General features: G+C 47.4%; 1 protein-coding gene across 3 annotated transcripts; it reads left to right on the forward strand.

Moving 5' to 3' along the window:
• The first annotated feature begins 4,131 nt into the window (after positions 1-4,131).
• GLRX3 (glutaredoxin 3) lies at positions 4,132-46,476 on the forward strand. Of its 3 annotated transcripts, none has more exons than XM_039465157.2 (11): positions 4,132-4,256; positions 13,847-13,955; positions 26,414-26,488; positions 27,209-27,410; positions 33,744-33,916; positions 34,154-34,215; positions 36,318-36,375; positions 38,521-38,573; positions 41,953-41,992; positions 42,083-42,175; positions 46,212-46,476. In XM_039465157.2, exons 1-11 carry the CDS (start codon positions 4,165-4,167, stop codon positions 46,260-46,262), a joined length of 1,008 nt encoding a protein of 335 aa, XP_039321091.1. In that variant the 5' UTR covers positions 4,132-4,164; the 3' UTR covers positions 46,263-46,476. The 3 variants fall into 3 exon arrangements, with proteins under 3 accessions (XP_039321091.1, XP_039321092.1, XP_074239202.1); XM_074383101.1 differs by lacking the exon at positions 4,132-4,256 and adding an exon at positions 4,848-4,915; XM_039465158.2 differs by lacking the exon at positions 26,414-26,488.
• Positions 46,477-70,848: the final 24,372 nt, after the last annotated feature.

Below are 70,848 nucleotides of genomic sequence, written 5' to 3' on the forward strand. Positions count from 1 at the left end.
CGATCTCGGCTCACTGCAACCTCTGCCTCCTGCCTCCTGGGTTCAAGCGATTATCTTGTCTCAGTCCCCCAGTAGCTGGGATTACAGGCATGTGCCACCCTGCCCAGCTAATTTTGCATTTTTAGGGGAGACGAGGTTTCTCCATGTTGGTCAGGCTGGTCTCGAACTCCTGACCTCAGGTGATCCGCCTGCCTTGGCCTCCCAAAGTGCTGGGATTACAGGTGTGAGCCACCACACTCAGCCGTTTTAAACTAAACTTTTTATTTAAAAGTAAATGTAGATTCACATACGGTTTTAAGAAATAATACAAATCCTGTGTACACTTTCTTCCAATGATAACACCTTGAAAAACTGTAATATTACAACCAGGATGTTGATATTTATGAACAATCCAGGGATCTTTTTCAGATTTTCCAAGTTTTACTTGTTCTTGTGTGCGCATGGGGGGGTGTGTGTGTGTGTTTATTTTTGGTTTTGAGACAGGGTCTCGCTCTGTCACCCAGGCTAGTGGGCAGCAGCAGTGGCAGGCTCCAGCAGTCTTCTCACCTCAGCCTCTCACCCAGCTGGGACTGCAAGTGTCCGCCACCACGCCTGGCTAATTGTTTTTTTGGTAGAGACGAGGTCTTCCTAAGTTGCCCTGCTGGTCTCCAACTCCTTGGCTCATGCAATCCTCCTGCCTTGGCTTTCCAAAGTGTTTGGATTACAGGCGTGAGTCAGAGTGCACAGCCAAGGTCTCCACAATTTTATCATGTTTAGTTTGTGTTCTTACCACCACAGGCAAGATACAAAATGGTTCCTCATCATTCTCCTGTGGCATTTTAAATAAAATAATTTGTGGTGTTCAATACCATGTATTTCTCCAGCTGAGGTACACATGTGACAGGCTCCAAAAGGCCACTGTTAGTCACTACAGTAGTACTGCCCAAGAAAACCCAAGAGCCACAAATGAAAGTTGCCTATGGCCGGGCGCAGTGGCTCACGCCTGTAATCCCAGCACTTTGGGAGGCCAAGGTGGGTGGATCACGAGGTCAGGAGATGGACCATCCTGGTCAACATGGTGAAACCCCGTCACTACTAAAATACAAAAAATTAGCCAGGCATGGTGGCAAGCGCCAGGAGTCCCAGCTACTCAGGAGGCTGAGGCAAGGTAATCGCTTGAACCTGGGAGACAGAGGTTGCAGTTAGCAGAGATCGGACCACTGCACTCCAGCCTGGCAACAGAGCAAGACTCCCTCTCACAAACAAACAAACAAAAAACCTCAAAAAACAAAAACAAACAAAAGCTGCTTATGAAATTAGACATTTCCCAGGAGCCAAAGGTAAAAGAGGTCAATTTAAATAATATATTTCAGAAAACCCAATATATCCAAGTATCTTCAACATGTAGCCAATATAAAAAGTATGAATGATTTGCTACTTTTCTCATACAAAGTCTTTGCAATCCAGTGAGCCTGCTCCTCTGCCAGCTGTTAGCATGGATTGAGCACCTACTATGTGCCTGACTCCATTCCAGGCCTGGGACACAGACCAGTTCTTGCCCTTTGAGAACACAGGACAATGGAAGGGACAAGCACAGTTCTAGAACATGACACAGGCCATGGCAGAAGCATGCACAGCGGGCTGGGAACACCTGGTTAGTAGAGAAGGTTCCATGGGGGCTTGGCCTCAAAGCCCAGTGGCAGCAGGGGGACCGACCAGAGGGAGCCCCAAGTGTCTGGGTGGGAGCCCTCAAGAGGAGAGGCACTTTGGAGGGAAGGCCCAGTGTGGTTTGGAGACATCCAGTAAAAGATGGCCCCTCCTCAAAGTGGGGTGCAGGGAAGGATTCTGGGCTTGCTGTTGAAGTTTTCTTGGAGGTTGATGTCACTGGAGGTGTGGCGATGACTCAGGCCAGAAAGTGCATGGGAAGCATGGAGAGTAGGGTACAGAGTCCACCATGTGGACAGCCAACATCAGGGGAATGCCCAAGGGAGAAAGAAAAACCAGGGACCAGCCGAGGAGGCCAGGCAGGAGGAGTGCAGGGATCTTCGAGGCAGGCCCCCAACCCAGTGGAGCCACTCCAGCCGCTTCTGTTCTGAGGTTACAATGGGTGATGGCTCTGTGGGGCTGCAATGAGAAGTGGCATGCAGGGAGGGCCAGGGGAGGAGAGACATGCTGTGGGTCCCAGGTTCAGATCCCAGGACTGAATTGGAAGGACCGTGTCTGTGTTGAAGTTCAAGACCTACCACTTTTGTTGCCATGCCTCTCAGTTCTTCCTACCTTTTTGCAATTTCCTTTTTGATAATTTCAGCTTCCTAAATGTATACATCTGACTTCACTTTCACTCACATCTCACCCTCACACCTCCACCAGCCCCTTCTCACTATTACACACCCAGGAGACACAGGAGGTGCAAGGAAGGTCTGGAGCCCCAAGAGCCAGGAGCCTCAGGAGTCAGGTGTCCAGAGAGCCAGGAACCCTGACACCCAGGATTCCCAACACCCAGGGGCCCTGATAGCCAGGGTGTTCCTGATAGCCAGGAACTCCAACAGTCAGAAGCCTCTACCACCAGGAGCCCCAATACCCAGGGTCCCCTACAGCCAGGAACCTCAACACCCAGGGGCCCCTATTATAGTCAGGAACCTCGACATCCAGGGGCCCCTTTTATTGCCAGGAATCCTGACACCCAGGAGCCCCTACTATAGTCAGGAATCTCGACACCCAGAGCTCCTACTATAGCCAGGAACCCCGACACCCAGGAGCCCCTACTATAGCCAGGAACCCCGACACCCAGGAGCTCCTAGTATAGTCAGGAATCCTGACACCCAGGAGTCCCTAGTATAGCCAGGAACCCCAACCCCCAGGAGCCTCTAGTATAGCCAGGAACCCTGACACCCAGGAGCCCTTACAGCCAGGAACCCCAACACCCAGGAGCCCCTATAATAGCTAGAAACCCTAACACCCAGGAGCCCCTACAGCCAGGAATCTAGATACCCAGGGGCCCCTACAGCCAGGAGCCAATACAGCCAGGAACCCCAATACCCAGAAGGCCCTACTGTAGCCAGGAACCCTGACACCCAGGAACCCCAATACCCAGCAGCCCCTACTATAGCCAGGAACCCTGACACCCAGGAGCCCCTAGAGCCAGGAACCCCAACACCCAGCAGCCCCTACTATGGCCAGGAACCCAGACACCCAGGAGTCCCTACTATAGCCAGGAACCCCGACACCCAGGAGCCCCTACAGCCAGGAACCCCAATACCCAGCAGCCCCTACTATAGCCAGGAACCCCGACACCCAGGAGCCCCTAGAGCCAGGAACCCCAACACCCAGCAGCCCCTACTATGGCCAGGAACCCAGACACCCAGGAGTCCCTACTATAGCCAGGAACCCCGACACCCAGGAGCCCCTACAGCCAGGAACCCCAATACCCAGCAGCCCCTACTATAGCCAGGAACCCCGACACCCAGGAGCCGCTAGAGCCAGGAACCCCAACACCCAGGAGCCCCTATAATAGCTAGAAACCCTAACACCCAGGAGCCCCTACAGCCAGGAATCTAGATACCCAGGGGCCCCTACAGCCAGGAGCCAATACAGCCAGGAACCCCAACACCCAGAAGGCCCTACTGTAGCCAGGAACCCTGACACCCAGGAACCCCTACAGCCAGGAACCCCAATACGCAGCAGCCCCTACTATAGCCAGGAACCCCGACACCCAGGAGCCCCTAGAGCCAGGAACCCCAACACCCAGCAGCCCCTACTATGGCCAGGAACCCAGACACCCAGGAGTCCCTACTATAGCCAGGAACCCCGACACCCAGGAGCCCCTACAGCCAGGAACCCCAATACCCAGGAGCCCTTACAGTCAGGAATCTCGATACCCAGGGGCCGCTACAGCCAGGAACCTCCACAGCCAGGGGCCTTGACGGCCTGAAGTCACTACAGCCAGGAGCCCCGACAGCCAGGGACCGCGGGAGCCCGGAGGCCCGCAGCGGAGAGCTCGGGCCTGGCAGGGTCGGAGCCCCCCGGCGCCACGCAGCGCCCGCCGCCGCCCGTGGGATTTCTCCGGCTCCGCAGCAGCCGGCGCCGACGGGGGCGGGACTATTCCCCGCGCAGGCGCTGTGCGCTCCGCCGCCCCGCCCACATCCGGCCGCGGGCGCTCGATTGCTCCTGTCTGGTGGCGGCAGCATGGCGGCGGGGGCGGCCGAGGCGGCTGCAGCGGCCGTGGAGGAGGTCGGCTCAGTCGGGCAGTTTGAGGAGCTGCTGCGCCTCAAAGCCAAGTAAGCGGGGAGGCGAGCGGCAGGAGTGAGGAGCCGGGGCAGGCGTGGCCGCGGGACCGGGCCGGCGTGGGACGACGGGCCGCCCAGCTCGCTTGGCGCCCGGCTCGCTTCGGCCTCGGGGGACCGGGCCCGGCGCCGCCCGTGGACTCCCCCGAGCCTCAGGCGCTGGCTGGCCCGAGCCGCGGGCTTCCCGCCCCGGGACGGCGAGCAGGGCGCGACGTTTGCCCCGCAGCCCCAGCCCCAGCCGGCCCCGACGCCGGCGACGGCTGTCCGAGCCCGAGGGCGGCGACCTTCCCGGCCCCTGGCCTGGGCAGCCCCGCGGCGGGACAGAGGCGGTGACTCAGCTGTGCCGAGGGCGGGGTACGGGGTGCGGGGCGGCGCCGGGACCCCGGCCCTCCACGCCACGGAGCGGGGGGCCACGGCTGCGGGCTCCGCCTTTGCTGCGCCCGCCGGGAGAGGGCTGCGGGCTCGGCCCCTGCCTCTTCGCCTCCCTCCGGGAACGCGCCTGGCGCGGGAAGAGCGGCTGGGGGAGCCCCGCTGCGCTCGCGCGGCCTGGCCGGCTTTGGAAGTCAGCCTCTAAAGTTTGTTGGTCAGCGGGTAGAGTCAGTGTGCAGACTTAACCTGTTGCCGGAGACGGAGATCCCTGTTCCGTGGACTGGGTGAGTGAGAGTCTGTTCAGGCTCGGCAGCGGTGTCAAGCCTGCAAGCCTTGGGAGGACCACGGAAGGAGAGCCACGGGAAGGCATAGAAGACGTTGTCTGGGTGTGCTGGAAGCTCCGAACTGCAGACATGCTTACGAGTCGGTGCTTACTGGCACGCCTGCTTCCAGGGAAAGGTCTGCACGTGGACTCTCCGTGGTGATTCATACCACCTCGCATTGTAGACCACTCGGAGGACTGAGTTGTTCTCTCAGTTGTATTAGTGTTTTGTTTTTTTTTTGACTATTACAAAGTTTATTTCACAAAAAGTCTAATATGAAAATGTACATGACCTAATTTTTACATCACAGTAGAACAGGCCCTATGGAGAGGACACAGGTTTCTCCGCTGAACAGCCGTTATTTGTACTCGTTCCAAGGCTTCTAACATGATGATACTATTTCCTCGTATTACCACCATTCCAATATTGTTCTGTTGTCCGCTAGTCGCCATCTCCATACATTCATCAATCACAAGATTCATAAAGGGATCAAATCCCCGCAATATTCCTTCAGCATGGCTGCCACCATTTAATTTCAACGATAACTTCTTGTCCATAAATTTTTTCAACTCGGGAGGGTGAGCTTTGCTCATGATGGCTACTCCGCGGGCACACACCATATTAGTGGTTTTTAAGGGAACTCTCACGTGGGATTGCCTGGGATCCAGTCCTAACCCAGCCACTCACTAGCCGTGTAACCCCTGGGCACGTTTCATACCCAAGCCTCAGTTTCTCAGCGGTGAAATAGATTAGCGCCTATTAATACCTCAGGGTTGTTGTGAGGGTTAAATGAGATGATGCACGCAAAATGTTATTTTCTTTTTTTTTTGAGACGGAGTTTCGCTCTTGTTACCCAGGCTGGAGTGCAATGGCGCGATCACGGCTCACCGCAACCTCCACCTCCTGGGTTCAGGCAATTCTCCTGCCTCAGCCTCCTGAGTAGCTCGGATTACAGGCACGCGCCACCATGCCCAGCTAATGTTTTGTATTTTTAGTAGAGACGGGGTTTCACCATGTTGACCAGGATGGTCTCGATCTCTTGACCTCGTGATCCACCCGCCTCGGCCTCCCAAAGTGCTGGGATTACAGGCTTGAGCCACCGCGCCCGGCCCGCAAAATGTTATTAATAAAACGCCTAGTATGCAGGAAACACTCAATAGATGTTGGCCCTTAGTTATTTCACTAGGGAGCAGAGTGGTTCATGGAATTCACAGGCAAAAAATGCTTTGTTTTCGAGACAGGGTCTGGCTCTGTCACCCAGGCTGCAGTATAGTGGCGCGATCACGGCTCACTGTAGCCTCTGCCTCCGGGGCTCAAGTGATCCCACCCATCTCCTCCTCCCATCTCAGCCTCCTGAGTAGCTGGGACCACAGGGCTTTCACCACTACGGGTTTTTTTTTTTTTTTTTTTTAATGCGACTGAGTCTGGCTTTGTTTCCCAGGCTGGAGTGCAATGGCGCAATATCGGCTCACAGCAACCTACGTCCATTTCCCTGGCTCAAGCAGTTCTGCCTCAGACTCTCAGGTAGTAGGGATTACAGGCGCCCACCACCACACCCGGCTAATTTTTTGCATTTTTAGTAGACTGGGTCTTACCATTTTGGCCAGGCTTGTCTCGAACTCCTGACCTCAAGTGATCCGCCCATCTCAGCTTCCCAGAGTGCTAGGATTACAGGTGAGAGCCACCGTGCCTGTCCAATTTTTATATTTTTTTTGTAGAGTTGAGGTCTTGCTATGTTGCCCAGGCTGGTCTTGAACTTCTGGACTCAAGCGATTTGCTCTCTTCAGCCTCCAAAGTGTTGGGATTACAGGCAAGAGTTACCACGCTTGGCAAAAATACTTATTGATGTAAATTTTGTTTTGTTTTGTTTTGGAGACAGGCTATTGCTCTGTTGCTCAGGCTGGAGTGCAGTGGTGTGATCTTGGCTCACTGCAGCCTTGACGTCCCAGGTTCAAGCGATCCTCTAAGCTCAGCCTCCTGTGTATCTGGGACTACATGTGCCGACACCATGCTGGGCTAATTTGTGTATTTTTTGTAGAGATGAGGTTTCCTCTTGTTGCCCAGGCTGGTCTTTGGAATGCCTCAACTCAAGTGATCCACCTACCTTGGCCTTGTAAAGTATTGGTATTACAGACTTGAGCTCCCAGACTGGCCCTGTTGATCTAAATTGAGTGAAATTTTGCTGACTGAATTTGAATTAGAGACAGGTAGTACTATGATTTTGTCATGGGGAGTGCAGGTGAGATGAGAGTATTGCCTTTGGAAATAGGGAGGAGTGAGAGTTACTAATGCTTAGAAATGCTTTATGGGGGTGATGAAATTAAAAGTATTATTTAAAACTGCGCTTTAGGCCGGGCGCGGTGGCTCACACCTGTAATCCCAGCACTTTGGGAGGCCGAGGTGGGTGGATCAGGAGGTCAAGAGATCGGGACCATCCTGGTCAACGTGAAACCCCGTCTCTATTAAAAATACAAAAAATTAGCTGGGCATGGTGGCACGTGCCTGTAATCCCAGCTACTCAGGAGGCTGAGGCAGGAGAATTGCCTGAACCCAGGAGGCGGAGGCTGTGGTGAGCCAAGATCACACCATTGCACTCCAGCCTGGGTAACAAGAGCGAAAAACTCAGTCTCAGAAGAAAAACAGAAACAAAACTGTGCTTTAGGCATTTCACGTTTACCTGGGAAATTGTTAAAAAAAAAAAAAAAAAAGCGGGTGTTGGGGGGAGCACTTAACATTTACTCACTGATGGAAGCTGAGTCCTTTTTTTTTTTTTTGGTGAGACGGAGTTTCGCTCTTGTTACCCAGGCTGGAGTGCAATGGCGAGATCTCGGCTCACTGCAGCCTTTGCCTCCCAGATTCAAATGATTCTTCTGCGTCAGCCTCCTGAGTAGCTGGGATTACAGGCACGCATCTGGCTAATTTTTGTGTTTTTAGTAGAGATGGGGTTTCACCATATTGGCCAGGCTGGTCTTGAACTCCTGACCTCATGATCTACCCAGCCTTGGCCTCCCAAAGTGCAGGGATTACAGGTGTGAGCCACCACACCGGGCCAAATTCAGGCTTTTTTTTTTTTTTTTTTAAAGACGAGGTTTCACCATGTTGATCAGGCTGGTCTTGAACTCCCGACCTCAGGTGATCCGCCCACCTTGGCCTCCAAAGTGCTTGGATTACAGGTGTGAGCCACCAAGCCCAGCCTAAATTCAGGTTTTATGGCATACTTTTTTTTTTTTTTTGAGACAGTTTCGCTCTTGTTACCCAGGCTGGAGTGCAATGGCGCGATCTCGGCTCACCGCAACCTCCGCCTCCTGGGTTCAGGCAATTCTCCTTCCTCAGCCTCCTGAGTAGCTGTGATTACAGGCATGCGCCACCATGCCCAGCTAATTTTTTGTATTTTTAGTAGAGACGGGGTTTCACCATGTTGATCAGGATGGTCTGGATCTTTTGACCTCGTGATCCACCCGCCTCGGCCTCCCAAAGTGCTGGGATTACAGGCTTGAGCCACCGCGCCCGGCATGGCATACTTTCTTGTTTTACTTTTTGGGTTCATATTGTTAGAAAGTTGGGTAACCTACTTTAAGTTCTGAAAAATATAGTTATATTATGAGTATTTTCCTGTGGCATTAAAAGTTCTTTGAAAATTTGATTTGTAATGGCTTTATAATATTTTCTTTTGACCATTTAAAAACTGTATTGTTGAGCATCAGATTTGTCTAGTTACTTGCTACGTAAAATAGTGGGAAAATATTGTCTCTTAGTTACTTCCTTAGGATTGATACTTATGTGTAAGAAATTTCTTTTTTTTTTTGAGACGGAGTTTCGCTCTTGTTACCCAGGCTGGAGTGCAATGGTGCGATCTCGGCTCACCGCAACCTCCGCCTCCTGGGTTCAAGCAATTCTCCTGCCTCAGCCTCCTGAGTAGCTGGGATTACAGGCACGCGCCACCATGCCCAGCTAATTTTTTTGTATTTTTAGTAGAGACGGGGTTTCACCATGTTGACCAGGATGGTCTCGATCTCTCGACCTCGTGATCCACCCGCCTCGGCCTCCCAAAGTGCTGGGATTACAGGCTCGAGCCACCGCGCCCGGCGTGTAAGAAATTTCTGAAAGATCTCAATTTAATTTTTACCAGCAGGATATGAAAGTACTTCTTGCCATCCTTTTTATCATTGGATATTATGATTTAAACAGTCCTCTTGTTGGCTGGGGACGGTGGCTCATGCCTGTGATTGCAGCGCTTTGGGAGGCCAAAGCAGGTGGATTGCTTGAGCCCAGGAGTTTGAGACCAGCCTGCTCATTGGCAAAACCCCATCGTTGAAAAGAACAAAACAAAACAAACCCAGAAAATACTAGCTGGATGTGGTGGCATATGCCTGTAGTCTGAGAGGCTGAGGTGGGGGGATCACCTGAGCCCAGGAAGTTGAGGCTGCAGTGAGCTGTGGTGATCATGCCACTGCACTCCAGCCTAGGCATTAGAGTAAGACTCTGTCTCCAAAAAAAAAAAATAAATAAATAAAATAAATGAATAAATAAAAAGAACCAACAAAATGCACAGATCTTAATCGTCAGATTGATTAATTTTGACAGTTTTATGCACAACAGTAACCCCCATTCACGGGAAGAATGTAGAACCCCTGGAAGGTTTCTATTCCCTTTCCCTTAACTACTGATCTCTTCCTGTCACTGTAGATGAGTTTTCCCTGCTCTTGGACTTTGCGTGAGTGGAATCATACAGTTCTTTTTTGTGTCTGTGGCATCTTTTGCTCACATATTTTTGAGCTTCATCCGTGTCATTTCCTGTGTTTGTAGTTGGTTTCATTTTACTGCTAAATTATATTCCGTTGTGTGAATATCTATAACTTTCTCCCATTTGCGGACATTTGACTAATTTCCAGTTTTGGGTTATTATCTGTAGGGCTGCTGTGAGCATTCTCGCATGAGGCCACTGTGAAACCTCTGTTTTTGTTCTCGCCATTATTAGGCCCTGGAGCCTCCCTGGATCCTCTTCATCGCTGGAGGCTATAGTGGACAGAGGCTCCTGAGGGAGGGTTTTGAGGGGATCAGGCCTTTGCTCTAGTTCTAGGGCCAGAATTCAGTTCCAGGGCCCCAGAAAACTGCAAGGTAGGCTGAGAAATGTAATCCAGCTGAATGCACGGGAGGAAGATGAAACAGTACTTGATTGAAACAGTGTCGTCTCTGCCTTGGACCTGAGGCCCCACCCACCTACTCAACCATTGAGGCTGCTGAGTTGTGCGGGATGCAGATTAACACCCAGTGGCTAGGGGGCCCCTACAATGTGTCCTTCCCTGCCTTAGGTGGGTCTTTCTTTGGAGCTTCCTGCTTTCCTTTTGTGTGCCCTTCATCAGTCCTTCCAGTGGTCTCTGCCCTCTGTTTTCCTATGTTTCAGCAAATGACTTTGCTTCCCACCTGAGAGAAAACAGGACTTCTCCCGAGCCCTCCTTCCACTCCCACCTCTCCCAGCACATACCATTTATTCATAGCCTTACCCATTCTTAATTCCTTGGCTCCTGACTCAGAGGAGACTGCCCTTCTTCTGCAAGGTAAGCTGTTCTCTGCTCTGGATTTCCCCTCTCCTCCCTTCTGAGTCCTTGCGTCCTGAGCTGTCTTGTGTCTACAACGTTTCCCTTTCCATTTGCAGTTTCCCCAGGTGAAGAAAACATGAAAATTTTCTTATTAAAAATGCCATTCCTTGATTTTGTCTTTTCCTCTGCCTGTACAGATCTCTTAGAGTGGATCTCTGCTTCCTCATCTTCACTTCTGTTCTCAGTGGACTGCAGTCTGACCTGTGCTTCCGCTATTCCACTGAAGTTACTCTGTTAGTTGCCTTTCCTGCTGCATTGGATGATTGTCACTCCCTCTTGATGCTTTTCTCTTGACTTCTGTGAGACCCTTTAATCTTCCAGTACCGCTTTGCACCCTTTCTCTGCTTCACTACATGAGTTCCTTCTCCTCTATCTGTCCTAATTTGATATTGATAAACCCCTGAGTCGCTGACCTCTGGTGTCTTCTGTGTCCCTCTGTATCCCTTTGCATTGTGGTGCTGGCAGGGCTCCTTTCTTGATTCCCAAATCTGCATATCAAGTGCAGACTTCCCTGAACTCTGGGCGTACTAACAGCCCTTTAAACTTCCTTCCCTCAGGTTGGCCGCTTCTGCACTGTGATTTGAGACATAGTGCCACCACTAACCATCAGCCTCTGAGCCAGAGCTTGGAGCCAGCTGTAGATTGTGCCTCATCTGTCACCAAATCCTGCCCCTTCTACCTTCGAAATCCTAGCTTCTCTTTGCGTCTGCTCTCCTGACATTGCTGTAAGCCTGTGCCTTTCCCACTGGTGTTATTTGATTGATTTTTACAGTCACTCCTTTCTTTACCCACAGGTTACTTGTCCTTGGTTCTTTTCACCACGGAACATAATTCTGTTTGTGATTTTTCAGAGTTTTTTTAGGAGGTGGTATATTTGAACAGAATTCTATAAAACTGAAGGATTTTTCAGTTGGATATGCCCATAGATGTTTTTGCCAAGAACATTTTGTATGAAAATTAACTAAAATAGATACAAATTATTACTCTGCTATTCTGTGTGTTCATACTATAAATATTCAGGATTTTTTTTTAAATGGGTCTTGCTTTGTTGCCCACAGTGGAGTGTAGTGGTATAATCATGGCTCACTGCAACCTCGACCTCCCGGGCTCAAATGATCCTCCTACCTCAGCCTCCCGAAATGCTGATTACAGGCATGAGCCACCTTGCCTGGCCTAGAGAAATCTTTTTTTTTTTTGAGATGGAGTCTTGTTCTGCTGCCTAGGCTACAGTGCAGTTGTGTGATCTCAGCTCACTGCAACCTCTGTCTCCCGGGCTCAAATGATTGAGCCTCAGCCTCCTAAATAGATGGGATTACAGGTGTGCACCAACACACCTGGCTAATTTTTTTTTTTTTTTCCCGAGACGGAGTTTCGCTCTTGTTACCCAGGCTGGAGTGCAATGGCGCGATCTCGGCTCACCGCAACCTCCGCCTCCCGAGTTCAGGCGATTCTCCTGCCTCAGCCTCCTGAGTAGCAGGGATTACAGGCACACACCACCATGCCCAGCTGATTTTTTTGTATTTTTAGTAGAGACGGGGTTTCACCATGTTGACCAGGATGGTCTCGATCTCTTGAGCTTGTGATCCACCCGCCTCAGCCTCCCAAAGTGCTGGGATTACAGGCTTGAGCCACAGCACCTGGCCAATTTTTTGTATTTTTAATAGAGATGGGGTTTCACCATGTTAGCCAGACTGGTCTCAAACTGCTGACCTCAAGTGATCTACCCGCCTTGGCCTCCCAAAGTGCTGGGATTATAGGTATGAGCCACTGTGCCTGGCCTAGAAAAATCTTTTGTAGCATAATATTAAAAAGTATAAAAGAATGTGTTTGTGAAAAGCAGTTCTGTTCTTTTTCTCGTTTTCCACTGGCATGCCCTCATTTTCAAGATTTATTGCTGTTTCTATGGTCAGGGTTATGTTTCTTCATCACTATACCACATTTAAAAAGTAAATAATTATATTACTAGTAATAATGTGTCTACAACCATTTTTCACAAACATTGTGCCATTTAGTACAGAAATTCAGTTTCCACTTTCCTCAGGGGTCTGAAAATATGGTTGATTTACCGGGCTTTTTTTTTCTTTTTTTCTTTTGCTTTAAGTTCTGGGATACATATGCAGAACATGCAGGTTTGTTACATAGGTATACATGTGCCATGGTGGTTTGCTGCAACTATCAACCTGTCATCTAGGGTTTGAGCCCTACAAGCATTAGGTATTTGTTCTAATGCTTTCCCTCCCATTACTCCAACCCCCTGACAGACCCGGGTTTGTGATGTTCCCCTTTCTGTGTCCGTGTGTTCTCATTGTTCAACTCATGAGTGAGAACATGTGGTTTTCTGTTCCTGGGTTAGTTTGCTGAGAATGGTGGCTTCTAGCTTCTTCCATGCCCCTGCAAAGGACATGAACTCATTCCTTTTTATGGCTGCATAGTATTCCATGGTATATATGTGCTATATTTTCTTTATCCAGTCTATCATTGATGGGCATTTGGTTGGTTCCAAGTCTTTGCTATTGTAAATACTGTTGCAGTAAACATACGTGTTCATGTGTTTTTATAGTCGAATGATTTATAATCCTTTGAGTATATACCCAGTAATGGGATTGCTGGGTCAAATGGTATTTCTGGTTCTAGATCCTTAAGGTATCACCACACTGTCTTCCACAATGGTTGAACTAATTTATACTCCCACCATCAGTGATTTACATGACTTTTAATTGAGGTGGATGAATATTCAGATCTATTTCATATGGGCTTGATTTGAAATATCATTGACTTGAAAATTTATCTGAGGCCAGACGCGGTGGCTCAAGCCTGTAATCCCAGCATTTTAGGAGGCCGAGGCGGGTGGATCACGAGGTCAAGAGATCGAGACCATCCTCTTCAACATGGTGAAACCCTGTCTCTACTAAAAATACAAAAAATTAGCTGGGCATGGTGGCACATGCCTGTAATCCCAGCTATTCAGGAGGCTGAGGCAGGAGAATTGCTTGAACCCAGGAGGCGGAGGTTGCAGTGAGCCAAGATTGCGCCATTGCACTCCAGCCTGGGTAACAAGAGCGAAACTCTGTCTCAAAAAAAAAAAAAAGAAAATTTATCTGAAAGAGTCTCAAGACCTTGCAGAGTCATTTTGTATTCCAGTGTTATATACAGCAAAATTCTAGCAGTACGAAAAAACTCAGGTAGTTCTTTTAAAGTTTTTTTTTCCTTTTTCGTAATTTAATCTATATCAGTATTTGTTTGTTTCCAAAATTGGTATAATTTTAAATCAATGCATTTAATTGATTTACAGGTCTCTTCTTGTGGTCCATTTCTGGGCACCATGGGCTCCACAATGTGCACAGATGAACGAAGTTATGGCAGAGTTAGCTAAAGAACACCCTCAGGTTTCATTTGTGAAGGTATTTATATTTCAGTGTCATGTCTTTTATGAATTTAATTCTGATTTATGATTTATGGGTTAGATTAGGGCTGGACATGGTAGCTCATGCCTGTAATTTCAGCACTTTGGGAGGTTGAGGCGAGCAGATCACCTGAGTTCAAGAGTTTGAGACCAGCCTGGCCAAGATAGTGAAATCGTGTCTCTACTAAAATGCAAAAATTAACTGGGCGTGGTGGTGGGCATCTGTAGTCTCAGCTGTGTGGGAGGCGGAGGCAGGAGAATCGTTTGAACCCAGGAGGTGAAGGTTGCAGTGAGCCCATATCATGCCACTGCACGCTGGCTTGGGTGACAGAGTGAGATTCCACCAAAAAACAAAACAAAACAAAAAACACCAATGAAAGATTAGATTTTATTAACTAGTATAAAGAAGGAGTGATGTGGAATTCCAAATATCCCTGGGATCTGTTATTTTTGCAAATTCTTTTTTTTTTTGAGACACGGTTTTCCTCTTGTTGCCCAAGCTGGAGTGCAGTGGCACGATCTCGGCTCACCACAACCTCTGCCTTCTGGGTTCAAGCAATTCTCCTGCCTCAGCCTCCTGAGTAGCTGGGATTACAGGCATGTGCCACCATGCCCGGCTAATATTGTATTACTAGTAGAGACGGGATTTCTCCATGTTGTTCAGACTGGTCTCAAACTCCCAACCTCAGGTGATGCTCCCACCTCAGCCTCCCAAAGTGCTGGGATTATAGGCATGAGCCACCATGCCAGGCCTATTTTAGCAAATTATTCTTAAAAATTTTAAAATAGTTTTGCATTTCTCTTTTTTTTTTGGTTTTTTTTGAAATGGAGTCTTGCTCTGTCATCTAGGGTGGAGTACAGTGGCGCAATCTTGGATTGTTGCAACATCCACCGCCCGGGTTCAAGCGATTCTCCTGCCTCAGCCTCCCGAGTAGCTGGGATCACAGGCGTGTGCCATCACACCTGGCTACTTTTGCATTTTTTAGAGACGGGGTTTCTCCATGTTGGTCGGGCTGGTCTCGAACTCCTGACCTCAGGTGATCCTCCCGCCTCAGCCTTCCAAAGTGCTGGGAACCACTGTGCCTCGCCAATTTTGCATTTCTTACGTATTTCCTTGACCATCCTTGGGTATCGGGCATGATTACCAAATGTCAAGATAGCTGTGGGCTGGAGATTTGGAGTGCACAGGCAGAAAGTTAGTTCCCTATGGGTAACTGTGGTTTTAAGACATTTAAAATAGTAACAGAAATGACGTTATTAAAAACCTAGGTGTGCTGTGGAAAATAAGAAAGGATATGTAAAGGCTGCTGGGACCAGGGGACAGGAAGTTGCTATCTTGGTTCAGATGAGGGTGAAAGTCCTTCCCACCTGTTGAGAGTGCAGAGGGAGAGGGAAGCCAGTCAGTCTCTTCCATGCCTCTTGTGTTTTTCACTCTGGTTTTTTGTGTTCCTACATCCCTGCTGTCTCTTGAGTGGATACCTACTAGGAAAGCCGTAGTTGTGACTGTGAATCAACTCAATTAATTTAGCATATTAAAGTTATTATTCAGGACTTAGTACTGGTTTAGGCAACAAGGCCAAAATATGTGTGGAGAGTCTTAGAAATGAATTATGGGGAGGGGAGATGCACCTTGTATTCCAAAGCCTGAGTCCTTAAGATTTAAAAAACAAATGAAAAACCAAAGTCTTATTTTTTAAAACAAGAATTGGTGAGTTCAGAGTCCATGTTAGCCAATATACTAGTATATGGAGTTAAAAATAATGTCAGCTGTGTTGGTCTGTATGCCTCTTTTTATGTAAACTGAAAAACAGAATTCTGACAGGATAATTCATTTGTATAGTAGGTGATAAAATGTTCAGGCAATTTCTGTATAGGTAAGTTTGCTTTGAATAGGTATTACACTCAGATGACTCAAAATTCCAAGCACTATAGAGAGGTGTCCGTTCAGAAGGCTCACCCCATTCCTCCCTTGTCACCCTTGTGTCCCACCACATAAATAACTGCTTGTATTAATTTTGTATGAATCCTTCTAGTGTTTCTTTATGCAAATAGGGCAGATGTGAATATAGTGGTTAGCTTTTTAAAATTTAAGGACTTATTTAAAATTCCAATGAAATGTATAATGTAACTTTAGATTGTAACCCTAAAATGTCTAATATAAATAATGGACGGGGACATTAAAACTGCATGTTTGGTCAGTGATAAAAGATAATGATTACAAGTGAAATGAATGATTAAACATTTCAATCACAAGATTAATCAAGATGATGGTAATTGTTCTAAGCCTGCTTTTATGTGTATCATGTTACTGGTTTAAGCAACACATTGTTCTTCGCTGCTATCTGAATGATTTATTTAAAGTGACTATAGAATTACTTCTCGCCTTGGTATCAGACTTGGCAGTGAGATTTTACGTTGTTCAAGTGCTTAAGTATCTCTGTGAGCCAAAGGTTGGAGGAGCCCTCAGTGCTTTTGGGTTGTGGGGGATACCTGAGCTTTACTGCACCTGCCACTCAGGAGGATGATGACTGCATAAGATTGGTCTTCTTCCAGGAGTCATCACTTTCCAGAAATTCACTCTATAACGTAGTCTTTCTTTCATTAGACATCATTAAGGGCAAAGGTAATATGCATGGCATTTGTAAGGTAGCTAATTAAAAGCTACTTGCTCAACAGTAGTAAGCGAAAGAGAAGTAGAATGAGATATCATTGGTCTTTCCCAGTAAGAGAGGCATGCAGGCTGGGCGCTGTGGCTCACACCTCTAATACCAATACCTCTTGAGGCTGAGGTGGGAGGATTGCTTGAGGCCAGGAGTTCAAAACCAGCCTGACGCACATAGCAAGACCATTTCTACAAAGGAAAAACTGACTGGGTGCGGTGGCTCATGCCTATAATCCCAGCACTTTGGGAGGCTGAGGCAGGCGGATCATCTGAGGTCAGGAGCCTAGCCAACGTGGTGAAACCCTGTCTTTACTAAAAATACAAATATTATCTGGCTGGTGGCAGGCGCCTGTAATCCCAGCTACTTGGGAGACTGAGGCGAGAGAATCACTTGAACCTGGGAAGCAGAGGCTGTAGTGAGTCGAGATTGTGCCATTGCGCTTTATAGCCTGGGATGCGGGGGAAGCGAGAGACTTTGTCTCAGAAAAAAAAAAGGGAAAAAATCTGAAAAAGCTGTATGTGTTGGCGTGCACTTGTAGTCCCAGTTACTTGGGACGATGAGGCAGAGGATCCCCTGAGCTCAGGTCTCAAGGCAGTCACACCATTGAGTGGCAGAGTGAGACTATGTCTTAAAAAAAAAGAGAGAGGAATGTAGTTCATTTTAAAACACCTTTCTTTTTGTTAAGGAGAGTTTTTGGAAAGTTCTAGAGTATGAACTAACGTTCTTCTACTTCATCTTGTGTCTGTTTGATTTCTTAGTCTTTTTTTTGGAGAGAAGGTCTCACTCTGTTGGCCAGGCTGTAGTGCAGTGGTGTGATCGTGGCTCACTGTAGCCTCTATCTTCCAGGCTCAAGCAATTTCCCCCACTGTAGCCTCCTGAGTAGCTAGGACTACAGGTGTGTACCACCATGCCCAGCTAAGTTTTGTATTGTTTGTAGAGATAGGGTTTTGCCATGTTGCTCAGGCTGGTCTTGAGCTCGTGGGCTCAAGCAGTCTGCCTACCTTGGCCTCCCAAAGTACTTGGATTACAGACGTGAGCCACTGTGCCCTTCAGTCTTTTTTTTAAATGATAAAATAGTTTGGCATTTTTGGCTTGTGAAGTAAAGGGATCAGTTCATGTTTGTGACTGGGATTTATAAAATCATTAAATAAGTCATCATAAACTAGATATTTTTGAACAGATTGTAAATTTTTGTGACTGTCAACAATTTCTTATTTTGTAGGAGCTGATAAAATAACACCTTAGAGGAGTTAGTCACCCGTTTTTGGTCAGAGTAGTTAGTTTGTGCTCATTAGAATTGAATGCTGAAAGACAGGGTTTGCACATTTCTTGCATCTGAATCCCTCATTCTCTGTATCGATGATGTGCTTGTAAAGTGTATCAGGGCAGGGTATAGTGGCTCACACCTGTAACTCCAGCACTTTGGGAGGCTGCTTTGGGAGGCCTGAGTGGGAGGATTGCTTAAGGACAGGAGTTCGAGACCAGCCTGGGCAACATAGTGAGACTTCATCTCTACAGAATAAAAATTTAAAAACCTAGCTGTGTACACCTGTTGTCCCAGCTACTTGGAAGGCTGGAGTGGGAGGATTGCTTAAGTCTAGGAGTTTGAGGTTGCAGTGAGCTGTGATTGTGCCACTACACTCCACCTTGGGTGACAGAGTGAGACCCTGTCTCTTAAAAAAAAAAAAAAAAATGAAACAGTGCATCCGTACTCCATGTGGGTGCTGTGTTTACAATGGGTGGCGGTCCATTTACCTGAGTCACTGCCATATCTAGCGAGGTTTCCTGGGCTCCATCCTGAGGCTGTCACATCTCCAAGGGAACAGAGGAAACGATGTGGTATTTCTATCACTAAAAGGAGTTCGAGTCCAAGACCAGCCTGTCTAACAAGGTGAAACCCCGTCTCTACAAAAAATACAAAATTTAGCCAGGCATGGTGGTGTACGCCTGTAATCCCAGCTACTCAGGAGGCCAGTAAGAGCTTCAGCCTGGGAGGTGGGGATTGCGGTGAGCTGAGATCGCATCACTGCACTGCAGCCTGTGCAGCAGAGCGAGACTCTGTCTCAAAAAAAAAAAAAAAAAAAAAAGTCTTAAGCAACCTTATGTTTATTCAGAATAAAATGGACTAGTTAAAACGTCTTAGTGCCTTTTATTTTCAAATTACATAGTCAGTAGCTTCTGTCATACTGATCCTTGTTTGTGTCTTTACCTAAAATAGGAGTATACCTTTATCATTTAATTAATTGCTAGAATCTTCTAAAATGTGTCTGGCAGAGGGGGTGGGGGAGAGGAAGAACAGCACAAGGCTTTGTTGGGTGCCTGCTGCTGGTTGAACCTTCCCAGGTTCCCAAATCAAGTCTATTTTGTATGAAATCTTAGCTACTTTTTGTCTTTGAACTTAGTCTGTGCCATTGGTTGGTTGGATCAGGAAATCCTGTATTTTTGTCTGTATTGTCATTTAATTCCTCTTTTCATTGCCTCCTTGACTAGATGGTGAGATACTCGAGATGGGGGACCTTTACCTTGTGTGGTTTTCATTAAAAAAAAAAAAAACAAAACAGGCCAGTCACAGTGGCTCAAGCCTGTAATTCCAGAACTTTGGGAGGCCGAGGCGGGTGGATCGCGAGGTCAAGAGATCGAGACCATCCTGGTCAACATGGTGAAACCCCGTCTCTACTAAAAATACCAAAAATTAGCTGGGCATGGTGGTGCGTGCCTGTAATCCCAGCTACTCAGGAGGCTGAGGCAGGAGAATTTTCTGAACCCGGGAGGCAGAGGTTGCGGTGAGCCGAGATCGCGCTGTTGCACTCCAGCCTGGGTAACAAGAGCGAAACTCCGTCTCAAAAAAAAAAAAAAAACAAAAACAAAAACCCAAAACCCAAAACAACCAAAAAGAGACACTTTTCTTTGTTCGAGTGGCTTCTGCTTTCCATGCAAGCCTTCCTGATCCCACTTTAGCTTAGCTTAGTACTCCCCTCCTGCTAGGCGGTGGCATACTCACTTGACCATATGCACTTCAGTGCAAACATTCTCAAAGTCAGACTTACCAGCTGGCTTGTTGGTGAGATCTCATACTATTGTATTTCATTTGACATTAATTTTGTTACATAGTAGCTGCTGTACTTGCTTTTTATATTCATTGTAATTTAAAATATACGATCAAGGGTGTAGATATTTAAATGTATTTTTGCTTCTTAAAAAACAGGAATCTTTGTGGTTTAATTTATCCTTATTTTGAAAGTGCGACTTTCTTAAAGATACAGATTGCACTGTTTAATTTCTAAAGGTGTATGCAATTATTATAAATATAAATGTGTATGTTTAATTTCTGAGTGTCTGTATAATTATTATATGTAAACAGATAGTGTTGGGCAATCTTATAAGGGTACCAACTAGCTGCATAACCAGGTACAAGCTAACAGGTGGAATTCCAGTTTTTTCAGTGTCAAAGAATGTTGGCCGATTTATTTGGCATCTTAGTGTATGTTGGATTTTATTCTCCAGGAAGGAACTCTAAAAATGCCTCTCAGATAATTCTGGTAGAATTGTTAAATCTTAAAAAGGCTAGGTTTTTATCTGTGCTATCTTGGTGATTTAAAAAATCCACAATTAACATGGTTTTGTTAGCTGTTTCTGAGCTAAGTTTGGCAAAACTTTAAAGAAGTTATCAAAACTATTAATTTAAATTTGTTTTGAAATTTATATTTGCCTGTCTGACAAGGATTTTGATTTTGAAAAAAAAAGTATATCTATGTGTGTGTGTACACACACACACGTGTGCGCGTGTGTATATTGAGATGGAGTCTCACTCTGTTGTCCAGGCTGGAGTGCAGTGGCTTGATCTTGGCTCACTGCAACCTCCGCTTCCCGGATTCAGGTGATTCTCCTGCCCCAGCCTCCTGAGTAGCTGGGATTTCAGGTGTGCGCCACCATGCCTGGCTAATTTTTTTATTTTTAGTAGAGATGGAGTTTCACCATGCTAGGCAGGCTGGTCTCAAACTCCTGAGCCTGCCTCGGCCTCCCAAAGTGCTGGGATTACAGGCATGAGCCACCGCGTCCAGCTGAAATTCTTTTATTTTTTTTCACCTGCTTTTTTTTTTTGAGACGGAGTTTCGCTCTTGTTACCCAGGCTGGAATGCAATGGTGCAATCTTGGCTCACTGCAACCTCCACCTCCCAGGTTCAGGCAATTCTCCTGCCTCAGCCTCCTGAGTAGCTGGGATCACAGGCATGCGCCACCATGCCCAGCTAACTTTTTGTATTTTTAGTAGAGAGAGGATTTCACCATGTTGACCAGAATGGTCTCGATCTCTTGACCTTGTGATCCACCCACCTTGGCCTCCCAAAGTGCTGGGATTACAGGCTTGAGCCACCACTCCCAGCTCTATTATTTTTTTTTAATATCACACATTACAGAGTAGAAGGAAGTCTTTTTATGAGGTTTAACCAAATGTCCCTGAATAACAGGTTTAAATGTTCTCTCCTTAGTCTTGGACCTCAGCGCCATCATTGGCCAGTGGCCATTCTCATTCTTAGCTTAGGTATAGTGACAACCTTTTTTTAATATTTTGTCAAAATTTATTTATCAAACACTAAATGCCACACAGTAGTCTAGGCACTGAGGATACAGAACATAACACTAAGGGTCACAGACAACAAATAGTAGTCACATATGTTATCAAGGTAATTTTAGGTAGTTTTAAGTTCTACAAAAGAAATAAATAGGCTATGAAAGATGGGAACTGGGATAGGTGGGTTACTTTATTTAGGTTGGGCTGGAATGGTGTATCTAAGGAAGAGAGATCCTTTTAAGAGATAGGTCTCACTCTCACCTAGGCTAGGGTACAGGGGCATGATCATAGCTCACTGCACCCTCAAACTTCTGAGCTCAAGCATTCCTTCCACCTTGGCTTCCCAAAGTGCTCGGATTACAGGTGTGAGCCACTGGGCCAGCAGGGACATCTGAAAAATGAAAAGGAACCAGCTATTGGGAGAGCTAGGAAGAGCTTTTAACCAAAGTGCAGGGTGTTCAAGCAGAAGGCTAGTGGGGCTGGAGGGTGGTGAGGGAGAGGAGAGTGTGACATGAGGTTGGAGTGGCAGGCAAGGGTCGTTGACCTTGTGGGGATTGATAACATTCAGATCTTATTCCAAGTGCAGTAGCAATGACACAGTTGCATTCCTGTCTTAAATCAGTTGCACAGCTCCTGGGAGGAGAATGGTTTGAACTGGGAAGGATGCAGAATAGAAACAGGTACCCTGGTTAGGAGGCTACTAGGCCAGGTGAGAGATGAAATGATGTCCTGGTCTGAGTGGGCTTATACTGTATTTTGGAGGGGAGTCCAGAACACCTGTTGATGGATTACAGGTGTGAACCACTGCGCCTGGCGTAGACTGAGCAATTTTTAAGTAACAGATTTATTGCTCACAGTTCTAGAGGCTGGGGAGTCCAAGATCAAAGCACCAGCAGATTCAGTGTCTGGCAAGGGCTTGCTCTCTGCTCCCACGATGGCACCTTGTTGCTGTGTTCCTCACAGGGCAGCAGGAGAAGAAGAGCAAAAAGGGACTCGCCAGCCTCAAACCCTTTTATCATGGCACTGTTCCCATCATGAGAGCAGAGGCTTCATGGCCTAATCACCTCCCAAAGGCCCTTCTTAATTGCTATCATCTTGGATGTTAATTTCCAGCATATGAATTTAGGAGGGACATATACATTCAAATCATGGCAGTGATCTAGGCCAAGTTATGGAACCTCTTTAAGTTCCAGTTTCTTCCTTAAAATAGACGTTAAAGACAGTTCCTTTTATTGTGAGGATTAAATTGGTCTACACATGAAGCGCACTTAGAACAGTGTCTGACCCAGAGTAAATTGTAGCTACTCGCTGTTACTATCATAGTGGTCGCTGATTACCCCTGCTCAATAAAAGTAGAATAGAGAGAGGATTCCCCACCTTGGATTTACCTGATGTCTCTCTTGCACTTTCTCTCCTTCTACAAAGACAGCCGGTGGGACTGGTCCCAAAGTTTGGACTCTTGGTGTAGGAAGCAAGTGGTTTCCACTTGAGGCATTTTATCTCGATTCTATTTTGGAAATATTCGTGTTTGATTGGTCTTGAAGTCGTGTATAAATCCTACTTTGACATGTAATCTTTCTTTTTGATTGTAGTAGTAGAAAAAATTAACCGTGGTATAGTGATAAAAGCACAGATTTTACAGTCAAACAAACTTGGTTTTCTTTCTCAGCTCTGCCATTTGTTCGCCAAGTATCTTTGGGCAAGTTACCCAAGTTACCTTCTGTGTTAGGGTTCTCTAGAGAAACAACTAACTAATAGGGAAGGTACAGATAGATGAGGGGGATTTAGGAGGCTGAGAAGTCTCACCATCTGCCCTCCACTCACTGGAGAACTAGGGCAGCTAGTGGCATAGCTCAGTCCAAGTCTGAAGGCCTGAGAACCCGGGGGGCCCCTGGGGCAAGTCCTGTAGTCTAATGGCTGGAGAACCTAGAGCTCTGATGTCCACAGACAGAAGGTGGATAGCCCAGCTCCAGGAGGGAGAGATGGGACAGGAGGGGTGGGGGGTAGGGGAGCATGTGTGCGGAGGAGAAGGAGGGACAGGGAGAACGAGGGAAAAAGACAGAATTTGCTTTTTTCTAGTTCTTTTCAGGCCATCAACCTGTTGGCTGGTGTCCCCCGATACTGGGTGAGAATGGATCTTCCTTACTTACTCTACTGATTGAAATGCCGGTCTCTTCCTGAAACACCCTCACAGCCATGTCCAGAAGTAATGTTTTAAGAGCTGTCTGGATATCTCTTAACCCAGTCAAGTTGAAACCTTAAACAGCCATTGCACCTCCTCTTGAACCACTGATTAAGTTGAGATGATAACACTAAAATTTTGCACCTTTCAAAATTGTCTGTAGGCTGAGCTGTTTCATGTTAAGGTCTTCTCATGGTCTGTGGCACAGAGTAGGTCGTCCCTGAATGATAGCTATTTCTCATCATCTTTTGAGCTCTTCTGAATGCAGATCCTTTAAACATATTTATATATTTATTTTCTATTTTCATTGTTAAAACTATTATGTTAAATCCAACAAAAATATTTCTAATGAATTTTAGTGCTGCAGGAGTTTAGGACTTCAGATGCCCTTGATCTTCTGGAGAACTCTTTTGCCTTAAATGGGATTCCTGTTCCCTTCTTCTGAAGACTTGTCTGTTACCATTGCCTCTGTGTTATGAAGATCTCCTTCTGGGAGCTGATTGAGTGGAGGCAGTTATGACAGTTCTCAGCTTTCAGCAGGAATTGTAAGAGGTCATTTGGTTCCCAGAAGAATTGCAGCTGCACTGGAAACCAGCAGGAATATAAGAAGAAATCAGATTTTTTTTTTTTTTTTTTTGAGACAGAGTTTCGCTCAGTCTCCCAGGCTGGAGTGTAATGGTGTGATCTCAGCTCACTGTAACCACCTCCTCCTGGGTTCAAGCGATTCTCCTGCCTCAGCGTCCTGTGTAGCTGGGATTACAGGCATCCACCATCATGCTCGGCTAAGAAACCAGATTTAAAAGTAGATAGGAAGTTGTTTTTCTGAGTCAGAGTGCTACCTGTTTTGTACTGATTTAAGACCATGTTACCTTCCTTCTACTTAGCATTATCCTTTTTGGGATTTGTATTACTTTTTGGTTAGAATTCAGTAGTACTAAAGAAAGGACCCTTTTCTGATTCTTGCACAGTGCCCAGTGTGTAGTGGGCACTCCATGTATGTTAGTTGAAAGACAGAAAATAACGAGCTGGAGGGTAGTAGTGTAGGCATGTCCTGGTCATCAGCTTTTCTGGTCGTCTTTGATCTGAGTGTGCTGTTGTGTATGTGAAAGAAAGTAGCACATATGTCTTTAAAACTTTTCAGAGTTTGTTCTAAATAGCTGTCTCAGAATGCTTTTATCTTTTTCTTTTTTTCAGATTATTTGTTGATTTAAAATTTATAGAATTTTCATATAAGTACGTTTAAAAATGGAAATGATTAAAAATGCTGTTACAAAAGAGTTTTCTTCTTGTATTATTTTATTTATTTATTTATTTATTTTTTTTTTTGAGACGGAGTTTCGCTCTTGTTACCCAGGCTGGAGTGCCATGGCGCGATCTCGGCTCACCGCAACCTCCGCCTCCTGGGTTCAGGCAATTCTCCTGCCTCAGCCTCCTGAGTAGCTGGGATTACAGGCACGTGCCACCATACCCAGCTAATTTTTTTTTTATTTTTAGTAGAGACGGGGTTTCACCATGTTGACCAGGATAGTCTTGATCTCTTGACCTCGTGATCCACCCGCCTCGGCCTCCCAAAGTGCTGGGATTACAAGCTTGAGCCACCGTGCCCGGCCTCTTCTTGTATTTTTAAATTTTTTGAGACAGTCTTGCTCTGTGAACTGGCCGGAGTGCAGTGGCACAATCTTGGCTCACTGAAACCTCCACCTCCTGGGTTCAAGCGATTTTCTGCCTCAGCCTCCCAAGTAGCTGGGACTACAGGCATGTGCCTCCAAGTCCAGCTAATTTTTGTATTTTTAGTAGAGATGGAGTTTCACCATGTTGGCCAGGATGGTCTTGATCTCTTGACCTCGTGATCCACCCACTGAGCCCTCCCAAAGTGCTAGGATTACAGGCATGAGCCACTGCACCCAGCTCTGCAAAAGGGTTTTCTAAAAATTTAAAAATTAAGATAGTGAAAGAGCATCCAAGAATGTAGCAGATAGAAGATAAAAACCAAAGACAGGTAACTCTGCTTCCCACTTTGTTTGCAAGCTTTATTTATTTGGGTAGATATAACCTGACCGGGTAAGGTTCCAGATAAAAATAGTCTTTCAGGCCCAGTGGAAATCTTTCACTCTTGGAAAAATATAGCATATATATTTTAAAAACTTTTAACAATATAATTTATCAATAAATTTTATTTCCTATAGGTATAATGTGAATACAGATTTTTATTGGTTTCAAAAAGTTGATATTAAATTGACAGTCCTATGAGGGAAGGATATATCTTGGTATTTCTCAAAGTATATCATTTACAAAGATCTACATAAATAGCTTACAATAATTGTGCTCTAATAATTTAGAAATTGTGTCACTAAATATGTTTTGAATTCATGCATCAGATACCACATCCTGTTTTGTTGAGGGGCCTCAAGGAAATTATCAAACACAGTGCAGTAATCTTATTTAAAAGGAATTTGCATTATAAATAGACTAGAAACAAGTAACCTAACAAGGTATCTGCCTAGTGTCCAGGCCTTGCAGGAGTTAAAAGCAAAATTTATCAGACATCAATAGTTTATTGAAGAAATAGTCCTTTTTGCTTCATAATTTGCAGAAGGCTGCAACTGTCAGTCATGATGTACTGCCTCTTGAAATTAGTCAATAGAGCAAACAGCAAGAATTGCTGTGGGCAGAAAATAAGCACTGTAATCATGACATAACTGGGGTCAGTGATTTATGGATTTCAATATAGTAGTAGCTGCATATGATTGAAAATTTACTAGGTCACTAGTGCACCAAAAATTTTATTCACAGCCTCCAGGCATCTTTTGAAATGTGCAACAAAATAAAAACCTCTGAACCTGTTTTGACACTGCAGACTCAGTGGATGACATGCCAGCCCAGTGAGTCTCATTTAAATGTAAATGTGTCATAAACTTTTGCACCATACTCTTTAAAAATGCCAGCTACTTGAAGGGATAGTGCATGTGAAACTGATTTACATACTGAAGTAGTGAAAAAGGACCTTGTAATAATCAAGTTTGAATTCTTTCATTTTAAAGTTGGAAGCTGAAGGTGTTCCTGAAGTATCTGAAAAATATGAAATTAGCTCTGTTCCCACTTTTCTGTTTTTCAAGGTAAGTATAAAGGTGGCGCAAGAGATCATCCATTTATAAGGTGCCGTGGGGCTACCTGTTTCTTTACCCTCTGTCTAATCCCCGAATATTAGGTTATTTGGCGGTTTCTGGCCCTTTGCCTTTCTTCTGATAGTCTCAATTTTTGCACCAATGCTGAGAAAGAAGACCGTGCCAGCTGCTTGCCAACATCTTAGGAAAGTGGCATGGACTGTGCAGTGCCAGCAGTCAGAATCAGAGCTTCCTGATCAAAATCCAGATATGTGGCTGTGGAACTGCAGTGCTACCTGAGTTGGTTGAATTGGTTGTTTAGAGCGTGTGCCTGGACATAATGGAACCTCTGGCTGGTACTGGTTTGTTGAATGACTCTAGGAAGCAGGTGCAAATCTGAGCTTCCGGGCACTCGTGGGTGTTATGGTAGTTCCCCAAATACCTCATTTATACTTAATAACAGATTCATCCCAGCCAGTGTGGGGGCAGTCTTTTTTGTATTTGGTTAGACTGACCTGATTTGACTCTGAGATGTTGCAGTATTTTCTCAGTGTTTATCCAAGAAAAGAAAAAAATTATTATGTATTTCTAAAACTGAGTTGCAGTTCAGGCAACTGGCAATGAGGGTTTCTTTTTTCACATCTCCAGTAATACTGTCGTTTCCTTTAAAAATTTGAACTATGTAACTGTTTGGAATGCTGCACGTATTCTAAATAACTTTTTAAACTTTAGAATTCTCAGAAAATCGACCGATTAGATGGTGCACATGCTCCAGAGTTGACCAAAAAAGTTCAGCGACATGCATCTAGTGGCTCCTTCCCACCCAGCGCTAATGAACATCTTAAAGAAGATCTCAACCTTCGCTTGAAGAAATTGACTCATGCTGCCCCCTGCATGCTGTTTATGAAAGGAACTCCTCAGGAACCACGCTGTGGTAAGAAGCTGCCTTTAAGATAATATAAACAAAATGGGTGCTTTCCCAGAATCGGGTATGGTTGAGATGGGCATCCTGTTTCCAAGCTGTACCATACATCTTACACTTGTGTTCACATACCCTTAGAAAATCAGAAAGTTCATAATTCCCTATGATTAGGTGATAAGAATTAGTTTGCATTATAGACTCAATGTTGGAAGCAAAAGGAGCCTCGGAACTCATCTAATTCAGAGTTTTTTTTTTTTTTTTTTTTTTTGAAACAGAGTTTCGCTCTTGTTACCCAGGCTGGAGTGCAATGGCACGATCTCGGCTCACCGCAACCTCCGCCTCCTGGGTTCAGGCAATTCTCCTGCCTCAGCCTCCTGAGTAGCGCGGATTACAGGCATGTGCCACCATGCCCAGCTACTTTTTTGTATTTTTAGTAGAGACGGGGTTTCACCATATTGACCAGGATGGTCTCGATCTCTTGACCTCGTGATCCACCCGCCTCGGCCTCCCAAAGTGCTGGGATTACAGGCTTGAGCCACCGTGCCCGGCCTCAGAGTTTTGTTTTATATGTAAGTCCTCAAAGATAGAGGTGACTTGCCCAAGGTCACCTGGTAAGCAGAGTTAGGATTAGGTTCCAACTACCATATTGCTGTCTCCATTGACAGGCCTTGTGCCTGTTACTAGCTACTTTCGCTGTTAGATTGCCTTTTCTTTCTTGCCAGCCTCCTATTTTTCACCTAGTTTAATTTCAGCAATTAAAAAATTTGCAGAATTTTCATCTTGTTTTTGTGTCCACCCTGTGTGCTTTTGCCTTCCCTGTGTCATCACTATCTAATGATTCTCTTCCCCCATTGCTGTCATTTCCAGTTTATAGCTGCTAGTAATGGAAAGATGCCGGTTCTTGGCTTGTAGTCACATTTCTTTTCTGTACACATGGATGCTTGGAATTTTGTCCTTAAGTAAGTTTTAGAGTTATTTGACCCCACTGGTACTGGGTTTATGTTACTTTCTTTTTACTGTGCCTAGTACAACATTAGTGTGCTGCGTAATTGAGCATTTAATACCATTTGATGATGCTGTTGAGACTTTAAGAGTATTTGTATCAATTACACAGGAGGGAATTTATTGAGATAGGGGCAGTAACATTGAGTGTGCTCTTGATATGATTACAGCATGTCCACTGTGACTTTACAAAGATAGCTAAGCTTCCAGTGTGAATTTAATTCTAAATTCTTCCCTGTAGGGTTATTAAATTACATATTAGGTTATGATAATGTGTAGTTTTAAAAATAAAGTTTCATGATGAATTCTGTCTTAAAAGTATCTCTTAATTCTGCCTAAAAAATTTCCTTGCCAGTATTTTGCCTACTATTTATGTATTGTAAAGCTAACTTGGTCTGTGCTAAGCTAAAGGTAGGAACAGATAGTCTCTGTTGTGTTTGTTATTTTGTTTTTAATGGGGGTTGCACATGGTTTAGATTCACCTTCTCCCGTGAAACATGAGACTCATTTCTTGTACTTTATGTGGTAGCCTAATAATGGGAACTTACCACTTCAGCCGAGTGGATCGTATTCAGCACTTTCTCTCAGATCTCAGGTACAGTAGAACTGGCTGTGAAATGTGGGTGAAGAATACCTGCAGTGGAATCTCTACAGTATTTTTCTCCTTTGGTGCTGAGCAGTAGTAGTTTCAGTCTTTTCTGAATGATAAACCCAGTGAAAGGGCACTTGGCAACACGGAAGCTTGGGGAAGGTGCTCAGAGGAGAAGGGTATCCTGGGAAGTGTGCTGGGCTGGGTGTCATGCCAGGTGAGCCTCAGGCCACCCCGCAGCCTTCGCAGCTTTGGGGACAAGTCAGGTACCCTCCTGGTGCCTTTAATTCCTTCTAGTGCTATTGAGGGTGGAGCCAATCTTGGAGGGCCTTTTCAGTGCAGATATTGTATGATTATTCAAGTAAATTAGAGAGAAACTTAGAAATTAATAGTTTTTCTGTTTACCTTTTACTTTATTAAACTGAATTTAGAATTTACTTCTAGGCATTTTTATATTAACAGAGTGGCATTTGGAGGACTGTACAAATAATAGAATAAAAAAGAAGCTTTGAAACATTTCAGGGCCGGGTGTGGTGGCTCATGCCTGTAATCCAAGCACTTCAGGAGGTTGAGATGGGCGATTGCTGGAGGTCAGGTGTTCAAGGCCAACCTGGCCAACGTAGCGAAACCCTATCTCTACTAAAAATACAAAAATTAGCTGGGCGTGGTGGCACACACCTGTAGTCAGTCCCAGCCACTTGGGAAGCTGAAGTAGGAGAATCACTTGAACCTGGGAGGCTGAGGTTTCAGTGAGCCGAAATTGTGCCATTGCACTCCAACCTGAGCGACAGTGAAACTCTGTCTCAAAAAACAAAAACAAAAACATTTCAGAGCCATCTGACAACATGGTATTATAGATGTTTAATTAATAAAAGAATAAAGAAAGATTTTGAGTTACATATGATTTAACAATTACAGTTTCTTCTTTTAAAGTACTTGTTTTCTATATAATTTTTGTAACTACATTTTCTTTTTTCTTTTTTTTTTTTTTTTGAGACGGAGTTTCGCTCTTGTTACCCAGGCTGGAGTGCAATGGTGCGATCTCGGCTCACCGCAACCTCCGCCTCCCGGGTTCAGGCAATTCTCCTGCCTCAGCCTCCTGAGTAGCTGGGATTACAGGCACGCGCCACCACGCCCAGCTAATTTTTTGTGTTTTTAGTAGAGACGGGGTTTCACCATGTTGACCAGGTTTGTCTCGATCTCTTGACCTTGTGATCCACCCGCCTCGGCCTCCCAAAGTGCTGGGATTACAGGTTTGAGCCACCGCGCCCGGCCGTAACTACATTTTCAATGAGCTTTTCTGTTTCCTGATATTTTCTGTTACATGTCTTTCTGTCATGTGCAGTAAAAAGAGATCATTTAAGGATGTTGCTGTTTTTTAATAAAACACCTACTTAGGATTAATTGGAAAATATTTTTAAACTGTTTTCTTAAGGGAATATAAGTTACTTCAACCCTTTGCTGTCCCTTTCCAAGCCTGCTTAGTAGAGCATTGTTTTCGCTCTTCTGTTGGCATTTTAGAGAAGGGTGTAAGCCAGGCGTCCCCAAACTACGGCCCCGTGGGCCGCATGCGGCCCCCTGAGGCCATTTATCCGGCCCCCCGCTGCACTTCAGGAAGGGGCACCTCTTTCATTGGTGGTCAGTGAGAGGAGCACAGTATGTGGCGGCCCTCCAACAGTCTGAGGGACAGTGAACTGGCCCCCTGTGTAAAAAGTTTGGGGACGCCTGGGTAAGCAAAGCCCCCTTTATAGAAGCACTGGCCATTTAATCTGGTGAACACTCATGTGGCTGTTCTCTCCTTATTTTGCACCAAATTAGCTTTGAAGGTGGTACCTCTGGTAACACTGCTGGACTCCCACTGTGGAATATAACAGTGTTTGTTTTTTGATTAGCTGTGGTCCCCACCTTGCTTTCTGCTAATCAGAAAAACGTGAATGAATAACATTTAAATTGTATATCTAGAAAACCTTGAAAGCCATCTTTAGGGTCTCTCCTGGAGCCCTGTTGGATTCAGCCCAGCTTCCACACAGGTCATCTCCATCAGTTTGTTTTCCACGTGGACCCTACCTGCAGAATTGGATGGTGTGTTGTGAGCCTGACATGTGGATAGGGTCTCAGTCGAAAAGAATTGAATTGTCCTTATTCTGTGCTCCTCATGAAGACAGGAAAATGCTTGTTTTAGACAGAGTTTCCAGGAGCGCTGAGGTGTATGTCATCTTAAAACAGAATCTTAAATCCTTGAATAGGTTAACTATTTGGGAATTCTTACAACTATTTCAGTTAACAAAGCTTGTAGGAAAGCAAAAGGCATTTGAATCATTAGTCAGAGACATTCCTCCTGCAGTGAGAGGCATCCAGCCAGGCTCTTACTTTTAAATCAGCCACAAAATCAGCAGGTTTCAGAGATGTTTTTTAGAGTTTATTGTTAGGTAGTGATGAGATGTGGTGTTAGGCACCTATTCATGTCATGAGTAGAAATGGCTGGGGATGGAAATGGGGATTCTGTGGTAGTTAAACATCACATTTCTACATTTAAATGTTTTTATTGCATGCATGCATTTTTCTTTTAAAAAAGTGTTTAAATATTTTGTTATTAGAATAAAGCCTTCTTGCCATCTTATCCTTAAGCATAACATTTCTAGTCTGCCACTTTAACCCTTAAAAATGAAACACTACCAATCAATCTTTCTAGTCTGCATGTAATTGCCTAAAGCTAAAATAAAGCTTTTTTCTCAGCCAGTTACAGTAAAAATAAGTTAATATATTGGCAACAGAATAACCATCAGCAATCAGCCGTTAGCTGTTTACTAATGAACTCCCAGATGAATAAAAAAATTTCAGAATCAGTGTTTTACTTCAGGCTGTACATGAACTTAACACTTCAGATGTAGGAAAAGCAACTTACATGCTGTACAAATAAATACTAGTGCTTCATCTCAATAAACTGCAGATTTAGAAATGTTTACAGCTCAGTTGTAGATCCATGTTTTATTAGAAAATGTGATTTTGGGTGACATCAGGTAAAGCCCATTCTTGCAATTAATCTTATATTGAATTTTATGGTTTCATTGTATTTAAAAATAATTGCTGACCCTGCTAAGTCTTATAGAAATTTTGAATCTGAAGAATAGGTTCTTTTCCAGTGAATTACAACTGTGTTTGAGAAGAAGAATGAGGCGTGAAAGAGTAGGGCCATACAAAGTATTGGGAACAATGGAGAAGAATTAGCTTATGGAAAGAAAAATACTTTTTTTTTTCAGACTAGACTAATAGATTTATAAAAGACTGATATTCACACTCTTATTCTTCAGTTCTAATATCATAATAAGATGATGTCAAAAAAGTACAGAATAAAAATGTGTCACAAAAGTATAATAAAATCATGGAACATAAAATTGCCACTATAGTATAGTAAAAAAATTACATTACATACTTTAGGGAATGTAAATAGTTTTAAAAAAGAAACTGTCAAGTTATGACATGAGATGAGAAAGAATACCGTCAATCTATTGATGGTTCATATATAACAGAGAAGATAGCTTTAAAATTCATTGTACTGTGCCTATTTTAGACTACAGAACACATCCTTCATGATTTTTAATTTATCCTGCTTAGAGATAGTGAAGATTGAGCACTACTGAAGTGAGTACTCAGGAGGTAGTAAAATGGCAGTAGAAACAAACACTGGGTTTTCAGTATAGTCAAGTAGTTAAAATAACAATTGTAGAATTTTTTTTCCTCTGCGCAGAGTTGATTCTCATAGATTCACAATAGGAAGGCTGGGAGGGCCTGTCCAGAGTGTCAGGTCACTCTCCTGATTGCTAGGAAAGTGCTGAGTGGAGGCCATGGCCTCATGTGTCACCTTGGTGGGTGGAGGGAGCTGGTGTCACAGATTCAGATTTGTGTATGTGTGTGTGTGTTTTTTTTTTTTTTAAAGCCAGGGTCTTGCTGTTTACTCAGACTGCAGGCTGGAGTGCAGTGGCAGTCTCAGAGCTCACTCCAGCCTCAGACTTTAGGGCTCAGGTGATCCTCTTGCCTCAGTCTCCCCAGTTGCTGGGATTACAGGTGTGCACCATCACTCCCAGGTCTCTGCTTTTTGGCTAGTGCAGTTTCTCTTGTGACCCCCCCCAAAAAAAAAAATGTCCGGGATAATGAAGAGGAGCTTTAATAAATACACCACTTTTTTTTTTTTTTTTTGAGACAGAGTCTCGCTCTTGTTACCCAGGCTGGAGTGCAATGGCGCGATCTCGGCTCACCGCAACCTCAGTCTCCTGGGTTCAAGCAATTCTCCTGCCTCAGCCTCCTGAGTAGCTGGGATTACAGGCACGTGCCACCATGCCCAGCTAATTTTTTGTATTTTTAGTAGAGACGGGGTTTCACCATGTTGACCAGGTTGGTCTCGATCTCTTGACCTCGTGATCCACCCGCCTCGGCCTCCCAAAGTGCTGGGATTACAGGCTTGAGCCACCGCGCCCGGCCCTCCGATACACCACTTTTTTAAATACTCACAGTTGTGTCAAAAAGTTAGGTCATAACTGAATGTCTGATACGGTTCAAGGTCAAATAAGGGGATCCAGGAATGTATTTTCTCTTTGTGTATACCAGTCAGCCATGCTAATTAAATCACCGGCAAAAGTAAGAGGCAGGTGTCTGTATGTCCAGTAGATCATATGTATACTGAACTAATGTATTATCATGTGTATGTGTTTCGAGAGAGAGAAGCTAAGTGTTTTATTTTCTTTTTTTGCGTACAGGTTTCAGCAAGCAGATGGTGGAAATTCTTCACAAACATAATATTCAGTTTAGCAGTTTTGATATCTTCTCAGATGAAGAGGTTCGACAGGGACTCAAAACCTATTCCAATTGGCCTACCTATCCTCAGCTCTACGTTTCTGGAGAGCTCATAGGAGGACTTGATATAATTAAGGTTAGAATTGAGAAGTTTGTGCCTTGTAAAGAAATTCTATTTAAAGCATACTGTTTAAAATTTTGTAATAAATCTAGGGTACAAATTTCTATGAATCTGTATTTACTAATAAGAACTTGCAATGAATACACAGTATTTCTGATTAGTTGATTGATCAGTATTCTGTGTTATGGTATGATCAAGGAGATTTATGTTATAATACATTTTTTTCTTAAAACTGACGTGTGCTTATTTTAGGAGCTAGAAGCATCTGAAGAATTAGATAAAATTTGTCCCAAAGCCCCCAAATTAGAGGAAAGGTAAGTGCTTTAGAAACTTTCAAATAGCCTATCATTTAATATGTTAAAAATGTTTTAAAGTCCCCAGGTTTTGCATTGCTCTTTCTGTGTAGAAATCAAGGATTTGGTATTGTATGCCAGAGGTCATAATTTTGTTGTTTACAATCAAACTAGCCATGCAAATATGGGCAGATCTAATTTGGATTGGAGAAATTTTAGCACCAACTTAGTGATCATGTGGAGGATACTCTTTGCTTTTATAGAAATGTCATTGTTTCTGTGGAACAACCAAATTTTGCTTACCTGTCTGCATTTCAGAGCCAGGGTCCAGTTTTCTTGTCACTGCTCCTTCACGCAACCTCAGCGCACTCGTGTTTTCCTGGGTGCAGCCTTGGTGACTACTGCGGGGGCTGCCCCAATGCCAGGGCACTGACAAGTGGTGAGAGCGAAAAGCTCATCAACTCGCAGTAAGCTTTGGGCACTACACGAGCAGGTTCTGGAGCTGTGAAACCTCTGTTTGTTTATCAAGGATCTCACTGGGCTTTTAGAGAAGTTCTCTTACAGAAATGTTGGACTTTGGTGTGTAAGGTGACTTAATGGGATTTTTATTGCAGTAAATGTGAATTAATATAGAACTTTAAAAAGGAATTTGTTCTGTCAGCAATCAGCGATTTGTAAATCTTCCTTTGGTAATTTTTTTTTTGCCATGTAACATCTTGAGAATTTCTAAAAGTGTTTAATAGTAATAAATGCCTCCTTTGTCTGTCCTTAATTAATAATTTCTATAAACCACATTCCATTCCCCATATGTCAGGCTGATCTTTGAGTGCTGTGTTCTGTCCTGTGGTTTGCACCATTTCCTGCCTTCTTCATGAGAAAGTGATGCTCCTCATCCCTTTGTTGACTCTGGTTGTCTTCATGTGTGGTTCTTGGCTGTAGCCTGGTGATGCCCTTGGCCCATGGAGGCTGTGTGGTCTCCAAGGACAGCTGCGCTTTTTCTATGCTTGTGTTTGCTGTTCAGCTGATTTTCCTTCTCTGCTGAGTACACTTGCTGCTGCTTATGGCCTTGTCTCCGTCAGACCTCCGTTTTCCTAATTGCTGCTTCTAAATCTCCTGTGTTTTCAGACACCAAAAGGTAACTGGCTAGAATTATGTAGAAAGTAAAATTCAGCATATTTTGAGTAATAATTTGAAGGGCTCTGAGTGAGCAGCAGAGTGCAGGAGGTGGAGTTTGTGGACTGTGACATGTATTTTGGCAGTACATTGTGACCTGTGGTTCCCTGTGTCCAGGTGGCTGGGTTAGTTGGGTTGTCAGGGTCACTGTTGTATTCCTGTATCTGTTTATGTTTTTCCGAACTTGAGCTAATCTTACTCGGTTGGCAATGTAAGTGATAGAGCTTTGTGCGTGATTTATGCATTTCATTTGGGATGAGCTTATAAGGAGATTTTTAAGCCATGAGTCGGGAGAACATGGTGGCATGACCCCATGGGGCATAGGTTCTTTAGTGACCCGTTGTCCCAACACTGACTTTCTTGAGATTTGTGACTAAACTTGTGGCTGTATACAGATAATTAAAATTCCTGACAGCACGTTAGTTGATGATGTTTGAAAGACTATATGAAATATAAAACATAACGTTGAGAGCATTTGATTTTAGTAGCTAGCATTAGCTGATGTTCTGAGGTTTATTTAACGCTGTCACCTTGCAGTCTGACCCTGTGAGCTTTATATGTGTACAGTGGTATGCAGCATCATGATGGAAGATGGTGCACACAAGATCTAGTTCTGGAAGTTTTGGATAGGCTTAATATATAAGCCCCTTACTGAACAATTCCTTACTGAATTGGTTATTATTATTATTTTTTTTATTACTGTGAGTTGATGGGCTTAAATTGCAACTTGAAGGAACATTCATTGCCTTAAAAGCCATATTGTGTTTTACAGTGGCTTAGGGAGAGAATGAAATCAAGGAAAATGTCAGTGCATTTGCTTGTTTAATACCACTCAAAGCTGTGAACTGTCATCCTGCCATTCCTCAAATATGCATGTTACTCACGAAGCAGAGGAAAAGTAGTGTTGCATAATTGAGTTGAGCCATTTTATATCAATTTTCTCTCTTCAGGCTCAAAGTGCTGACAAATAAAGCTTCTGTGATGCTCTTTATGAAAGGAAACAAACAGGTAAAGAACTCAAAAATGGTTTTATTTGTAATTTCTTTCCATGTTAACGTCTGCAACAAGGGGACAGTTAAATCTCTTTTTCCTAGCTTTAGCTAATGAAGCTGTAGCGGTATCAGGAAGTTATCCAGGCCTTAATTGGTGCTTACGGAGATCAAGCAAAGTAATCTACATTTTGCTTGACTTTATCATCAACATCTCAGTGGGGTGCATTTCTTTCTACTGTCAAACTTTGTCAGCTAACGTGGTCAACACTGTTAACACTTTACTGGTTGTGTGAATTGCTATTTCATTACCTTTTGTTTGAGTGTGTGGACTGCTGGAGTGTGGAGCTGAGTCACTGGACTTCCTGAATGTCCAGTGCTTGAGTTTGCACCCCCTGATTGTCCTTGAGTGACAGTGGAGGAGCAAACCCTGGCTGTGTAGCAGGTATGCTTTGTGTGTGTGTTTGATGAATGAGTGAAATGATGAGCAATCCTCATTTGTAATGGGATGATTCTTGTAGCTTTTTGACGAAAGTGCATATGGATTGTGCATCATTTTGAATATCAAGTTTGATAGATTACTTCCACTAATAGCTTGAGCAAAACTAATTTTCTTTCAGATTGAGATCAGAGTGGTAATTTCCAGAAACCAGCCATACACATATATATCTAATTTTGTAGTTTTTGTAGCAATTGAACCTCTACTTAATTCTCAATCAGTTGTTGAAGGAGGCAAGGTTGGACAGAGTTTGGCCTGTTTTAGAGATAAAGAAACTAAAGCTCTGAAGGGTGAGGCTGCTGGAATAAGGAAAATACTTCACTTGTTAGCCGGGTTGCATTGAGCAAGTAACACATGGAGAAGCTAACTTTCCTCACTGGTAAAGGGACACTACACTTCTTCACAGGGCAGACTCTGGTTGCCGTAACTAGTGTGTAAGTTAATGTAACTAGTTATAATGAAGCTAATTAGTTAACATAACTAATATATAACTAGTTATAATGAAGCTAATTAGTTAACATAACTAATTCGTGAATGTAATTAAGTAAAGAAAGTAACTAACAAAGAAAATGTTAATATACATTTCAGCATATTTGGGATCATTAGGTTAAGGCCTAGATTATTTGATTTTAGTTCAGTGTATTGAAACAGTAGAGCACATTAATAATTCCTAGTAATGATAAAGTGACATTTTTTTCTTATTCTTGGTGATTGTTTAAGCGGATATTTATTCTCAAAACTTTTTTTTTTTTTTTCTGTAAGCCTAGAAAGTATTAATACATTTTGGAAACAGTATTATTAGGGCTATTAAACTGTTTACATGGTACCATATCTTTTCTACAGGAGTGCTGGAATTTGGAGTCCTGTGGCATAAAAAAAGCTTAAGATTTTCATAACCTCAAAAAAGTGTTAGTATTCTGTAATGTAAAAATAAAATGAGGCTGGGCATGGTGGCTTACCACTATAATCCCAGCACTTTGGGAGGCTGAGGCGGGCGTATCACCAGGTCAAGAGATGGAGACCATCCTGGCTGACATGGTGAAACCCCGTCTCTCCTAAAAATACAAAAAATTAGCAGGGTATGGTGGCTCGCGCCTATAGTCCCAGCTACTCCAGAGGCAGAGGCAGGAGAATTGCTTGAACCTGGGAGATGGAGGTTGCAGTGAGCTGAGATTGTGCTGCTGCACTCCAGCCTGGGTGACAGAGCGAGATTCTGTCTCAAAGAAAAAAAAAAAAAAAGGCAAAAGAAAAGAAACATGGGAGTCAGGGTCCAGTTGGAAATGGGAAAATGATTGTCATAATCATTGCAAAACGGCTAAGTGAGTTAAGATCATTTTGTGTGAGTGAAGTAAAGAATGAACTGACATTTCTGTAGAAAATCTAGCTTTCACTTAGAGGAACTTTTTGACCACAGAGATGATAAACTGTTGGAACACATGTCATCTTAAGTGGTTACAAACCGAAGTCTGTGAGTCACGTGTGCCTGGGTTGATGTGTAGCTGGGTTTGTACTTGAAGAGGGGATGAGAAACAGCCCTGGCAACTAAGTAAAAGTAGTGGCAGCTACTCGGACAAGTGCTGTGCTGGTCTGCAGAGCATTAGGTATAGCCATGCTGCTTGGGTCATATAAAAAATGTAATCTTTGCAAATTTTTCTTTTTATCTAGGAAGCAAAATGTGGATTCAGCAAACAAATTCTGGAAATACTAAATAGTACTGGGTATGTAAATGTTGTTTTCAAATGATGTATTTAAAAAAATCTAACCTGGCCTGGTGTAGCGGCTCACGCCTATAATCCTAGGACTTTGGGAGGCCAAGGCAGGAGGATTATAGTCCAGCTGTTCAAGACCAGTCTGGACAACATAGTGAGACCCCCATCTCTAAAAAAAATTAAAAAAATTAGCCAGGCATGGTGGCATACATCTGTGGTCCCAGCTACTTGAGAGACTGAGGTGGGAGGATCACTGGAGTCTTGGAGGATGAGGCTGCAGTGAGCCGTGGTTGCACCACTGGACTCAGCCTGGGTGACAGAGCAAGACCCTGTCTCAAAAAAACCAAATATTCTAACTTTTCAGTTCTGCCATTGATGGTTTTCAGTTGTAATATCTGTATCTATCCATAAATATTTGTATCTTTCGTTATATTTTGCTGTATTGTTTTGTGAATGTCTTAACTTAGACCAAAATGGTATTTTCTGGCCAGTGTCATAGTATTAGTAACATAAAGGAGGTCCTTAGGCAACCTTTGGAATAACTATTTTGTCTACTTTCCCAGAGGAAAGTGAATAACTGAGTTCTCACTATGCATGAAGCTATTTCAGGGATAATATAGGTAGTTTTAAATTTTTCTCAACTATCATAGTTGCTAAACAATACGGAACACTGAAGGGACGCACGTTAAGGTCGGTTACCTGGATCTGCAAAGTAGCGCAGGTTAAATTGCAGTTGCTGTTAGTTTCGATGTGCTCAGTGGTGAAACTGTCAGGTAAGAACATTGCCATTAGGCCAGGTGCGGTGGCTCACGCCTGTAATCCTAGCACTTTGGGAGGCTGAGGCGGGCAGATCATGAGGTCAAGAGATCGAGACCGTGTTGAAACCCCATCTCTACTAAAAAATACGAAAATTAGCTGGGCGTGATGGCGCACGCTTGTAGTCCCAGGTACTCGGGAGGCTGAGGCAGAAGAATCGTTTGAACCCAAGAGGAGGAGGTTTCAGTGAGCTGAGATCCCGCCACTGCACTCCAGCCTGGTGCCTGGTGACACAGCGAGACTCTGTCTCAAAAAAAAAAAAAAAAAAAAAAAAAAAAAAAGAACATTGCCATTGATTTTTGTGGTTAAAAACAAAACTCTTTGGAGATATTTAGCACAGGGTTTGTCAGATACTTTTGTTTGTTTCTCATTATTTCATGATTGCATCTTTTAAAAATCATGTATTGTAACTGTAGCTAAAAGCTACCATTAGATCGGGCAGATGACTTGAGGTCAGGAGTTTGATCTACCAGCCTGGCCAACATGGTAAAACCCCATCTCTACTAAAAATAAAAAATTAGCCGGGTGTGGTGGTGCACGCTTGTAATCTCAGCTACTTGGGAGGCTGAGGCGGGAGAATCACTTGAGTTTGGGAGGCAGAGGTTTCAGTGAGCCGAGACTGTGGTACTGTACTCCAACCGAGTGACAGAACGAGATTCTGTCTAAAAAAAATAAAAAGTTGTCGTTGATTTCTTCAGATTATTGTGACATTTTATAGAGGCAAGTACAGTCAGTTTATTGTAACTTCAAGCCTGCTCTTTTCTTCATCCCTGGCCTGGGCCATACAGTAGGGGCTGGCTTGCTTTTTGTCATTTTTGATTTCCCCCTTTCTTTGTCGACCCTCTGCTACGGTCCACAGTGAGATACACAGTTCATCCTCCAGAGCAGCACCAGCTTCCTCAGGGCACAACTATCTTCTGAGCCAACACAGTGGGCCTGACCCAGCCCGTGTCTTTGGTGGAACATCTTGGTAACTTGGCTTTCTTGCCTTTATCTGTCTAATCTTCATTGTATTGAAAGCACCCTGTTGTCCCAGAGCAGGAAGCTGCCTTGGGAGAGAATGACCTCCCAGCTCTGGACTTGCTAAGCATGATTGGCTCTAGGATGAGTGAGACCGTCCAGGACCTCAGCTTCTTTTAATTTGAACAGACCATGCTCTTGCTGGGGATCATAAGTATGTGGAGAAAGCTCTCTTTTACTTTTTCTCATTTCTTACCTTTAGTAGCCAAAATTCACATGCATGAGGGGCTGAGAACCAAGTATATATTGAGATTTGAAAGGGACCCTTTACGAGTAACTTTTAGGAAGTGTATTGGCTGTTAGGACTCCACGTACATAGACTTGGGCTCAGCGCTTCCTGGGCCTTTATGAATAGTTCTATAACTCATTGTTTTTATCACAGTGTGAGGAGAGTTGCCACCTTTAGTTAGTTCAACTTGAGCGAAGAGTTACATTGGTTTTTTTTTTTTTTTAAATACATTGGGTCTTTTTTTGCTCTTTTTTTAGAATTCCTGTTATTTTTTGGTAATTGCTTCTGATTTATCTGTTCATTTAAGTTTTTTGACTGTTCCCCACACCCATAGACAGTTTCCTTGGGAACTTGTTTACTAAATAAACAAGATTTCCCTATGATGGTTTTAGTTTTATGGAAAGTCTGGTTTTTTACCTGTAGCATTTTCTTTCGCCACCTTTGGGAATTGCACCTGTGCCGTCAGTCACCCTGCAAGGATTTAGGCATACATGCTTGCTAATCCCTGACTAGCTAACAGTGAAATCACTCTGAGTAGATACAATTGGATATTCATGCAGTGATTTTTCATTCTTTGTACAAGTAACGTTCATTGTACAGCTTAAAGCCACAAAGCTTTCATTGGTCTTTTGTACATTAAAAACAGCACCCTCTCTGACATGAGTTGATTTAAGTGTGGAGAGCATGTCTTGCTAAGGTGGAGGGAGCTGGCAGTGTGGGTGTCGTCTGGCTGCCGAGCCCCTACAGCCTCCATCCACAGGCACTACATCCTGCTCCCCGAGCAGCTTCCAGGAGGTTAAGAAGCAGCAGCCTGGGGTGGGCAGGTACGAGAAGTGGGTGAGAGTGTTCAGTTAATGAAGGCTGTGCAGTGGGTGTGTCAGTCTGACCCAGGGGTTGGCAGGTTGCAGTTGGCTGCCCATTTTTGTAAATAAAGTTATATTGGCACACAGCCACATCCCTTCATTTAAACGTTGTCGGTGGCTGCTTTTGTGCTGTCCAGCAGAACTGAGCCTTTGCAGCAGAGACTCTCTGGCCTGTAAAGCCTGAAATGTTTACTGTCACACTCTTCAAGAAAAAGTTTGCTCACTCCTGGTCTAACCCAGTATTGTCTGGAGAAAAGTCCAGATAAAGTCATATGTTGGAATGACTAATTCTGTGTAGTACTTGGCAGATTAAGAAGTAAAATCATTTCCATTGGTCTATAGTACATTTTGTTGTCGATGAAGTAGTTTTCTTGATTGTTTAAAAAATATCAAATGCATAAAGGTTTTACAATTTTTATTCAACTGTATTTCCTGTTAAAATGTCTTCTCTTTTTTGCAGTGTTGAATATGAAACATTCGATATATTGGAGGATGAAGAAGTAAGTTTTGTATTTGATGTTTCACCCTTGCCTTAGCTTGAATCATAAGGGTCCGATGGGATGGTTTCAGGATTCCTGTTGTTTCTTTAGGTTCGGCAGGGATTAAAAGCTTACTCAAATTGGCCAACATACCCTCAGCTGTATGTGAAAGGGGAGCTGGTGGGAGGATTGGATATCGTGAAGGTAAGGCTAGCTCTTTTGCTTTTCCACAGAACAGAAAAGATTTTGGTATGTGTAAAAGTTATTTCCTGAATGGAAACGTGAGAGTTATTTTTGACTCCTCTGTCCAGCCTGACTCTCAGGCATTTCTGGACCAGTATCACCATTTCTGTGTGCATCAGTATCCTGCTGTTCTCACTGTCCCCACGTGGCAGCCTGTTCTTACTTCCACACCTGAACTAGCCACTGCATCTCCTTTCCATGGGGGCTCTTCCCTGTCACCCTGTTAGATCCGGCTTCAGCTCCCGGCCAACAAATTATTTTTTTCTTGCCTTATTCACCTGCCCTTGGGTGTGTGGAGGGACAGTAGTGTGAGGCCTGTGACCCAGTGCTGCCCCTCCATGCCACAGAGACTGAAGATCACTGCCCCTGGAAGTGTAGTCCCTTTTTGGTTTTCAGATGTTTGGAAATCTGTTATCTGTTAGATTGTAAGCGTTTTAGAGAAGACACCATTTCTTAAATACCTCGAGTTCTTCCTGATGCTTTGTGTATTTTAGGAGTTCAGTAAATGGTTGTTAGATGGATAAGTGACTTTAATTTACTGCTTGCTTTAAAGCAAGTAAACTTTGATTGAGTTTTAAATGGGATGTGACTTAGCTTATATTTAATGTCTAGAATTTAGGGCAGGCTCACCGACTAGCAACTGTGTACTCCATAGCTCTCTTGATTAGCCCAAAACAATAAACAGAAACTGTAGCTTTAATATCTACCCACAAACCCTTCACTGCACCCCAGGCCCACTGTGGACATGGTGGTGTCAAGGAGGAGGGTGGTAGCCAAATGGGTATAGAGAGGAGCTCGATGAATGCTGGGCAGGAATGTCAGGTTCTGCTTGGGAACATGAACAAAACTGCCCCAAAAAATGGGCTGCTGACTGCCCTCAGGCCTTCCTCTTGCCTTGATCCATTAGAGAATTTTCTCTGAGGTCAGATCTTTGACTTTTTATGTGGAAAACAAATGGAAAGTGGTACTGCTTCTAATTATGTTGTAAAATAAGTTTTTTGTTTTTGGAGACAGAGTTTCACTCTTGTCACCCAGCTGGAGTGCAGTGGCATGATCTCGGCTCACTGCAACCTCTGCCTCCCAGGTTCAAGTGTTTTTCCTGACTCGGCTTTCTGAGTAGGTGGGATTACAGGCTCCCGCCACTTTGCCTGGCTAATTTTTCTATTTTTAGTAGAAATGGGGTTTCACCATATTGGCCATGGTGAAGCTGCTGACCTCAGGTGATCTACCCACCTCAGCTTCCCGAAGTGCTGGGATTACAGGCGTGAGCCACCATGCCCGGCCAGAGTAAAAGTTTTTAACACATGCTTTTGTAAAGTGAAGGCACTAGCCTACCATCGAAATCACATCAGCACTTTTTTGGACCAGTTGTTTTGTAGAAACAAAGCTTGAGCTCCATTGATTGCAGAGGCTGTTTTTGTTCTGTGGTTGCCTCTGTGCAGGTCTTGTTTCCTGTGGAGTCTCAGGCTTGATATCACACTTGTTAAACCAGCCAGTGAGACATATTTCCCGGGGAGCGGCCTCAGTCCTGGAGGAAAAAATGTTTAATACTATAGCTCTTGAATAGCCTTCAGGGCAGTTAAAACAGATCTGCATTTGTCCCCCTCCCTCTCTCTCGCTCTCTGTCTCTCTCTCTCTCTCTCTATAATTTTATTTTTGTGAGACACAAACAGTACTCAAACCCCAAATACTGTTGAGCCTGTTCTTGTCTGAATGTTTTATAGCCTGTACCTTAGCCATTGGTAACTCTTGGGAAGATACAATCAATAAATCTCATTTAATTCTAAAGCTAAGCTGCGTGGGTAACTTCTTTTTAGTTATATAACAGAGTGTTATATGATTTTGTTATGTTTACCTGCTAAGAACATACACATTTGAAATGTGTGATATTGTTAACATTTTTCCTTGAGAAGATATATGGACTGGCTCTTAGATGCCATTTTGATCTGTTTCTTGCAGAATGCAGTAATTCATGGTTAGTTCAGTTAAAAGATGTTTGAAACGGTCTAATCTGCGTGGCCTCTTTGGAGAAATGAGCATTTGTTTTGTTGAATGAGTGAATAACTAATGACTTAGTTACTTGGTCAATCTACTGTCCTGAGAAAATTGTGAGTTATTCTTGCCTCTGAAGGTTAAACAGTTCACTACTGCTGTTACAGAATGTTTGGACTTAAGACACTTTGTTGAGAGAGAGTTAGAAGATTTGGTTAGGTCTAGCTGTTCCACCTGCTGGCTCACATTAACAGCACTGAGGATGGTGAGGATTGCCTTTTTGAAGCACCCTCAATGGGCCAGGAACACTGCTTTGGTGCTTTTAAGAGGCTGCTTCATGTACAAGCAGCCTCAGAGAGCAGAATTCTTCTTCTCAGTCAGTAGATGAGGAAACAGAGACATGGAGAGGTCAGATGAGTTGTCCACCATCCCATAACCAGTAAGCCATTGAGTCCAGAGTCTTCCTGAGGGCCACCCGCCCTTTCCCACTGAGCTGCATGGTCCTCTGCCTTCTTGAATATGTCCTCTTAAAAGTCCTGCTGGGTCCCTTGGAGCGGCAGGGTGTGTGCTCGTTAAATAGGTAGAAGATCCCTAGACATTACCGAAAGTGGTCTGGGTTTGGTGTGACAGCATCATTCCTATTGGATTTTAATCCAGAGAGGAGGTCATGTGGATTTTAACGGTTTTATTGATAGATGTTTATGCAGCTCAGTGATAACCTGAAGTGTTATATCATATTAAATGTTTGTTTTAAACCAGAAAATCTTATTTATCACTTGTCACCTTTCAAACTTGGTGTCTATACTCCAGATTTTAAATCTGGAAAATAGGCACAAGGAGCGTGGACCCTGCGTAGAGCCTGTGCTGTAGTTCCAGTCAAGCTAGCGGTAGCTCTTTTGATACCCTGTCTGTTCTGAATTGTTAGGTCTTTTTAATGGTTTCTGCCTTTCCATGTTACCGGTACTATAGCTTTTCCTGAGACAGAAAAGTATTCCCAGGTTGGGTTTCAATAGCCAAGGCTGTTTCCTCTCTTTGTGGCAGAGTGGGAGGGGAACAAGCATCATATTTGAGTAGGCTTTTAACGTCACATTACTTTTTTTTTTTTTTTGAGACAGAGTCTTACTCTGTCACCCAGGCTGGAGTGCAGTGATGCAATCTTGGCTCACTGAAACCTCCACCTCCTGGGTTCAAGCGATCCTGAGTCTCCCAAGTAACCGGAAGTACAGGTACATGCCACCATGCCTGCCTGGCTAGTTTTTGTATTTTTAGTAGAGACGGGGTTTCGTCACGTTGACCAGGCTGGTCTCAACTCCTCACTTTAAGTGATCTGCCGCCTTGGCCTCTTAAAGTGCTGGGATTATAGGCGTGAGGCACTGCACCTAGCCACATTGCTTCATTCTTCAGCCTTGAAAGTCATTTGATTTATTTTCCTTATTTATTGCTATAGTTTAAATATGGGGCTCATTAGCTCCATTTGCTGCATTTCTTAATACTAAACAATCTGTTGGTTTTAGGATATATTAACTTACTTACTTTAATTTAATTTATGAGATGGAGTCTCACAGTAGCCCAGGCTGGAGTGCCAATGGCCTGATCTCAGCTCACTGCAACCTCCGCCTCCCGGGTTCAAGAGATTGTCCCTGCCTTAGCCTCTCGAGTAGCTGGGATTACAGGCGCCCATCACCATGCCTGACTAATTTTGATACTTTTAGTAGAGACAGGGTTTCACCATGTTGGCCTGGCTGCTCTCGAACTCCTGACCTCAGGTGATCTTCCCGCCTTGGCCTCCCAAAATGCTGGGATTACAGGTGTGAGCCACTTCACCCGGCCAAGAATACCTTGTTAATTTTTATGGCATTATTTAGTTGGAGAATGTTAAAAGACTGGAGTTTTAATCCAATAGGTGTTTCTTTTGGTTCTCAGATTTACATACAAGCTGTGATTTTTAGATGTTTTCATCTTTTCATATATGCATATACATATTATTATTGTTTTTTATTTTTAGGAACTGAAAGAAAATGGTGAATTGCTGCCTATACTGAGAGGAGAAAATTAATCTTAAACTTGGTGCCCAACTATTGCAAGACATATTTAATGACATTGGGAGCAGTTCATCATTCAGTCCTCAGAGATGGACTAGGAATAGAAAAATTCTGCTGACTCAGTTACATGTTTTGTGTATTTCATAATGTCGTGCTAAATAAATGTATGTTACATTTTTTCCCACCAAAAATAGAATGCAATAAACATCTTCAAATTATTAACAATAATTGTATGAAAAAAGTGTGTCTTTACAGCAATATTTAACATACAGCTACTATAGTTAACCCACCTTAAATCTCTTTCTTAGTACGCGAGTGCCTTCTAGCAGTTAAGAAAGGCAGTCTTCAGAAAATGGAGAACGGTGGCGGGCTGCAGCACGCAGCAGTGTTGGGAACAACTCCTGCGCAAACACAATGGCTCCCCTCGCTGGTGAAGGATCTCTTTACAGCTTTGGAAAAAAACAACTGAAATTTTTTTACGATGTCATTGCTGAGCTCGGCACTGGTTAAATTGCAGAGGCAGCGTAGGATATTTGCAGGTTCAGAGACTCATTTCACAAGGCACTAGTAGTGAATTACCAAGAAACATTTAAGAGGAAAGTGATTTCTCATTGAATATGGTACAGCAAGCACTTTTTTCATAAGGCCCAGAAGAATGGGTAGTCATGACAAAAAGAACAGAAAAGTGCTGTCGTTTGTGGTAAGCCTGTCTGTCTGTCTGTCTGTCTGTCTGTCTGTCTATATATATATATTTTGAGACGGGATCTGGCTCTGTCTTCCAGGCTGGAGGGCAGTAGCACGATCATGGCTTACTGCAGCCTCGACTTCTTGGGACCAAGTGACCCTCCGGCCTCAGCCTCCTGAGCAGCTGGGACCACCAGGCATGCACCACTCTGCCCACCTAATTTTTTTATTTCTTGTAGAGACAAGATCTCCTGCCTCAGCCTCTTAAAGTGCTAGAATTTACAGGCATTCGCCACTGCACTTGGCCCACGTACTTATAATGAATGTTGATTTGGTCCTTCATAGTCCTTTGGTCCTTCTGTTGAGAGCAGTTTGAAGTTCATGAACAATTTAACACAATTTTTGATCCTGAATGTAACGTATTTGAGAAATAGTTGCTCCACTAGGCTTCCACAGTTCAGGCTTTAAATGGGATGGCTAAATTCACCTCATGGTTCTGAGTTTTTTCTGTGCTAGTGGCACATTCCCTTCATTACATTACCCCACCCTGTTGTTTGGGTAGTTAAGACGCTGGTACTGTCTGGTGGTGATAAGGAAAGGGAAGCAGAAGTCAGTAATGTAGACAAGAATAAAGAGGACGAAATCAATCTATTCCTAGGTAAGATTAGCCCACCACCTGCGCACTGCTGCTGTCTCTTGAGCTCAGGCTATTTTCTTCTGTTTTGATTGTGTAAAGAGTAGAGCACTGATTTATGTTGTGTGTTACACAGGGTGGTCTGTACAAGTCATAAAGCTGGATGTGGCCTTGCCTCCGGCTAGGAGTTAGGATGCCCATGATGGTGGATTTTCTTGGCATTCTGTGTAGTTAGATAAGGCTCTTTATTTAGTGCATTGGTCCATGAGAACTTCCTTGTTTCTGTTTTACATAAAAATCATTGTATAAGTAAAACTTTTAAAATGCAGACAAATAAAATTTTAACTGAAATTTTATGAAGCCATTGGCTGCAGGGATGTGTTTGTCATGGAGGAGGGCTCCATACCTTTTGTATACTTATCTCAAACTCACATCGTTTGCATACTGCTTTTTTGTCCCAGTATATTTTCTAAGTCAGCTTTTATCTTTTCTTTTCTTTTTTTTTTTTTTGAGACGGAGTTTCGCTCTTGTTACCCAGGCTGGAGTGCAATGGTGCGATCTCGGCTCACCGCAACCTCCGCCTCCTGGGTTCAAGCAATTCTCCTGCCTCAGCCTCCTGAGTAGCTGGGATTACAGGCACACGCCACCACGCCCAGCTAGTTTTTTGTATTTTTAGTAGAGACGGGGTTTCACTATGTTGACCAGGATGGTCTCGATCTCTCGACCTCGTGATCCACCCGCCTCGGCCTCCCAAAGTGCTGGGATGACAGGCTTGAGCCACCGCGCCCGGCCATCAGCTTTTAACTTTACTTTATCCTCAGCAAGAATATCTTTGCCATCACAGATTCAATAAGCCAGTTCTTTTCCTTATGTGCATACAAATAAAAGGTACCACCTTTGTTTTCATACTGTGCATGGGAATAACTAAAACCTTTATTATATATGCTTTTCCCTTAATAATGTGAAATTTAGAATTAGGAATTCAAAAAGCAGTGAAGTCTGAAAATTTAAAAAGTAGACTAGGTATTAGAGGACCAAAGGTAAAGGAAGATAGAATGTTTCTTTAATAGTCATTATCTCCCCTCTGTATACAGTGTTGCACATATACAACTACTTTACACATATACAACTACTTTATTTTTGTTGACTTCATATAATGGTGAAATCCCCTTAAGCAACTTAGGTATACAGCTGGTGTCCAACTTTCAGGGGGTGGAGTTAGGGGGGCTAGAAACACACTTGATTTAACAGTTTTCACCCACACATTTTAGACCCTTTTTTTCTTTTTTTGCCAAGATTTTAGTAGTGAATTCATAAATATGGGAAGTACTTCACTCCTTCAGTGTTAAAACAGAAAACCAAACAGTGCCAGTAGTAGTGGCTTAATTATTGGCATACAAGAAAAACCACCAGTGGGTTTTCTTAATTATGCATTTTAAATTTCAGTATGTGTAGAATGCACAACTTTTAACACAAATGGCTACCTCCAGTTTGGGGGAAACTGCTCTGGCCCAGAGGCCATTGCTCTGATAATGTTATTTGGTGAGTGCATTTTAGGGAGACCCCCTTTCCCTTTGGCTGACTCCTGCAGGACATAAGACATCCTGGTCTGAGTCAGGATGAGTGTTGAGAGGTTTTGGGGGGTTGCGACTGTCCTATATGAATTTATCCTCTTAAATTCTGATTGGCTCCGTTGACTCCAGGTCAGCTAGGGTGATAGTGCAGTATATATCTATTTTCCAGTTGTTTCTGGACAGACACGGGGGGATAGTCAAGAGATCTTGTTCATGCAAAGGGATTGATGGCCATTCCTAATCTGAATTTATTAGTGTGTTTTAGGAAGTCAAGTAAGATTCTTGAGCCCAACTGAACTTCCCTTACTGAATTTTCTAACAAAAGAGAGTTTGCACATGAGTTTATAATTGAGCCTGCCCTTGTTATATTGGAATTGAAATCCTCTCTGATCCTCAAATTCTAGAGACAAAGTTGTTTTCTGAATTGGAGAAATCTGTTGAGTTCACAAGGAAAGGTGACAATGTGTCATTTGGATGTTGTCCAAAAGTGAGGCTTTGTGGGGTGCTTGTGGCGGGAGGGACCCTCCAGGCAGGTTTTATATGGAGGGTTCATGTCTTGACACATTTCTGTCCCTGGAAGCACTGCTGCGCTTTTGGGAGCGTGGCGTGGCGCTGCCTGCCCTCCCTCCGCCTGCTCTGTTGAGTCTGTAGTGGAGCTTTGTGTGGCATCTGATGGGTTAAAGCTGTGGTGCTGTGGGAGGCTGTTGATGATGCGGGCTGCCCTCCGTCTGCCTGTTAACTTAGAAACCAAACAAACCTCATATGTCAGAATTTCCCTTCTAGAATAGGAACCAGAAAGGCCCTCATAGGGGCAGGGCCGTTAACTCCGCTTGACTTGTATGTTTGTGCCTTCCTTGTAGGAAGGCTTCTTAGGGAATTGGTATCTGTTTAGGGGAAGTAAGCCTGCAGGAATGAACTTTTTTTTTTTTTTTTTTTTAAATAACTCTTGATTTTGCTTTGTAATAAAAAATGGAAAGAAAAACGAAAACCAGTGAAAGAGGCCTAGATAGTCTGTGGAATTCTCCTTTGCGGGTGAGGGGAGAAAGCTGCTCTTCCAAGGGCACAGCTGCTGGACTGGAGCTGGGGCTTCCATCCACGGTCTGGGACTCCCAACCCTGAGGCTTACCCCTCCCAGGAGGCCTCCCCCTCAGAACTGTGTGGGATGCAGCTCCCTTTTCAGCTGTGATGAGAAACTGGTCAATTGCCAGGACTATGGCTCTGCCTTGTCTGCCCTCTTTCTGGGGATGAGAGGGCATTAGCTGCATTAGAGGGCACAGCCAAGCAGCTCTTCCTCAGGGCTCTACTTTTTAAACTCTGGGGGTTGACTGACTGACTTGAAGACTGCCTTGTTGATGAATGTGTTGAAACTTGCTATCATAATGGAAATGCTCTGTTAAACTAACAGGACCTGGTGGGTTTGGCTGGCTTTGCCCACGTGTGACTTACATGCTTTTTTGACTTTTTTGGTTGAACACTGAGCCTTGTAGAACCATCAGGAAGTCCCCCTTGGTCCTCTGGATTGATCATCAACTTAAGAAGGAAAGAAAAAAATTATTTGCCATTTCCATTCTTTACAAAAATGTCTAAGTCTACTGAGGAGCAGACTAATTTTTAAAAATATTTTAATAATTAGAAAATTTCATTTTAATAACTTAAAAAATGTTTAATCTCTGAAACAACTTTAATACATTTTAAACACTTTGCAATCATTACCTGCCTGATTGAAAAGAATTATACAAATAAGATCTATCTCGACAGTTAAATTAAAAGTTGCAAGCTTAAGATAGGGTCTCCTCTGTCACTCAGGCTGGAGTGCAATGGTACAATCATGGTTTGCTGTGTCCTTGACCTCCCAGGCTCCAGATCCTTCCACATTAGGCTCCTCAGTAGCTGGGATGACAGGCATGTACCACTGTGCCCGGCTGTGTGTGTGTGTGTGTGTGTTTGGAGAGAGGAAGTCCCACTGTGTTGCCCAGGCTGGTCTCACTCTCCTGGGCTCAAGTGATCCTCCCACCTCAGCCTTCCAAAGTGTTGGGATTACAGGCTTGAGTCATCATGCCCTACCTAAAATGACTTTTTAAAAATCTGACAATTGCTACTTTTAAAAATTCAAACCTTTCTAAGTAAGAACAATTTGGTATTTTTTTTTTTTTTTTTTTTTTTTTTTTTTTGAGACGGAGTTTCGCTCTTGTTAACCCAGGCTGGAGTGCAATGGCACGATCTCGGCTCACCGCAACCTCCGCCTCCTGGGTTCAGGCAATTCTCCTGCCTCAGCCTCCTGAGTAGCTGGGATTACAGGCACACGCCACCATGCCCAGCTAATTTTTTGTATTTTTAGTAGAGACGGGGTTTCACCATGTTGACCAGGCTGGTCTCGATCTCTTGACCTCGTGATCCACCCGCCTCGGCCTCCCAAAGTGCTGGGATTACAGGCTTGAGCCACCGCGCCCGGCGGTATTTTTTTTAAGACAAGAGTCTCACTCTGTTGCCCTGGCTGGAGTGTCATGGTACAGTCTCGGCCTACTGCAACCTCCGCCTCCCGGGTTCAAGCAATTCTCCTGCCCCAGCCTCCTGAGTAGCTGGGATTCCAGGCATGTGCCACCATGCCCAACTAAGTTTTGTATTTTTAGTAGAGACGGGGTTTCACCATGTTGGTCAGGTTGGTCTTGACTCCTGACCTCATGATCTGCCCGCTTCGGCCTCCTGAAATGGGATTACAGGCGTGAGCCCCCGGACCCAGTGGATTCTTGCTTTATCCACATTTCAGATGTTGGGTTTGAGGACCTAGACCCTCCCTCACGTCCAGTCACGCTTCCTTACGGCTGTCCACTGATCGTCGAATCCGCGTAAACATGGACAGTTTCTCTTGGGTCTTTGGGTATTCATTTCTGAAGGCTCCCGTGTCACATTTAAGACTTCAATTAAATACATCTTTTTTTTTTTTTTTGAGACGGAGTTTCGCTCTTGTTACCCAGGCTGGAGTGCAATGGCGCGATCTTGGCTCACCGCAGCCTCCGCCTCCTGGGTTCAGGCAATTCTCCTACCTCAGCCTCCTGAGTAGCTGGGATTACAGGCACGCGCCACCATGCCCAGCTAATTTTTTGTATTTTTAGTAGAGACGGGTTTCACTATGTTGACCAGGATGGTCTCGATCTCTCGACCTCGTGATCCACCCGCCTCGGCCTCCCAAAGTGCTGGGATTACAGGCTTGAGCCACCGCGCCCGGCTAATTAAATACGTCTTAACAACAACAAAACAAAACAAAAGAAACAAACAAAAATAAATACATCTTATGCTTTTCTCCTGTTAATCTCTTTTGTTATAGGAGCGTCGGCTATGCCCCTTGTGATGGGTGAGGAAAGGTATCCACTTTTCTGAATCGGACACAAGCTGCACTAGCTTCCTGATGCTTCATTCACCAGGATGAGTAACTTTAAAAACAAGCTTTTATAACTGGCACCCCATTCTGGTTTCAGAGTCATGGGGCCTTTTTTCATACAGCTTTGTCTGATATTTAGAGACATTCAGATTCAGAACAGTTTGGTCAGCTCATGGGCCAGGTACATGCACTGACTCACTGGAGGCAGCAGAATCCCTTTAGGAAGGGGTCCTGGTGCATTGAGGCCACTTTGTAGGTTCTAGGGCTGGGAGCTAGGATTTGAACAAGGATCCGGAACACAGCCCACACTGTGCTTGAAGCCTTATACCACACTTTGAGGTAGCATGCCAGTGACAGAAGCTGCCAGAGTCGGGGGCTTCTGAAATGACCTGGTATGTTTGCCTTCCTGTTAGGAATGGTGTCACTTTTACAAATTAAGTGCCAGGCTGGGCACAGTGGCTCATGCCTGTAATTGCAACACTTTGGAAGGCAGAGGTGGGCAGATTGCTTGAGCTCAGGAGTTTGAGACCAGCCTGAGCAACATGGCAAAACCCTGTCTCTACAAAAAATAAAAAAGGTGTGCTCCTGTAGTCCCAGCTACTCGGAGAGCTGAGGTGGGAGGATTGCTTGAGTCCGGGAAGTCAAGGCTGCAGTGACTGTGCCACTGCACTCTAGCCTGGGTGACAAAGTGAGAACCTGTCTCAGAAAAAATAATAAAAAATTACGTGCCAGGACTCTGCAAATTCTGACTGAAAAAGACCTTCCTGTTCTGCCCTGCGGTTATTCATCTAAATGGTTGTCAGTGGTACGATGTTAACTATATTTAGTCTTTTCCCAGAAAATCAAGTTTTATTTGAGGAAGTTACAGATTTCCATATGAAATCCTAGAGAGAGTGCCTGCCCTGGTTTGGGGTTGCCATGTGGCCCAAGGTGAGGTAAGAGTTTCTCGGCCCCTCATCTCCCAGCCTGCTGTCCCCAGGAGTGAGTTCCCTACCCGCTAGCCCTGTCGTTGAGCCCAAGCTTTTAATCTGGATATGGGAGCCATCTATTCAGGGAGAAGGCAAGTGTAGTAATTTATAAAGGAATTAGAGTAGAGTTTTATGCTCTTGACTAGTGTTTTGTGCTTAAAAGGATGAGCCCCGATATAATAGAGAAAAGCCAGGAGCTTGGATGCCCTCAGAGAGCCCCATCACGTGTCTCTGTAAGGGCAGAAAAGAGGATACCTTTCCTCACCCGTCACCAGGGGCACGGCCAACACTCCTGTAATAGATTAACAAGGAAAAACATAAAATTTATTTAAAGACTTAGGTGACACGGGAGCCTTCAGAAATAAAGACCCAAGAGAAACTGCATGTTCCCACTCAGATCTCAGAGTGGGTGACCGTGCAGAAATGTGATTGGATGAAAGGAAGGATCTGGTCGTTGAATGCATGGGGAAATCCTGGCCCTGTGTAGTGTTCCTTCCTTCCAGGTCTCGGGCAGGGCCCTTCTGGGATCTACTTTTCAGATAAAGGAGTGTGGAGGATGTCTCTGGCCAGCTCCGGTAGTGGAACACAGGTCCAGCTGCTCACCAGTTAGAGTCCAGTTAACAAGAGGGAGGTCTGGTAGAAAGAAAGACTATTAACCAGAACTAGTCATGGAGATCTGGCCAGATTCGCACCCAAAGTAAGAACTCTGAATTTTGGGGGAGAAGGCAAGGGTTTAAACCGGGGCACCCGGGGGGGCTTGAGATGGTTGGCGTGCAGGGGTCATGTTGAATACAATGTGTGTCGTGTTCTGGGGGCTGCCCTGGGCCTAAGTCCCCCTGGAGTGCAGGCTGGCGTCATCTCAACAGTGGCCAGTCCAATCTGGCTTGAGGTCAGCTCTGGGGTTTTGCAGCTGGGTTTCCAGGCTTGCTCTGTCTCAAGATTAGCCCCTAAACTTTGAGGTAAGCAGGTAATTAAGAGACTAGCACACAGACACACACACCTGAAGAGGGTGTCGGCGAGAAAGGGAGGGGTGTGGAGTGTATTTTAAGATTAAAGGAAAAGGCTTTTGCAGTTTGCTTTAAGGTTACATCTCAAGATTAAAAAGGGGGAAAAAGTTCCAAATGCGTTTTGAAGTGCAGCTGCTCGCTTACCCTCCTGCACAAAGGCCAGGGAGGGTAGAGTCGTGTTTCTAGGTTTTGAGGCTGGCTTTGCAGGAGAGGGTCTGGTTTCTATGACCTGCACTGGGGAAGAGGGATTCTACTTTCTGTGGCCTGCCTTGAGGGGCGGTGTGGTGGGGGCAAGGGAAGTGGCCGGAGGGGACGGAGGGCCCTCGCTTCTGAGCCCTCTGGTGTCCTACAGTTCCTAGTACTCAGCGTGCCAAAATCCCAGGCCTTCAGGAATCATTTTCTGAGGCCCAACTTATCCGTCCATTTTGCCTTTAGGTCTGGAGGCAGGCCAGGGCGTTTGCCTTTGGTAGGTGCAGGTAGGGGGCATCTGTGGGTCTCCTCACGTCGGGAGTCTTGTCCCAGAGTCAAAGGCTCCTGGTGGGGAGGAGCGCTTCCCACACTGCAGCACGCGTGGCTGTCCAAAGTTGCTGATGAGAAGCAACAGCAGATCTGGCAGGGACCGTCCTTGGCCCAGAGGCCGAGATGGGAGGTGGTGGCCCACGGGTAGCCTGCTGGGTTTTTCAGGCCAGCCTCCATGCCAGCACTGTCTCTATCCCTGAACCCCACACAGAGTTGCAGGAAGCGTGTGTAGTTTCACAGACTTAAATGTAAGAAAGCATGTTCCTGTGGAAGAGGACATTCCACTAGTCATGCTCTGGGGTGACGGCAGGTTCTGCCCTCCTCCTGCAGCTCAGCCCTGGAGCCCTGGGTTCCTGTCAGGGCTGTGGCACTCTGCTGTTCCCTGCTCCGCCCAGGGAAGGGGCCTCCTGTATTGCTGGGCAGGGCCTGCGTGCAGGGCCAGGTGCATAAACTTCAGGGCTTGTTCAGAAAGCAGGGGAAAGTGCCCTTGAAGGTGCTAAGATGTAAACTCCTTGCCCTGGGTGTTTTTGATTTGCTACTTCTTATTCTAAGTAAAAAAAAATCAGATATTTAATTTATTACATGAATGTTTCTGCTTTTCTTTATACCATGCAGTGGGAATTTCAAATATAAATGTAAGAGCATTTAGCCTGTGTGTGGGATACCTGAGCTGGCCCATCTCTGTATCTCAGCTTCTGCCAGGATGGTGGAGGCACCGCACACAAGGAAATGCTCTCGATCATGCACATTCTCCCAGCAAGTGCTGCCTTCGGGCTGAGGTTACCAAGAGAGAAGGAGCTGTGGGCTGCCCCTCATTGCCTGCCTTCTGTGCCAGCGTTAGTGGGAGCAGTTGGCCAGTAGAGCAAGAGACAAGGCAGAGAGGATATGCAGGCTTCCTCGGTCATCTGTTTCTTAGAATGCAGCTGCTCTCGTTCTGGGCTGGAAGTTCTGGTGCGATTGGAATGCAGGGCGCCAGAACTGTCCGCTCCAGCTCTCCTGTCAGAGCCGGTTACATGCTGAGGTTGTCCTCACCGACTGTCGTCACCCCCGACACTGCGGCCCAGTGGGACTCTGCTTCTGGTGCATTGTGAACCCTGTGTGTTAGCCGGGTGGCAAGGAGCAGCCAGTTCTCTGCTTACACGCATGCTCTGTGGTCCCTCTGCACTAACGGCACAAGTTAAAGATAAAATTATGAAGAATTTTGAGATGGTGACAGCAGAACATGAAACCGAAACCGAGTGTGGTCTGAGTGCAGGGCCCCATGGGACCACACAGGTGGCAGGCCTGGGAAGCCAGCCCTGCTTCAAGGAGTTGGCTGAAGGAGGTTGGGGCGCTCAAGCCCTGACCCCAGCGTTCTCCTTTCCTGGAGATTCTGTTAAAGGGACACTCAACTTAACAATGAATCTTCTCTTTGAACTTGCTCTGAACTGCTCACTAGAGAAATTCACACACCCAGTTACCTGTGACTCCTTGTTCTATATGCATTCCTGTGGGGACACACACTCCGCCCAATGCTGAAACCACCACAGCAAACAGGTGCTGTCCTGAAGGGATGACTCGTATTAAGTCATTGAGTTCTCACCACAACCCTATGAGGTAGGCGTCATCAATCCCATTTGACCTATGGGGAAACTGAGGCTTGGGTGAAGCAAACTGCTTGTGGTCATAGTACTTGGTGGACCTGGGGATGGAGCCTGGTCTCCTGGCTGCAGTTTGCCGTCTTAACCCACGGAAGGTGTGGGGAGTCAGTGAATTGGTTTCTGTGGCTTGGGAGGGAGACACGGGTTCCTGTGGGTGACCAGGGACAGCACTGAGTGCGGAGGGTAGAGTGCTGGGCTGTGCCCATACTGGTCCTAGTGGTAGGCAGAGAGGGTGATGAGCTTTGCAGGAAGGGGAAAACGGTGGCACCACAAGAGCAGCCCCCGGTGAAGGCGCTGCCCTGCCCGAAGCACAGTGCGTATTTAGAACTGCTGGGGACATCCCTCCTCCAGCACCATGGCCTTCGGGGGTTGTTTTTGCTGATGGGAAAAGCTCAGGAATTTGCCAGAACTCTCAGCCAAGGGGTGAGTGGCTCAGCAGGATTCAAACCCAGCTCCGGATCTGCTTCTGGACCACAGCAAGCCCTGTGCTTAGGCCTGGGGCAGGGGGATGGATTCTCTCTGAAGGCAGGTCTGACACCCGTGGGAGCGCCGGGTCCTTACGGCGGATCCATTACCTGGGTCTTCAGAGGGTGAGGTCGCCCTGGGCACCTTGGGAGCAGCAGCTCAGATTGAGACCCTCCCATGCCATGTGCTAACACTGGAAGTTTTAAGTCAAGCGAACAAACGTGAAAATGTGTCCTGTCCTCTTACCTTGACAAATACACCCGCCAGTGGCCTGGAAGGCTGCCTTGTGAATTTAGAAAGGCCGGGGTCTTGGCAGCTTCATGGGACAGATCACCCTGCCCACGCGCGCCCCTCGCTTCCCACCATTTCTGTCCCCATTCCCGGGCCCTGGGGCACACGGGTTGGGTTGGGAGTCCACCCCGGGAAGGGCTGCGCAGGTTCCGGGCGCGTGCTCCTGGGGGCGGCCAGTACACGTCTCTTCTGGAGGCGTCTGCCCTGCGCTCCTGGGGAGGTGCGCAGCGCCCCTGGTGCCAGGGTCCAGGTGATGCCACTGGGGTGAGGGGGCGCGTGCAGGAGCCAGCCCTGGAATCAGACGCCACGGCAGAAGCCGATCGCGAGAACTGCCTGGCCTGGATCCCGGGGTGCCCTGCACGTGGGGGCTGCAGGGACACCCCGGGGTCAGCAACCGCTGGTGATGCCCAGGTCCCCCGCCAACGGAGAGCTTTGCTGTCATGCGGCCTGGTGTGACCGGAGGGACAACGCCGGGGCACGAACTGCATCTTCCGTCATCGGCAGAGTCAATGCACCCGCTTCAGGACTTCGAAAGCTTCCGTTTCTACGTGTGCAGAATGGCCCAGGGTGCCTTCGTCCCCGGTTGCTGCTGCAGCCTCCAGGTCCCGCAAGTCCCAGGGAGGCCACGTGGGCTGCAGGCCTCCGCGGCGGGCGGTGGCGGCGCGTGTCCACGCGAGGGCGCTGCGCACCGCGCTCCAGTCGGGCAGCGCCGTTTGCAGGGGGCGGTGTCCAGGCGCCAGGGGGCGCGCGAGGACCGCGGAGCGCGCAGGAGTCAGCCCGCGGATCCCGGAGCGCGCGCCCCCGCCGTGTGCGCGCCCCGCCGTGTGCGCGGTCCCGGGCGCGCGGCCGGCCCAACCCTGCCTGGGCCTCCTCGGCAGGGGAAGCGGCTGGGAGGTTCTCGGGGGCGCGCCACACCAGAGGCGCGCGCCTGCACACCTGTGCGGGGCTCACCTGGGGCCGGGCCCGGCCCGGCCGGCGTCACCTGCCCGCCCCGTGTCTCCCCGCGGGAGCGGAGCGGAGTCCGCGGTGCCTGCGTGGCCGGGGCTGGAACCCCCGGGTCCCGCTCAGGGCCCTGCCCCGCTGCCTGCGGCTGCCGAGCCTGTTCCAGCGCGGGCCTCCGGGGAAGCGCGCACGAGCCCTGGGGGCGGCCGTGCGGGGAGCAGCGGTGCGGGTGGGGTGGGGGGCAGCAGGGCGGACCCCTGGACCCCTGCCCGCCCGTCCGCGGGGTCCCGGGGTCAGCTGGCTGGGGGTCGAGCCTCCTCGGGGCGGGCGCTGCTGCATCCTGGCCCGGAGCGCGCGGCCGTGCAGGGGGCGCCCCGTCCGTCCTGCCCGGGCTGCGCTCAGGCCCCCGGGCTGCAGCGTTTCTCCCGCCCTCCTTGTCTCTGGGGACCTGGACGCTGTGAAGAGTGTTTTGGTATTTTGAAGACTGTCTCTCGACTGGGGTTTTCTCCCGGTCGGGCTGGGGCAGTGCTGTTTTGCCGGGAAGCCCACAGAGGCAAAGCGCCACCCTGCTCCGGTCACATCGAGGCCGCGCGCTGCTGGCGACGCTGACCTCGGTCCCCTCCCGCGTCCCCGCGCAGTGCCTCCTCCCTCCTTCTCTAGGGTGGGGTGGGAGTCCGTGTGCAGCCCACGCTGAAGGAGTGTCCCTGAGGGAGTATCCCGTGAATTACTGAGTTCTACGTGGAGACTTCTGTGTATTCGTCTCTTTTCTCCATTGTTTTCTTTTTTTTCTTCTGGAGGCACGGTCACTGTCACCCAGGCTAGAGTGCGGTGGTGCGAACACAGCTCACTACAGCCACCACCTCCTGGGCTCACGGGGTCCTCCCACCTCAGCCTCCTGAGTAGCTGGGACCACAGCCGTCATCACACCTGGCTAATTTTTTTTTGTAGAGATGGGGTTTTGCCATGTTGCCCAGGCTGGTCTTGAACTCCTGAGCTCAAGCGATCCTCCCTCCTTGGCCTCCCAAAGTGCTAGGATTACAGACATGAGCCACTGCACACAACCTTCTCTCCATTTTCGGATCTCTTCGATTATTATTATTATTATTATTATTTTTTGGAGACAGAATCTCGCCTTATTGCCAGGCTGGAGTGCAGTGGCGCGATCCCGGCTCACTGCAACTTCTGTTTTCTGGTTTCAAGCAATTCTCCTGCCTCAGCCTCCCGAGTAGCTGGGACTACAGGCACGCACCACCACGACCGGCTAATTTTTTGTGCTTTTAGTAGAGGCGGGGTTTCACCATGTTGGCCAGGATACTCTCAATCTCTTGACCTCGTGATCCGCCCGCCTTGGCCTCCCAAATTGCTGGGATTACAGGCATGAGCCACCGAGCCCGGCTATTCGATCATTCTATCGGTGTAGACTTATGGGTACTGTACAAGGGGTCTCCGGGGTGTGATCATAGGCTGCAGTTATAGGCGTACACTTGGGCTCTTGCCGGGTGGATCCCTATTCTTGTCTGTGTTTGAAGTGTTTCTAATGAAGGGAAATAAAGATGGAGTTAGGACCATTACTGAGGGATGAACCAGGCTGGTGGACAGTCCCTTTCCAGAGCCTGTCCCTGTGTCGGGGAGGGCTGGGTCTGCATTGGGCCGTGTTGGGTCTTTGTCCCTGCCTGGTACCCTGTCTGTGCTACTGGCTGTGGTCCTAACAGAGGCTCCTGGGGTCCAGGGGTGGTTCCTGTTGGCCTCCAAAACCTGCTCTACTCAGTGACCAAAAGAGCATGGTGGGACCCACTGGGACCGGGCTCTGCCCTTCATGTGGCCCCGTAGCCTCACCAGGTGGGTGGCAGTAGAAGTGGTGGAGGGATATTGGAACCTGCAAAGTGCTGGGCTGGAGGCCACTGGCTGGGCCACCCTAATCCTGGCAGGGACCTTCGGGTAGGCCTGACGTGTGTCCTGAATGGGACTCCTGCCTGTGTTAGGGGCTGTCCCTGCGGGAGAGTGAGGGGTGGCTGTGGGGCTGGCGCCCCTCTCCTGAGCCCGCCCCAGCCCCTGTGGACAGCTGCCCGCCTGGGCTGATGGATGTGAGCTCATTATCTCGTCGGTCTTGGGGGAAGGTATTAGCTTGGCAGTTAATAAAAGATTTTAATTAAAGAGGGAAGAATCATTTTGGCAAACTAGCATTGTTCCCAAACTCAAATGACTTGTCAAATTTGTCAGTTTGGTTAATTTCCACACAAAGCTTTGCTATTTGGGGGGAATTCAGCCGGAGTCTAGGGCGACACAGCCCCGGGACTGGGCACCCTGGTGGAAATCTGTTTGCCCGTCTCTTCCTGCCTGTGAAAGTCCCTGGCAGCCACCCTGTCCCTGCTTCTCTGAAGCCCTGCTCCCTGTGCCCACAGTCCCCGTGGGTCCCAGTGTCGCCCTGACCCCTTCTCCATGCGCCCTTCCCGCCCAGGCCTCCTGCAGAGCTGCCTCAGGTCCAGGCATCCACGTGGCTGTTGCGTCGTCTTCTCCATGTGCCCGTGGCGCGAGCTTAAAATACATTTTGAGAGAACTATGGGTTCACAGGCAATGGTGAGGGATGGCACCGGGAGACCCGGTGAACCCTACCCTGTTCCCCGCAGCGGGAGCATCTTGCGAAATCGGAGTGCAGGAGCACGGGTGGCATGGCTGCCAGTATACCACCGGCCTCGTTCAGGCTTCGGTTCTGTGTGCACGCGTCTGCGCGTGTGTGGGCATGTAGAGTTCTAGACAGTTCCACCCCAAGCACCCACAGCCAGATGGGGAACAGCCATCACTGAAGGCTGCCTCCTGCCCTGTCACCCACAGCCACCTCCCCTTCCACCCAGCTGTCCCAGGTCGGGGATGAGTTTTTTCAAACCACCCCGCAGGTCACACCTCCTCCAGCCTGCAGGGGCCTCTCCCCGGCCCTCCCAGGCTGGGTCTGTAGGGGTCCCCACAACGGTGGGAGAAGTGGCCCCTGAGTGGCGGCAGGTGCACTCGCTCTGCGCGGCTCTCTCAGGCCCTCCTCACCCACATCTGGATGCCGCCTGGCACCCCCCTTCAACTGTCTCCTTCACACTCCTGCCCCTCCGAAGCCCCCTTCCCACCACGCTCTCCCTCTGACTATGGGAAGGGTTTCTCAGGGGCCTCGCTGCCCCTCTCTGTCTTTTTCTCTCTCATTCTCTGTCTGTGTCTCTCTGTCTCTGTATCTCTGCCTCAGTGTCTCTGTCTCTGCTTCTGTGTCTCTGTATATCTCTGCCTCACTGTCTCTGTCTCTTCCTCCCAGTAGGATGTCTGGCTGCCCTTACCTCCCTCCTGCATCCCTGGGGTATGGAACGGTGCTCAGAGCAGAGTGGGTGCTCAGTGACTCAGCTCACTGCTCTCTGCCTCGGTCTCTCCCGAGCCTGTTTGGGGCTGTGCCGGGGGACAGGATGGGGACCTGTGGCTTCTCTCACCTCCTGTCCTGCCCACGCCTACTGCCCTGCTGGCCCCTGGAGGTCCCAGACGATGGAGGAGCCCCAGGGATCCTGGAAGCACCCCCTGGAAAATGGCCAGGTGTTGGTTTGGGCTGAGCCACGTGTGGGTCCAGCAGGGACAGAGTGGCAGGGTGACCACTGGCTTACCCAGAGATTTTGTCTCCACAGAGCCTTGGCCTCCGTTGACTGTCACCACTGGGCTTTGAGTCAGATGTGGCATGCTGCTAGAGAGAGAGAGAGAGAGAGAGAGAGAGAGAGAGAGAGAGAGAGAGAAAGGAAGAGAGGAAAGAGAGACAGGCGCTGCAATTCTCCCAGACCTCCCGGCTGGGCGCCTCCAGGCCGACAGAATATGTGTCCTTCCCAGGTACAGATTTAAAGTGAGGAGGGTGATCTGAGGCTTGTCCATTCCCAACATTTCTCAGGTAACTGGCAGGCTCGGCCCCTGCCTTCTGGCCATTGTGGGTGAGCTGGGAACGTGGTGACTTCCAGGACAGGGAGAGCTGGGGCCGGGTCTGTGGAGGGGCTCTGCTGGGGTCCCTGAGTCATGCTGGCTCCTCGGTGGCACTCTGCCTTCAGTGGTCCCTCCTCGCTCCCTCCTGGGCGCAGGGTCCCCTCCTGCCATGTCCCCTTGCTCCCCAGTGCTGGCTCCATGGAGGCTCTGGATGCCATCTGCTTGTGCACATCCAGCATCCCTGCCAAGTCACTTGGTCACTCAGGGGACCCCACGCAGCTGGCACCAGGGGCCTGCAGTGGATGAAGATCCATCATAAGTGTGGGGCTGCTCCGTGACCTTAGAGTGACTGGGAGCCCCCAGCTCCTGGGCAGGGTAGGGACGATGGAAGTGGAAATGCTGCTGGAAGTACATGGGCCTGGGCCACTTCAGCAGGAGGAACTGCACAGGCCAGAAACCCAGGTGCGGGCAGGCCATGTGGGTGGTGGCTGCTGGCCGCTGGACAGAGGGTTCTAGTGACCTGACATGGACTGGGAGAAGAGGCCAAGAACAAACCTCGAGAAGGAGCCCAGGTGGCTGGCTGGACCCAAGGGATGGTCCTCGAAGCCATTTCTAGCCCAGGGTGCCGTGGGTCAGTGCCAGGAGCCCCATAGGCACCTGCGTCCTGTTTACATCAGGCCTGAAGGGTGGGAAAGGACAGGGAGGCAGGTCCCCACTGCCCATCAGGCCGGGTCTTCTCAGAAGCTCTCTGTGCCCTTCATCAGGCTCCTGTTACAAGGCTGTGTGTGGACGGGTGGGGCCTACCTGACCCTCACACCCGGGATTCTACTTTGCAGAGCAGGAGAGTGGGCGGGCACCCTGCACAGTCCGGGCATTTAGTAAGTCTCGCTTCTTTCTGGGTGTGCTCGGTGTTCACTGTGCTTTCATGTCCCCACCCCCTGTATCACGCACCCATTGCCATAGTAACCACAATCTGAACCCCCGCCCTGGTTCTCTGCTCCTGTCTGCTGCCAGCTTGGGCCTGGGGACTGTGCTTGGCAGGGTACTCACACTGGGCTTGGCTGCTCGGGGACAGCCACAGCTTGACAGCTCAGCTGGCTCCACGGGGCCTCTCCTTGGGAGCTCACAGGGTCCAAGATGGCAAGTGGGTGTGTGTGAGCCTCTGGAGCCCAGGCTGGAGCTAGTGCCATGCCCAGTGTCCGGGGGTGGGGAGAGGCTTTGCCTCTTAGTGGGGGTTGCAAAGGTGCATTGGGGAAGTGGCAGGCTGCAGGGAGAGGAGACTGGCATCCACTCTCCTTACCAGCACAGTTCAGCTGTGGGGAGATGAGCAGCACCGATGTGCATGTGTGCGTGTGTGCCCATGCATGTGCGTGGGTGTATGGATGTGTGTGCATGTGCGTGGACACATACACAAGTGTGTTTTTACATGTGCATGTATTTGTGCATGCATGTATGAGAGAAGATGCTTGCCCATTTCCAGCGTCCTGCTGGTGACCCCTACAACGTTGTGGAGAGCCAGGACCTGAGCCCAGATGGGCACCAGGGCAGGGGTCCAGGCCTGGAGTGTCCACCCCCGACAGAGCATGAATGGCTCTGCTGCCTAGGAGAGACTCCAGGGATGCTCACGCAGCACCCTCAGCTGCAGAATGTTCAGGGAGCTTGTTGTGCAGCTGCTGCCTGGGAATGGCTGTCCTCCACCCCAGGAGCCTGTGGCATCCATGGCCAGAGTGTGGCACCAAGGCCTGAGCTCGCCTGACATGGGTCGTGGTGGGCATCCAGCCTGGCTGCTATCACCCCATGACCTGCAGAGCATCCCGGCTCTCCCGGTAGCGGCAGCATGGTGTGAGCTGAGCACTGGTCAGGGCTGACAGGCTGCCCCTTTCCAGAGGGCGGGGGTATGCCCTGTCCCCCACATTCCCTGTCCGCCCCCAGTCCTCTGGGTCGGCCTTGAATCAGGGGTTCGATGGAGCATTGTTCTCTGGGCAGGGCCTCATCGCAGTGTGAGCAGAGAGAAGCTTTCCTTTGTTAGGATACAAACTGGGAACTGGTTTCTTCTACTGCTTATTGCTGAGACGCTTGACATAAAAAGTATTCTGTTGAAGAGGAATAATGCTGCTACCAGCTTTCCACTAACAACCATAATGGGGAGTGATCTTCCAGCTCAATGGAGTAGCTGTTCTGCAGAGTAGAAACCACAGAGGAGCATGGCCTGGGGGGGAGCATCACCTGGGGTGGGGAGCATCATGTGAGGGAGGAGGAGCATCACCTGGGGTGGGGAGCATCACCTGGCTGAGGTGCCAGATTCTGTGGTTGTCTTTTAAATCCAAGTGTGGTGGCATATCCTTCCCCCTAAGCACAAAAGTCAACAACATAGTGACAAGCTGCTCATTAAGAAATTTGCTCGGGTTGGATGTGGTGGCTCATGCCCGTAATCCCAACGCTTTGAGGTGGGCAGATCCCCTGAGGTTAGGAGCTCGAGACCAGCCTGTTCAACGTGGTGAAACCCCGTCTCAACTAAAAATACAAAAATTAGCCAGGAGAGGTGGCGTGTGTCTGTAGTCCCAGCTACTTGGGAGGCTGAGGTAAGAGAATCACTTAAACCCGGGAGGTGGAGGTTACAGTGAGCCGAGATCATGCCACTGCACTCCAGCCTGGGCAACAGAGCAAGATTCCATCTCAAAAAAAAATTTTTTTTTTTTTGACCGAGAACATATTTGGCTACCTGTGCCAAAATGTAACTGATTTCAAATATAGGTAAAAATACAAATTGTAAAAAAGACACCAAATTTTTGACCAGTGGCAAGCAAATGTGTTGTTTTTTTCTTAGCAGCTCTTGGACCTTTTTGAGAAATGTATTCTGTTTCATCCTTAAGCTACAGATAGGGAAAGAACATTTCGTCTAGAGGTTTCACAGCACACCTGGATTTATTGTAGCAACTCCCTCTAAAGAGGTGCTCAGTAAGATGATATTCCAATAAAAAGCTTACTGGGTCTCAGTGAAAAGTCTGAGCTGCAGAACATTGAGAAGCAATTTGGTTTCATTACTTGTAAGTGCATTGTACATTACAGAGTCGGGTGAGTTAATGGAAATGCCCTTTCACTACAGGGACACGGTCCCCGATGCTCTTTTCATAAACATACGTATAAAATTCTCATCATTCCTAAAAACATCCTTTAACTTTTAATCATGAGTTCCTGGACACCCAGGCTGCAACCACGCACCGCTGCCCCAGGACCAGGTTCCGGGGTCCTGACTCCACGGGCTCCAGGAGGCCCTGGCTGGCCCCCTCCTTCCTCTGACCACTGTGCCATCACCAGGCGGCCACCGAAGGCCCTCCTCTTCCTGAAAGACTGCACCAAAAGCAGATGGTGGCTTCAGGTCTTAAAGCTCTGCTTGTAAAAGGCACTGGTTTTCAGCCTCAACTTCACTTAGAAGGGAGACTTTAGAGCCTTAGAAACATCTCACCATGCCCAGAGGGACTTACAAGGAGTCCCTGAAGGTGGAAAGCCGGAACACTGCTGTGATCACATGCTACCTGCTTTGTACCTAGAGTGAGGTTGGATTTGAAGTATCTGTGTATCTCAGGATGGCTGGCTGAGATGTGAACTCATGTTTTTACACTCCCTATTGATCCCTTCACCCCATTCCAGCGGAGTTCTGCTTTCAGTTGCCCTTGGGGAGTATCTGTGCCCAGGATGGGAGCACAGGCAGGAGGGATGCCCAGTCTGGCTTCCTGGGGTCATGGCCCTCAGGAGGGTAGATGGGGTCGGGGGAGGAAGAGAAGAGGTGAGGAGAGAAGAGGTGAGGAGAGGAGGGGAGAGGAGGGCTGCTGTGTTCCCTGCCAGGACTTACCTGTGCGGAGGACCCTGTGCTGTCACATCCACAGATGGGAGGGGTGGTGGGGTGGAGCCTCTTCAAACGTCTTAGGTGGACCAGCCAGGGCAGTGCTGAGCGATGCGTGCCAGGTAGCATGGAGCGTGCGGGGGAACACGGACATGGGAGAGCTTCTGGCCTCAGTGTGCCTACTCCTGGGACCTGGGTCCTCCCAACTCCTGCGTCACCTTGCTCATCAGTCCGGAGGCGTCAGTGATCCTTCAGGCTTCAGCTCTTCCTGAGGCTGCACTCCAGGCAGAAAGAGGGTAGACCAGCCACCCTGGGTGCCTGCAGCCTTCCCTTGACTTTGGCCATCTGGGGTGACTGCCGCTGACTCCATCTCTGGCGGAAGGGCAGGGGACCCCATGACCATCTGGGACGGTGCTGATTCAGCCCTGCAGGGCAGGGCCTGGCTCCCCAGATGACGCACTGCCCAAAGGGAAGGAGGCCATCCACGCGTGGGGCCGCCAGCTTTCCTGCCACTCAGGAGATGGAGTATCTGAGGGTCTTAGACAAGAGGTGACCCAAATGGGGAAACTGAGGCCAGAGAAGGCGGGTGGCTTGTCCAGGCCCTCCAGGGAGCTGCTGGCAGAGCTGGGCAGAGACTGTTCCCCGTGGCCTTCCGATTTGCTATCCCATCAGTGCCCCTTTCCTCAGAATATCTGCAGCGGCAGGGGAAAGTGCAGAATCTGGCAATTGAATTTATTTCATTCTAGCATGTTCCACGTGAGTTGCAGGGAGTGAAGAGAAAGGTAAGACCTGCTGGATGCAGTGACCCATGCCTGTAATGCCCAGCATTTTAGGAGGCTGAGGCAGGAGGATTCCTCGAGTCCAGGAGTTCGAGATCAGCCTGGGCAATGTGGTAGGACCCCATCTCTTAAAAACAAGAAAGAAAAAGATAAGACATTCCCCGCTCTCAGAAATCTCCTTTGTTACTGAAGGAATGAGATTTGCCTCAAAACAGTGAGTGGCCAGGCAGCCTCGGGCAGTAGGGGTTGGTGCAGGGAAGCTGCCTGTGCCGCACCCCAGCCCTTAGCCGTGCTTCCCGTAACTTCGTGGGGCAGGGGCCGGCACTGTGTCTAATTTGGAGGCTGTTGCTTTGTAGACGGCCTTCCTCCAGGGTTTTCTCAGATGCTGCTCTGCAGGGGCAGTGGGGTTATGGGTTTTTGGCTTTTTCAAATATGAAAACACCTGGGCATCAAGTGTTTCCCCTGCTCCCACACTGCCTCCTGGCTGTGGCCTCGAAAGCCGCTTTTCACACTCGCGTCTGTCTGGGGGTCTTGCAGCTTCTGCAGCTGGCAGCACCCACCTTGGGGAAGGCCCGGGGCCTGGCCATGGCAGCAGGGCCAGAGAGGGGCCCAGCCATCAGCTCTGTTGTGCCCACCTGTTAGTGGCACACTGGGTATGGGCAATGCCAGGGCCGGCCAGAGGGTGATGCAGTTCCTTCTGCAAGGATAACCGGAAGTTAGTGCCACCTTTCAGAATGAGCTTCTCCTTCCGACAGGTGTCGGGGGTCCCACGTTTCATCAGGAGCAACCTGGAACCTCTTCTGCTTTTGTTGGTTTGAAGGCTGCTCTCAGGGCCACGTGTGGAGTGGTCCCAGAGGACAGGGCATGTCGAGGCTGGGGGAGGAGGAGGCGGTGGGGGGAGGATCATCTGCAGCCGAAGGTCACAGCTGTCCTGGCCTGCGGCCTTGCGCCCTCCCCAGCCTTTCCTATGGGCTGGGAGTTGGGGAGTGTGGGAAGGTGGGGGGAGCTCTGGCCTTGTGGCAACCTTGAAGGCCGAGGACTGCTTTCTGTTTTTAAATATCTGCAGGCCCACACACGATGCTATGTTATTCAGTCTTAAAAGAAAAATGAAGCTCTGACCCACGCTGCAACATGGGTGCACCCGAGGACTCCGCTCAGTGAAACAAGCCAGTCACGAAGGACAGACACTGTTCGATTGCACCGCCGTGAGGTCCCAGAGGAGTCAGACTCACAGAAAACAGAAGGTGGCTGCTGGGGCTGGGGAGGGAGAACGGGGAGCAGGTGTTTGCCGGGGACAGCTTCCATCTGGGAAGATGAAGCAGTTCTAGAGGTGGGTGGTGGCGAGGGTTGAAAACGGGGATGTCCTGAATGCCACTGAGCTGCGCGCTTCCAGTGGTTCAGTTGGAAACGTGTATGTTCTGTGCAGTTTACCACAATCTAAAAAATCTGAAAATCCATATGCCTTGGTCTGTTTCGCTTTAGCATTAATCCTTGTGTCTCCCATAAACCTGGAAACGTATCGACAGCTCTGATAAACTGGGGCTCTTATTGATTCTCACAGCAGTGCGTGCAGCGGGTGGAGAGCGTCTGTTGCAAACAGGTCAGGCCAGCGGGTCTCGGGGCCTTGGGTGTGTCCTTGCCCGTTTGTCCCTGTGTTTCCTTCTGCAAACAGGGACAGCGCTGCCACCTCCTGCTGCTGACGGCAGTGAGGACAGACACAGACCCTTAGGAATGGTGCTGGCGGGAAGCTTGGTGAGGTCACTTGAGTGTTTTCATCTAGGTCCCAAAATCAGGGGTGGTGACTGCTTGTTCCTGCTTGGCGAGCTCACCTTGGTTCATGGAGGGGCACAATTACTCATGAGGCTGCAGTAGAACTGCCCTGCCCTGCCCTGCCCGAGGTGTCTGCACCCCGAGATGAGTCATCTAGGCGTACAGAGGCCCAGCTTGGCTGCTCTGAAAGAGGCAGGTGGGGCCTTGGTGGGCCACCCACAGCAGGCTGCCCCAGCTCCCTGCTGCCTCCCCGCCCCCCCCCCACTGCTGCCCTGTTTGTCCTAGTGTGTCCTTGATGAAGCCCTGGGCTAATTTCCATGTCAGAGTCAGTGTCCCTGGAAGTGGCCTCCAGAGGCAGACACCAAGACAGGATCTGGAAGGTGGATTGCTCAGGCGGCTGGCACCAGCCCCAGAGGAAGGTGGGCCGCACAGAGCGCACAGCCCGCATGGTACCCGCACAGCCCACACAGCCCACATGGTGCCCGCACAGCCCACACGGTGCCCACACAGAGCGCACAGCCCTCATGATGCCCGCACAGAGTTTACAGCTCGCACAAGGCCCGCACAGCCCACACAGTGCCCACAAAGAGTGCACAGCCTGCACGGTGCCCACACAGCTCACATGGTGCCCACACAGAGCACACAGCCCTCATGATGCCCACACAGCTCACATGATGCCCACACAGAGTTTACAGCTCGCACAAGGCCCGAACAGCCCACACAGTGCCCACAAAGAACGCACAGCCCACATGGTGCCCACACAGAGCACACAGCCCTCATGATGCCTGCACAGCCCACACGGTGCCCACACAGAGTTCACAGCTTGCACGAGGCCCACACGACCCACACAGTGCCCACAAAGAGCGCACAGCCCGCATGGTGCCCACAAAGAGTGCACAGCCCACACAGTGCCCACACAGCCCACATGGTGCCTGCACAGCCCACATAGCTTATACAACCCGAATGGGACACTCACAGTCCGCACAGCCCACACGGTGCCCACACAGAGCACACAGCCCGCATGGTGCCTGTACAGCCCACAAAACCCACCTGGTTCCTGCAGAGCCAACATGGTGCCCGCACAGCCCATACAGCCCACATGGTACCCACACAGCCCACATGGGGCCCGCACAGCCCACGTGGTACCCACACAGTCCACACAGCCTACATGGTGCCTGCACAGCCCACATAGCCCACATGGTGCCCACACAGCCCACACGGTGCCCACACAGCCCACATGGTGCCCACATAGTGCACAGCCCACATGGTGCCCACACGGTGCCCACACAGCCCACACGGTGCCCACACAGCCCACACAGTGCCCACACAGTGCACAGCCCACATGGTGCCCACACAGTACCCACACAGCCCACATGGTGCTGTGGTGCCAGGTGTCCCCTCGCTGCTGTGCAGTGCCCTGAGGTCCCTTGGGAGTCCGCTGCCAGTCGGTTTTGTCTTCACTGACAAGCTGTCGCATGCTGCTGTGGCTGTGGCCGGCTGCTAATGATAGCAGGGAAGAAACACCTGACCTCCTCTGATTTCTTCAAACTCTGCAGTTAACCTGTTTCCAATAGAGAACTGAGAATTACCATTCATTACTAATGCTTAATCAGTGTTTAATATATGGAAGATCTTACTGTTAACCTCCCATGAGGACCTTCTCAGCTCAGTCGCCTTTTAAGAGGGCTTCTTGAAAGTCAAAGTAATTCCCACTGGTTATTTTTAATGCTCTTATTGTATGAATTGTACAAAAATATTCAGCAGATGAATGTAGTTTTTTTTTCTTTAAGCTCCAGAAGATTGGCTCGAGAAAGGCCTGCCTGCCCCTCCCGCCTCCCCCTGCCCCTTCCCGCCCCGTCCATTCTCATCAGCCCTGTTCTCCGGAGGCAGCTGTCCTCTGTCCATCCCTGCCCTCCTGGCTTGTCTGTCTCTGCCCACCTTCCCCACACTGCCTGCCTGCCCCCACCAGCCCAGGATGCCAGGATGGGCATTTTCAGGCTCTGCTTGCCGCAGGCCCTCGCCAGCCCTGACAGTGCTGGGGAGGGTGACAGGTACCAGCATACTTGTGGCTAGGCATCTTCACAGCTGATGGCCCTGGTCTCACAGACCATGCCCCTGCCTCGATTTCCCTGGGGGGCTTCCCCTGGGCCTTGGCCCCTGCCTTGCTGCTG

The sequence above is a fragment of the Saimiri boliviensis genome, chromosome 12, assembly GCF_048565385.1.
Source record: "Saimiri boliviensis isolate mSaiBol1 chromosome 12, mSaiBol1.pri, whole genome shotgun sequence".
In the NCBI taxonomy this organism is placed as follows: Eukaryota; Metazoa; Chordata; class Mammalia; order Primates; family Cebidae; genus Saimiri; species Saimiri boliviensis.

Coding starts and splice junctions, on each gene's coding strand:
- GLRX3 (XM_039465157.2), top strand. CDS start 4,165: ATGGCGGCGGGGGCGGCCGAGGCGGCTGCAGCGGCCGTGGAGGAGGTC. Junction 4,257..13,846: donor CTGCTGCGCCTCAAAGCCAA/GTAAGCGGGGAG, acceptor ATTGATTTACAG/GTCTCTTCTTGTGGTCCATT. Junction 33,917..34,153: donor GAGGACTTGATATAATTAAG/GTTAGAATTGAG, acceptor TGCTTATTTTAG/GAGCTAGAAGCATCTGAAGA.